The following is a 72,089-nucleotide window of genomic DNA, read 5'->3' as shown; positions in this document are numbered from 1 at the left end:
TTATGTGCACATTACCTTATATATATATATATTTTTGAAACTTTTTTCTCTATACATATTTCTAAACTTTTTTTAAAAAAAAACTTTAAGAATTTATAGAATAAGGATTTGAATTTTTTGATGTTTTAGTTTAGTGTTTTCTATTAAATTTCTTTTTCTTTATTTTTTATTTTATTTTCTTACCAACACTGTTAAAAAAATAAAAAAAAATCCCAATATCATTGTGCACTAGTTTTTTCAGCTTAGAGCAGATTTGTTTTCTTTAGTTTGCACTTTATTTTTATTTTTTATTTTTTATTTTTATCTTTACTTTTCTTTATATTTATATTTATATTTAATTTAATTTTAGTATCTTCTAAATCGCCCCAAGTCAGTTGAGGCGATTAGGTCAATTTCGGTGATTACAAGCCTCTGCAAAAGGCGAACCAGCTATTGGAGTGGTTCAATTTGGTGGTCTGGTGGGCGTGGCGGTGGCTGGGTGAAAGACGACGGCAAATCCCAAGCACTATGGGCTCGGCGAGCAGCTTGTCCATCCCTTTGGGATAACGGTAAGAGTCTCCCTCACCGATGATGTAATTCTCGAAAGTACGAAGTTTTAACTACAACATTTGATGCGTTAGTTTTGTTCAGTTTTAGTCTCGTGTAATGGCTACCGATGCTGTGGTCCCTTACTCCTATAAGCATATATGTCTTGACTCGTGTGACTAATGTTTGTGATGTATGAATACCAATCATATATAATCCCTCCGTCCCACAAAAAATGTCCGTCTTTAACAATTGTATTCTATGCATTGCTGCCAACTCCATCCATAACACAGATCTCTCAACAAGCCCAAGAGAATAACTTTTTAATCCTTTGATTTCGTAAAATAATCAATGATTCAACCAATGAAGGAATTCTCTTGGGCTTGTTGAGAGATCTGTGTTATGATGGAGTTGGCATCAATGCATAGAATACAATAGCTATTTGGTAACAAGTCATCAATGGTTTGTAACAAAATTGGAGTTTGCAGCAATACTGGAATGATAGGATACAATAACTAAATGGTACGAGTAATCAATTGATCCGTGAAAAATTGGTTATATTTTTTAAACTTCAAGGAAGTGAAATTGGAAACAATCATCTTTCCCTGTAGATTTTGTTTCAAGAGCGGTTTTTAGCTTCAAAAGTTATATTTTTGAATGGAACAAAAGCACCAATTTCCTACCCTTGTCATTCTTTCTTAACTTTGCTGCTTCCTTGAATAAGGGATTGATAATATCTTAAAACCCTTTTTTATTTGAATGTTTCTTAAACTTGGTTAATCAAAAGTAAATTCAAGTGCCAAAATTCTATGCCATCTTAATAGAATAGAACATATAGCTTGTGAACACTGACACACTGGTGAAAATGAAGAGTACTGAAGAGAGGGTTTTTTTTTTCAGTTTGGAGTGCCTTGGTAAAACACAGCTGGGGGCATCGTAGGAGGAGAGAAAAAAAAAAAAAAAGTTTAATAAGGGTAGACATGTCAATAAAGGACATTAAATTCCAAAAGGTCGCTTATTAACAAACAATTATTAAACTAAAATACGTAGAAAGTGGAATTCTATCCGGATTAGGGAAAAAAAAGGGAAAGAAAAGAAGAGGAATTAGGATTTCCAAATATTGCTCTATATAACTAGGGTTGATTTCTTCATGGACTTGAAACCATAATTTACTGTTTTTTTTTGTTAATTTGCTCATCTTAATTTTCTTCTTTTGTACGATATTCCTCGGCTGGTAGGATTGAGCACCCCGCATGGACATGGCTAATAATATTAATCCAGTAGTCCCTTGGTCCGACCTTCCACAAGAACTGGTGGAGTTGATCATGGCACATGTCACCACAACCTTCGATCTTCTACGATGTCGCGGTGTATGTCATTCATGGCGATCTGCTGTACTGAACGTGCTATCACTCGGCGTTACTTCTACTACTCCGTTACTACTCCTCTACAATAGGCTTGACCTATGCAATTCTCCCGCCAAACTCTTGTGTCTTGGTAAAAACACCACCACCAAGTATAGGCTCCGTTCACCCAACATGAAGAGGTTGTCGTACAAGGATGGTGTGATATTCAATAGGACTTCTCCCGATTTGGTAAAGTCCATGGAGAAGCACTGGATGGCAGACGACGAAGGCATCGAGGAGGAGGCTGATTCCGGCAATGGTGGTGGTGGTGGTGCAGTTCCCAAAAGGACTAGATGTATTGCTCCCTGTCGTGGATGGCTACTATTGTATCCTTATTATGAGAGTTCACTATATCTCTTCAATCCTCTTTCAAGAATGGTTGTCCATCTTCCACCGCCGCCGGAATTAAAAATGGTCACTAATCCAGATGTGCTTAGATTCATCATATCATCCATTCCAACTGATCCAACTTGCATGGTCTACTTATATACCCCGAATCAGATTGCTGTTTATAAACTTGGTGACAGGAAATGGACGCCTGTTTTCGCTAGTAATCATCATGAATGGGTTTCCGTCATATTTTACCATGGTAACTTCTACTCGATTGATGAGCTTGGTGTGCTCCGACGTTTCTTGTTGGATAAATCTTATTCTAATTACAAGGAGGAAGAGGTATGCAATGGTACTTGTAATGTCAACCAATACAGGTACTTGGTGGAGGGGTCGTGGTCTGGTGAATTGTTGATGGTTGTGAGGATTTATGAACATCAAATATGCAGAACCAAAACCAAGTCGTTTGAGATTTTTAAGTTAAATTGGAGTAATGGTAAATGGGAAGAGGTGAGTAATTTGGGTCATCGAGCTCTATTCTTGACTACTAATGATTCGAAATTCGTTTCAGTTAGATATAATCCTGAATATACACCCAATTCAATCTATTTCATTGAAGATACAAATACAAGGATGAAAGATTTTGGAGTGTATGATTTGGCAACACGCAACATAAAGCCATTACATCCATCTCAAAATCATATGCAACGAGCTGTATATTATCGTTGGTTTCAACCGGTCCCATAAACTAGCCCTATAAACTATATTGCTTAATGTGCGTCCTTTATTTATTTATTTTTCTTAAATGTAATATTTTATATACATACTCATTAAGTTTGATGTTTAGAATTCTTCTACGATTGATATTTTTCAATTTAAAATTTGGCATGTTTAATAACTACTTCTCCCAGTTTAAAATACTTATCCCAAAATATTAGTTCACCTCTGACAACTGTGACTCATCTCAAATATTTGTCCACCTCGACAATTAAGTATTATGTGTAGCCAATACTAGCCATAACAAGATTTGATTTGATTTGATTTATTATGTTTGTTTATGATATTAATCTCAATGAACTTTAATTTATTCTTCAGAGCCCAATTTGCTAAATGATGAGCATTTTCTTCTACCATAGGATCCAACAACGGTAGTAAATGGGCCTTTTGCAATAACCTCAGCGACAACCTCACCTCAAAGATGGACCTTATCAAAAAAATTCCAATACGAAACTATTAACAAGGCCCAATAGGTTCGTAAAAAAAAAAAGTTTTGGGCCAAACAATGGAAAAGCACTATCACAACAATTACTAAGGCCCATTTTAAATAACCATAGTTTCGAAGCCCAAACGGCAATCGCATTGTTTTGTATGTATCTTGATTAATCTCAACAATTAGCTAGCATGCAAGGGAGAGTTTGGGAATCTGGGATATAGCCAGATATATAATATTAAAAAATTTGTTCAACTACAATTATTATTGGTTTGGATTTCAAATATTCTTTTCTTTTCGGTTGGTTATTTTGAATAATTTTTTCAATTTTCACCTCGTTACCAGAAGGGAAAATAAACCAGAAGGGAAAATAAAAAAATTGAAAATAAAAATTCTAAGTTAAATAGATAATTGATTGAAGAATGTAAGAGTAAAAAAGACTGACGTATGACTTTTATGAATTTAGAAAGAAATAATATTTGGTGAGCCCTACAAAGAAAATAAATTATATTCATTTAATAAAAATGATGAATTATTAAATTTAATAATATAATTATTTATATTCATTTATATTGTTTAAATTAAAACAATACTTCAAGACTTCTTAGGTAGAAATAGAACTAACTGTTTGAAGATACCTTGAATTAGGTATCCAAAGGGTTTATGTTATGAGAACCTCTTTCATGGTTTTCTTCTGTGAGCTTTCTCCTTGAGTAGGAGTCCGAAGCAAATCAGAGAGATGCTCCAAAGCTGGATACTGATCATCAGTGAGTGGTATAACCACTTTGGCTTTTGCCCTGCCTTTGCCACGGCATTTTGTGGTATTACCACGGCCTTGTCCATGATGGGGCTGATTCATGAACCCTGTAAAAATTCAGGGGTTAAAAAATCAGGTAAAGAATTAGAACTGTCTTTAATATATTCAATTGAAAAATCAAAAGCAGATGAATCAGCTTGCCAACCAGCAAATATCTGTTTGGAAACTAATTTTTTTACATCTTTTTCCAGTACTTGTTTAGCAGCACTACAATCAATGCGTAACAAGAATTTCTGATTGATTAAATCATCTTGGAATTTATAAATGCATTTAACTAAAGAAAGAATTTCTTTCTTAATAGTGGAATAATTTAATTGTGCATTTTTCCAAGCTCCTGAAGTGAAGCGAACAAGCTCCTCTGTTCCTGTATCTGGATTCTTTTGTTTAAGAATACCACCATATCCAATATTGGATGCATCTGTCTCAACAATTTTAAACAATGAAGAATTTGCTAGGGCTAAGCAAGGAATCTGTTTAGCACGAAGTTTAATCTTCTGGACGGCTCTCGTATGTTCTTCAGTCCAAGGGGAAGGTGACTTCCTGAGCCGTGTATATAAAATTGATGTATCCTGTGCAAGGTTCTTGTAATGGTTACGAATATAATTCAAGCTACCAAGAAATCTTTGCAGTTGAGTTTTGTCCTTAATTTCATCAGGGAATTTAGAGGTAAACTCAATACTTCTGTCAATGGGTTTTATTTTTCCATCATAAATTTCATGACCAAGAAATCTTACTTGGGTGAGGAAATTTATTAGTTTAGGAACAGACACTACTAAACCACTTCGGTAAATAACATCTTTGAAGATTTTCAAATGTTTATAATGTTGTTCTATTGATTTTGAAAATATTAAAATATCATCAATATAAACAATAGAAAATTCAGTATAAGGATTAAAAATGTCATTCAAAATATGTTGAAATTCTGAAGGGGCATTTTTTAAACCAAAGGGCATTACTGTCCATTCATACTGTCTAAAGGGTACACAAAAAGCAGTTTTATAGCGATCCTTTTTTGCAATCTGTACCTGGTAATATCCTGATTTAAGATCAAATTTAGAAAAAATTACAGCAGATTGTAATCTATCTAACAGATCTTTAATGTTTGGAATTGGATATCGAATCCAGCTCAAAGCAAGGTTGAGTGGTCGATAGTCAATAACCAGTCGAGGAACTCCTCGTTCTTTTTCAGAGTTTTTATTAACATAAAAAGCTATGCAACTCCATGGGGAGTAACTTGCTGTAACTAGCTTCTTTTCCATTAAAGAGCTAATTTTAGTTTTGCACAATTCCAAATAGTCAGCCTTCATATGGTTGGAACTAGCTTTGGAAGGGATCATCAGATCGGTAAATCATTTTTCATAAGGCAAAGAAACAATATGCTTCTTTCTGTCCCAAAAAGCATTAGGAACATCACTGCAGATATCCTTTAGAAAACTTTGTCGTATTAACTCAATTTTCTGTTGCTCAGTGGGATGTACCAATCTTTGATTGATTGCTAAGGAAGAGACTTCCTTTTGCAAATAATTCAATTACTTTTCTTTAAAGATAATGTTATCTTTAAGAGCATTGATATGCTTATTCACGGGTTTGGTCAAAAACTCAAATGCTATCTGTAGAGTTGAACATATACCATAAGAATCAATTTTCTCAATTGGCATAATCAAGGCTAAAAAGGGAGTGCCCAAAATAACCTGTTGTGCCATGTTTTTAATAAGTAAAAAGGTAAATGGTAGACAAATACCTTGTTTACAAATAAAAACGTGATTAAGCTTATACTTAATCTGCATCCTTATTCATAAAATAGAATAAACTACTGTGGCTGCAGATAACCCACTACTATATAATCATTCAAGATAATATATCGAAATATCTTGAACATGAACCAATCCCAGTCAGAATTTGTCTTCTCCATTAAAAATAAAAAATAAAAAAGTCTGCATTGGAGTTGGACATTAATCATTATATAGTAACTGTTTCCAATTAATAGAAAATAAATAAAGTTAGCAGAAGATTGCTAGCTACTTAGATGCCTTCAGTCCACCTTAAAGCAAATCTTCTATCTAGACTTCCTCTTTGTGTAGAGGTTTCCTGTTTTTTCAGGATTGGGGAGCTTCCGGTGTCCTGTTATTTTGTGGGTTGTGTGCTTGTTGGGTTCTTGATTGCTGTTGTACCTCGTCCCGTTGGGCTTGGGGTGGAGATGATTGCTTCTTTTGCTCTATGTTCGGTGCTTTACTTTCCGGTGATTCTTGTTGATTCTTGGTGTTGGGCTTGGCACTTTTTGTTGTTACGCGGCTTTGATCAGTGTTCTGCGTTATTTGGGGACGATTTGGGTGCTGTTGATTACACTGGGGGTTTGGTTGGTTGTTTGTTTTACCTGTGATTGGTTGTGGTTCCAACGCTGGTAGTTCTGTCGTTGCTTTCAGTTCCGGCGTTGGTGGGTTGGTGGTGCTGCTTCTATGGTTGCAAGTGTGGCTACGTGGTGCGTTGTGGCCCATCTATTTGGTGTTGTATTTGTTTGTGGGCCGGTTGTTTGGTGGATTGGGCTTCTGTCCGTTGGGCCTTACAGGTTTTGCATTATATTTTGTTGTTGCCTTCCAGTCCATTTGCAAGGCCGGAATTCTGTTGTCTGCTATCTTCAGTGTTGGGCCAAGAGTTATGACATCCGGCCGGGGTTCACTTTTCAGGCATCAATCTGATGCTTGTTCCAATTGGTTACTTGCTTCTGCTTGTTCTTTTCCCTCCCATTCTGCAGCTCCACTTTTCTGTTTCTCTGATTGCCATAATGATTTTCCCAATATTATTGCTTGGAATTGTCAAGGTCTGGGGTCTGTTTCTAAGATTCAGCAAATTAAACGTTTACAATCTCAATATTCCCCCAATATTTTTGGTGTTATTGAAACAAAAAATTGGAAGCGGACAGTGCTTGTTCAAAAAATGTTGGGTTTTCCTCATGGTTGTTTGGTGGAGCCTGTTGGGCTTGCGGGTGGTCTTGGCCTTTGGTGGAATGATAATGTTCAGTGAAGGGTGGTCGACAAAAACTGTTTTTCTATTACTGTTGTTGTTCTATCCCCTAAACAGTCACCTTGGTATTTTTCCCTTCTATATGCTAATACTGTGGATAGGAAAAGAGCTGTGCAATGGAAATATTTTATTAACAGTGCACGTTATTGGTCGGGTAGGTGGGTCCTCATTGGTGATTTTAATAATATTTTACATAGTTCTGAGAAACATGGGGGGGAAGTTAAGCAAGGGTGGCAGCTTCGTTCCTTTCGTACTCTGCTTGATTGTTGTGCTTTGTCTACTCCGATTGCTGGTTCTTATCAATTTCAATGGGCTCAGAAATTGCGTCACTGTAAAGCCGATCTTATTCATTGGGCTAAGCTTCGCAATTTTAACTCACGAGCTCGTCTTATTAGTTGCTCGGTTCCGTGAGTTGAAAGCTCGCACTTCAAATTACTGTCATGCGGAGGTGGTTAAATTAGAAAATTACTTAATTTTTTATTGATTAGAGGAGGAGTTGTTTTGGAAGCAGAAATCCCATCTTCTTTGGTTGCAAGAAGGGGATCGTAATACAAATTTTTTTCATGTTACTGCTAAACGAATGCGAGGCCGCAATACAATTTCAGGAGTTTATGATGCCGGGAATCAGTGGGTAACTGATGAGGTATCCGTTTAGTCAATTTTTTTGACTTATTTTTAGAGTTTGTTTCACTCTTCCCATCCTACGCATATTGAGCAGTTCTTGCGGTATGTTCCTGTCCGAATTTCTGCCGAGATAAAAGCTCCTGGGCCTGATAGGATGACACCGCTATTTTATCAGAAATATTGGGAGGTACTTAAAAAGGATATTGTTGATGCTGTATCTAGTTTTTTTTGCTACGGGCAATCTGTTATCCAGTTTTAATCATACAAATATTGTTTTAATTCCAAAGAATTCCTCTCCAACACAGGTTAGTCATTACCGACCTATTTCTTTGTGTAATGTGTTTTCTCGGATTATTGCAAAAATTATGACTAACCGGTTGAGAGGGATTATTAGCTCCCTTATCAGTGATTCTCAAAGTGCATTTATTGCAGGTCGTCATATTACGCATAATATTTTAATTACTCATGAAATTTTGCATTATCTCAAAAATAAGCGAAAGGGTAATAATGCATGGTTGGCGTTGAAACTTAACATGAGTAATGCTTATGATCGGATTGAGTGTGATTTTTTATTGCACATACTGTCTCGTTTGGGGTTGAATGCTTATTGGATTCAAATGATCACATCCTGCATCTCTACTGTTTCTTACTCTTTAAAGATTAAAGGGAGTTCGGTGGGTTTTTTCAAACCGTCTAAGGGTTTGAGATAGGGCGATCCTCTATCGCCGTATTGATTTATTATCTGTGCTGAAGCTCTTTCTCTTTTGCGAGCTCAACAAGCTCAGTTATTATTTGGTATTCGTATTTGTCGGGGTGCTCCGTCTATTTTTTATCTTTTTTTTGCTGATGATTCTATTATGTTTTGTGCTGCAGTTCCGGAGGAAGTTCTTCTTCTGAAACAAATTTTGGCAGATTATGAAAGGGCTTCTGGGCAACAAGTCAATTTTTCTGAATCTTCTATTTTTTTCTCAACTAAATTAACTAATGCCCCAGGTTTAGTATGTCGTTCTATTAGCCGATCCTTGGGTTTGCAAATGCAGGGGATGCATGGTCGGTATCTTGGTGTTCTCGCTATTTTGGGTCATTCCAAAAGAGATGTGTTTCAGTTTTTACTGATTAAAATTTAGGACAGGTTATCTGTTTGGAAGGCGAAGTCTTTGTCCACGGGTGGGAAAGAAGTATTAATTAAGGCCATTTTAAGTGTTTTACCTACGTATGTTATGTCTTCTTTTAAGCTTCCCACTACATTGTGTCAAGATTTGATGAAACATATTCGTTCTTTTTGGTAGTGTAATAAAGATAAAAATCGGGCAATTCATTGGCTTAATTGGGATTTTCTTTGCCGGCGCAAGAAGTCGGGTGGCCTTGGCTTTCGTGATTTGGAGGCTTTTAATTTAGTGCTTTTAGCGAAGCATGCTTAGCATTTTCAGGTTCAGAAGCAAGGTTTGTTGTATCAGATTTTTAAGGCTAAGTATTTTCCAGACTCGTCCTTTTTGGATGCTTCTTTAGGCTCTAATCCTTCCTTGGGCTGGCGTAGTATTTGGTCTTCTCAAAATTTATTGAGGTAGGGCTTATGCTCATTGATTGGGAATGGCACTTCAACGCGTATTTGGGATGATTATTGGGTCTTTACGTTTGCACGAAAATTTTCCCCAACTCAGGCTCTTGTTCCATACTCTTATGCGGCGGAGTTGATTGATTCTGATACGTCTTCATGGAAAGTGGATGTTTTGTCTCAATTATTTCCTCCTTTTATGATGCAGGAAATTCTTAAAATTCACATAAGTCGTTGGGATAAACCACATGTAGTCATTTGGGCTCCGGAGCAGTCGGGTAAATTTTCAGTGCGGTCTGCTTATAAATTGGCTGTTTCAATGTCTCATTTTTCTGGGATTCCATTTCATTCTAGTGCTTGGTCCTTTATTTGGCGGTATCGTACTCTATCTAAGGTGCAACACTTTCTTTGGAGATGTTATCGTCATGCTTTGCCAATTCGGGTTGCTTTGTTGGCTCGCAGGTGTATTGTCTCGCCTATTTTTCCTTGTTGTGGTCATTCCCTTCAGGTGTGGAAGTTTTCTCCGCTGCATTTGGATTTTTCAAGTCGTTCTTTCTTTTCTTTACGGATTGGCTGGAGTTTTCTGTTGCGTCGGGCTATGCTCTCTTCGGAATTTGAGGATGTACTTAGTTTGATTTCTTTTTGTGTTTGGGGCATTTGGAAAGCAAGGAATCGGTTAGTCTTTGAAGGGATCTTATGGAGACCGGAGATTGTGGCTCAAAAAGCAGTAGTCAGTTTTTGGGAATTCAAAGATGCTCGGTTTCTCTGCTCCTCCTTACAGCCAGGGCCCTCAATCACTTCAGTGGATTCTTGGTGTCCTCCCCCATCTGGTATTGTCACATGTAATTTTAATGCTTCATTTTGTCGGAAGTCGTTGTTGGGTTTCCGTGATTTTAAAGGTGATATTCTTCAAGCAGTTATTTTTTATCCGTTTTTCGTTTCTTCCTCCTTGCAGGCGGAATCTATGGTATGTCAACGTGCTCCCCTTTGTGCTTTTGAATTAGGTTTCTCTTGCTTATGGTTTGAATCGGATGCCAATGCTGCTATGGATGGGGTGTTGTGTGGTGAGTCTTGCCCAGCGAAAATTGCTTCTATTTGTTTTGATATCAATCGAGATCTTTGGTGATTTTCTTCTACTACTCTGGCTTATGTTCGTCGCCAAGGTAATAAGGTGGCTCATGCTTTAGTTGCTCTTTCACATCCTGGGCTTGGATCGGATCAGTTTTTGCTGTCTCTTCTTCATTTCATTGTGCGTTTTGCTGAGGCGGACGTGAAGTGTTAGTTGTTTTTGTGTTGTTTTGGTTTTTGCTGTCTTGTATGTCTTTGCCAGGGAAAAAAAAAAAAAAAAAAAAGCAATATAATATATATTAAAAAAAATGATTATAAAACCAATGTTTGTATATGAGCATTGTCTTGTCCATTTAAAATTATTACATTATCTATTTAAATCTATTGCACTGTAAGACCAAAATTGTGAGTCAGTATTAATAAAAATTTGTAGTAAAATCTAACACATTAGAAAGAGAGTAGTGGAGAATTTGTAGTAAAGTCTACTGATTTATACATTACATAGACAGAAAATGTTATACTTCTAGATCTTCGATTGCATCCTCGGATCATCTGACCTTGCACGAGGTACATATATGCATATGTTTATACACACATATATCACACGGGCGAAGTGCAGGAAATATCCCCAAAGTATACTCTGCATATTAATTTTACCCTTATTTTAAAAAGTGTACAAAAAACACCCCTAATGTTTTCAAATTGTGCAAAAATACCCCTCAATAAAAAATCTGACATAAATTAGTGTTGTAATGCTCGTTTTGCTCTTTTGTTCTTTCGAAAATGCCCAAGAAAGTATATGCTACTACTCTCATATATGGGTGTTATGTGCACATTACCTTATATATATATATATATTTGAAACTTTTTTCTCTATACATATTTCTAAACTTTTTTTAAAAAAAAACTTTAAGAATTTACAGAATAAGGATTTGAATTTTTTGATGTTTTAGTTTAGTGTTTTCTATTAAATTTCTTTTTCTTTATTTTTTATTTTATTTTCTTACCAACACTGTTAAAAAAATAAAAAAAATCCCAATATCATTGTGCACTAGTTTTTTCAGCTTAGAGCAGATTTGTTTTCTTTAGTTTGCACTTTATTTTTATTTTTTATTTTTTATTTTTATCTTTACTTTTCTTTATATTTATATTTATATTTAATTAAATTTTAGTATCTTCTAAATCGCCCCAAGTCAGTTGAGGCGATTAGGTCAATTCCGGTGATAACAAGCCTCTGCAAAAGGCGAACCAGCTATTGGAGTGGTTCAATTTGGTGGTCTGGTGGGCGTGGCGGTGGCTGGGTGAAAGACGACGGCAAATCCCAAGCACTATGGGCTCGGCGAGCAGCTTGTCCATCCCTTTGGGATAACGGTAAGAGTCTCCCTCACCGATGATGTAATTCTCGAAAGTACGAAGTTTTAACTACAACATTTGATGCGTTAGTTTTGTTCAGTTTTAGTCTCGTGTAATGGCTACCGATGCTGTGGTCCCTTACTCCTATAAGCATATATGTCTTGACTCGTGTGATTAATGTTTGTGATGTATGAATACCAATCATATATAATCCCTCCGTCCCACAAAAAATGTCCGTCTTTAACTATTGTATTCTATGCATTGCTGCCAACTCCATCCATAACACAGATCTCTCAACAAGCCCAAGAGAATAACTTTTTAATCCTTTGATTTCGTAAAATAATCAATGATTCAACCAATGAAGGAATTCTCTTGGGCTTGTTGAGAGATCTGTGTTATGATGGAGTTGGCATCAATGCATAGAATACAATAGCTATTTGGTAACAAGTCATCAATGGTTTGTAACAAATTGGAGTTTGCAGCAATACTGGAATGATAGGATACAATAACTAAATGGTACGAGTAATCAATTGATCCGTGAAAAATTGGTTATATTTTTTAAACTTCAAGGAAGTGAAATTGGAAACAATCATCTTTCCCTGTAGATTTTGTTTCAAGAGCGGTTTTTAGCTTCAAAAGTTATATTTTTGAATGGAACAAAAGCACCAATTTCCTACCCTTGTCATTCTTTCTTAACTTTGCTGCTTCCTTGAATAAGGGATTGATAATATCTTAAAACCCTTTTTTATTTGAATGTTTCTTAAACTTGGTTAATCAAAAGTAAATTCAAGTGCCAAAATTCTATGCCATCTTAATAGAATAGAACATATAGCTTGTGAACACTGACACACTGGTAAAAATGAAGAGTACTGAAGAGAGGGTTTTTTTTTTTCAGTTTGGAGTGCCTTGGTAAAACACAGCTGGGGGCATCGTAGGAGGAGAGAAAAAAAAAAAAAAGTTTAATAAGGGTAGACATGTCAATAAAGGACATTAAATTCCAAAAGGTCGCTTATTAACAAACAATTATTAAACTAAAATACGTAGAAAGTGGAATTCTATCCGGATTAGGGAAAAAAAAGGGAAAGAAAAGAAGAGGAATTAGGATTTCCAAATATTGCTCTATATAACTAGGGTTGATTTCTTCATGGACTTGAAACCATAATTTACTGTTTTTTTTTGTTAATTTGCTCATCTTAATTTTCTTCTTTTGTACGATATTCCTCGGCTGGTAGGATTGAGCACCCCGCATGGACATGGCTAATAATATTAATCCAGTAGTCCCTTGGTCCGACCTTCCACAAGAACTGGTGGAGTTGATCATGGCACATGTCACCACAACCTTCGATCTTCTACGATGTCGCGGTGTATGTCATTCATGGCGATCTGCTGTACTGAACGTGCTATCACTCGGCGTTACTTCTACTACTCCGTTACTACTCCTCTACAATAGGCTTGACCTATGCAATTCTCCCGCCAAACTCTTGTGTCTTGGTAAAAACACCACCACCAAGTATAGGCTCCGTTCACCCAACATGAAGAGGTTGTCGTACAAGGATGGTGTGATATTCAATAGGACTTCTCCCGATTTGGTAAAGTCCATGGAGAAGCACTGGATGGCAGACGACGAAGGCATCGAGGAGGAGGCTGATTCCGGCAATGGTGGTGGTGGTGGTGCAGTTCCCAAAAGGACTAGATGTATTGCTCCCTGTCGTGGATGGCTACTATTGTATCCTTATTATGAGAGTTCACTATATCTCTTCAATCCTCTTTCAAGAATGGTTGTCCATCTTCCACCGCCGCCGGAATTAAAAATGGTCACTAATCCAGATGTGCTTAGATTCATCATATCATCCATTCCAACTGATCCAACTTGCATGGTCTACTTATATACCCCGAATCAGATTGCTGTTTATAAACTTGGTGACAGGAAATGGACGCCTGTTTTCGCTAGTAATCATCATGAATGGGTTTCCGTCATATTTTACCATGGTAACTTCTACTCGATTGATGAGCTTGGTGTGCTCCGACGTTTCTTGTTGGATAAATCTTATTCTAATTACAAGGAGGAAGAGGTATGCAATGGTACTTGTAATGTCAACCAATACAGGTACTTGGTGGAGGGGTCGTGGTCTGGTGAATTGTTGATGGTTGTGAGGATTTATGAACATCAAATATGCAGAACCAAAACCAAGTCGTTTGAGATTTTTAAGTTAAATTGGAGTAATGGTAAATGGGAAGAGGTGAGTAATTTGGGTCATCGAGCTCTATTCTTGACTACTAATGATTCGAAATTCGTTTCAGTTAGATATAATCCTGAATATACACCCAATTCAATCTATTTCATTGAAGATACAAATACAAGGATGAAAGATTTTGGAGTGTATGATTTGGCAACACGCAACATAAAGCCATTACATCCATCTCAAAATCATATGCAACGAGCTGTATATTATCGTTGGTTTCAACCGGTCCCATAAACTAGCCCTATAAACTATATTGCTTAATGTGCGTCCTTTATTTATTTATTTTTCTTAAATGTAATATTTTATATACATACTCATTAAGTTTGATGTTTAGAATTCTTCTACGATTGATATTTTTCAATTTAAAATTTGGCATGTTTAATAACTACTTCTCCCAGTTTAAAATACTTATCCCAAAATATTAGTTCACCTCTGACAACTGTGACTCATCTCAAATATTTGTCCACCTCGACAATTAAGTATTATGTGTAGCCAATACTAGCCATAACAAGATTTGATTTGATTTGATTTATTATGTTTGTTTATGATATTAATCTCAATGAACTTTAATTTATTCTTCAGAGCCCAATTTGCTAAATGATGAGCATTTTCTTCTACCATAGGATCCAACAACGGTAGTAAATGGGCCTTTTGCAATAACCTCAGCGACAACCTCACCTCAAAGATGGACCTTATCAAAAAAATTCCAATACGAAACTATTAACAAGGCCCAATAGGTTCGTAAAAAAAAAAAGTTTTGGGCCAAACAATGGAAAAGCACTATCACAGCAATTACTAAGGCCCATTTTAAATAACCTTAGTTTCGAAGCCCAAACGGCAATCGCATTGTTTTGTATGTATCTTGATTAATCTCAACAATTAGCTAGCATGCAAGGGAGAGTTTGGGAATCTGGGATATAGCCAGATATATAATATTAAAAAATTTGTTCAACTACAATTATTATTGGTTTGGATTTCAAATATTCTTTTCTTTTCGGTTGGTTATTTTGAATAATTTTTTCAATTTTCACCTCGTTACCAGAAGGGAAAATAAACCAGAAGGGAAAATAAAAAAATTGAAAATAAAAATTCTAAGTTAAATAGATAATTGATTGAAGAATGTAAGAGTAAAAAAGACTGACGTATGACTTTTATGAATTTAGAAAGAAATAATATTTGGTGAGCCCTACAAAGAAAATAAATTATATTCATTTAATAAAAATGATGAATTATTAAATTTAATAATATAATTATTTATATTCATTTATATTGTTTAAATTAAAACAATACTTCAAGACTTCTTAGGTAGAAATAGAACTAACTGTTTGAAGATACCTTGAATTAGGTATCCAAAGGGTTTATGTTATGAGAACCTCTTTCATGGTTTTCTTCTGTGAGCTTTCTCCTTGAGTAGGAGTCCGAAGCAAATCAGAGAGATGCTCCAAAGCTAGATACTGATCATCAGTGAGTGGTATAACCACTTTGGCTTTTGCCCTGCCTTTGCCACGGCCTTTTGTGGTATTACCACGGCCTTGTCCATGATGGGGCTGATTCATGAACCCTGTAAAAATTCAGGGGTTAAAAAATCAGGTAAAGAATTAGAACTGTCTTTAATATATTCAATTGAAAAATCAAAAGCAGATGAATCAGCTTGCCAACCAGCAAATATCTGTTTGGAAACTAATTTTTTTACATCTTTTTCCAGTACTTGTTTAGCAGCACTACAATCAATGCGTAACAAGAATTTCTGATTGATTAAATCATCTTGGAATTTATAAATGCATTTAACTAAAGAAAGAATTTCTTTCTTATGTTCTTCAGTCCAAGGGGAAGGTGACTTCCTGAGCCGTGTATATAAAATTGATGTATCCTGTGCAAGGTTCTTGTAATGGTTACGAATATAATTCAAGCTACCAAGAAATCTTTGCAGTTGAGTTTTGTCCTTAATTTCATCAGGGAATTTAGAGGTAAACTCAATACTTCTGTCAATGGGTTTTATTTTTCCATCATAAATTTCATGACCAAGAAATCTTACTTGGGTGAGGAAATTTATTAGTTTAGGAACAGACACTACTAAACCACTTCGGTAAATAACATCTTTGAAGATTTTCAAATGTTTATAATGTTGTTCTATTGATTTTGAAAATATTAAAATATCATCAATATAAACAATAGAAAATTCAGTATAAGGATTAAAAATGTCATTGAAAATATGTTGAAATTCTGAAGGGGCATTTTTTAAACCAAAGGGCATTACTGTCCATTCATACTGTCTAAAGGGTACACAAAAAGCAGTTTTATAGCGATCCTTTTTAATGTTTGGAATTGGATATCGAATCCAGCTCAAAGCAAGGTTGAGTGGTCGATAGTCAATAACCAGTCGAGGAACTCCTCGTTCTTTTTCAGAGTTTTTATTAACATAAAAAGCTATGCAACTCCATGGGGAGTAACTTGCTGTAACTAGCTTCTTTTCCATTAAAGAGCTAATTTTAGTTTTGCACAATTCCAAATAGTCAGCCTTCATATGGTTGGGACTAGCTTTGGAAGGGATCATCAGATCGGTAAATCATTTTTCATAAGGCAAAGAAACAATATGCTTCTTTCTGTCCCAAAAAGCATTAGGAACATCACTGCAGATATCCTTTAGAAAACTTTGTCGTATTAACTCAATTTTCTGTTGCTCAGTGGGATGTACCAATCTTTGATTGATTGCTAAGGAAGAGACTTCCTTTTGCAAATAATTCAATTACTTTTCTTTAAAGATAATGTTATCTTTAAGAGCATTGATATGCTTATTCACGGGTTTGGTCAAAAACTCAAATGCTATCTGTAGAGTTGAACATATACCATAAGAATCAATTTTCTCAATTGGCATAATCAAGGCTAAAAAGGGAGTGCCCAAAATAACCTGTTGTGCCATGTTTTTAATAAGTAAAAAGGTAAATGGTAGACAAATACCTTGTTTACAAATAAAAACGTGATTAAGCTTATACTTAATCTGCATCCTTATTCATAAAATAGAATAAACTACTGTGGCTGCAGATAACCCACTACTATACAATCATTCAAGATAATATATCGAAATATCTTAAACATGAACCAATCCCAGTCAGAATTTGTCTTCTCCATTAAAAATTAAAAATAAAAAAGTCTGCATTGGAGTTGGACATTAATCATTATATAGTAACTGTTTCCAATTAATAGAAAATAAATAAAGTTAGCAGAAGATTGCTAGCTACTTAGATGCCTTCAGTCCACCTTAAAGCAAATCTTCTATCTAGACTTCCTCTTTGTGTAGAGGTTTCCTGTTTTTTCAGGATTGGGGAGCTTCCGGTGTCCTGTTATTTTGTGGGTTGTGTGCTTGTTGGGTTCTTGATTGCTGTTGTACCTCGTCCCGTTGGGCTTGGGGTGGAGATGATTGCTTCTTTTGCTCTATGTTCGGTGCTTTACTTTCCGGTGATTCTTGTTGATTCTTGGTGTTGGGCTTGGCACTTTTTGTTGTTACGCGGCTTTGATCAGTGTTCTGCGTTATTTGGGGACGATTTGGGTGCTGTTGATTACACTGGGGGTTTGGTTGGTTGTTTGTTTTACCTGTGATTGGTTGTGGTTCCAACGCTGGTAGTTCCGTCGTTGCTTTCAGTTCCGGCGTTGGTGGGTTGGTGGTGCTGCTTCTATGGTTGCAAGTGTGGCTACGTGGTGCGTTGTGGCCCATCTATTTGGTGTTGTATTTGTTTGTGGGCCGGTTGTTTGGTGGATTGGGCTTCTGTCCGTTGGGCCTTACAGGTTTTGCATTATATTTTGTTGTTGCCTTCCAGTCCATTTGCAAGGCCGGAATTCTGTTGTCTGCTATCTTCAGTGTTGGGCCAAGAGTTATGACATCCGGCCGGGGTTCACTTTTCAGGCATCAATCTGATGTTTGTTCCAATTGGTTACTTGCTTCTGCTTGTTCTTTTCCCTCCCATTCTGCAGCTCCACCTTTCTGTTTCTCTGATTGCCATAATGATTTTCCCAATATTATTGCTTGGAATTGTCAAGGTCTGGGGTCTGTTTCTAAGATTCAGCAAATTAAACGTTTACAATCTCAATATTCCCCCAATATTTTTGGTGTTATTGAAACAAAAAATTGGAAGCGGACAGTGCTTGTTCAAAAAATGTTGGGTTTTCCTCATGGTTGTTTGGTGGAGCCTGTTGGGCTTGCGGGTGGTCTTGGCCTTTGGTGGAATGATAATGTTCAGTGAAGGGTGGTCGACAAAAACTGTTTTTCTATTACTGTTGTTGTTCTATCCCCTAAACAGTCACCTTGGTATTTTTCCCTTCTATATGCTAATACTGTAGATAGGAAAAGAGCTGTGCAATGGAAATATTTTATTAACAGTGCACGTTATTGGTCGGGTAGGTGGGTCCTCATTGGTGATTTTAATAATATTTTACATAGTTCTGAGAAACATGGGGGGGAAGTTAAGCAAGGGTGGCAGCTTCGTTCCTTTCGTACTCTGCTTGATTGTTGTGCTTTGTCTACTCCGATTGCTGGTTCTTATCAATTTCAATGGGCTCAGAAATTGCGTCACTGTAAAGCCGATCTTATTCATTGGGCTAAGCTTCGCAATCTTAACTCACGAGCTCGTCTTATTAGTTGCTCGGTTCCGTGAGTTGAAAGCTCGCACTTCAAAATACTGTCATGCGGAGGTGGTTAAATTAGAAAATTACTTAATTTTTTATTGATTAGAGGAGGAGTTGTTTTGGAAGCAGAAATCCCATCTTCTTTGGTTGCAAGAAGGGGATCGTAATACAAATTTTTTTCATGTTACTGCTAAACGAATGCGAGGCCGCAATACAATTTCAGGAGTTTATGATGCCGGGAATCAGTGGGTAACTGATGAGGTATCCGTTTAGTCAATTTTTTTGACTTATTTTTAGAGTTTGTTTCACTCTTCCCATCCTACGCATATTGAGCAGTTCTTGCGGTATGTTCCTGTCCGAATTTCTGCCGAGATAAAAGCTCCTGGGCCTGATAGGATGACACCGCTATTTTATCAGAAATATTGGGAGGTACTTAAAAAGGATATTGTTGATGCTGTATCTAGTTTTTTTTGCTACGGGCAATCTGTTATCCAGTTTTAATCATACAAATATTGTTTTAATTCCAAAGAATTCCTCTCCGACACAGGTTAGTCATTACCGACCTATTTCTTTGTGTAATGTGTTTTCTCGGATTATTGCAAAAATTATGACTAACCGGTTGAGAGGGATTATTAGCTCCCTTATCAGTGATTCTCAAAGTGCATTTATTGCAGGTCGTCATATTACGCATAATATTTTAATTACTCATGAAATTTTGCATTATCTCAAAAATAAGCGAAAGGGTAATAATGCATGGTTGGCGTTGAAACTTAACATGAGTAATGCTTATGATCGGATTGAGTGTGATTTTTTATTGCACATACTGTCTCGTTTGGGGTTGAATGCTTATTGGATTCAAATGATCACATCCTGCATCTCTACTGTTTCTTACTCTTTAAAGATTAAAGGGAGTTCGGTGGGTTTTTTCAAACCGTCTAAGGGTTTGAGATAGGGCGATCCTCTATCGCCGTATTGATTTATTATCTGTGCTGAAGCTCTTTCTCTTTTGCGAGCTCAACAAGCTCAGTTATTATTTGGTATTCGTATTTGTCGGGGTGCTCCGTCTATTTTTTATCTTTTTTTTGCTGATGATTCTATTATGTTTTGTGCTGCAGTTCCGGAGGAAGTTCTTCTTCTGAAACAAATTTTGGCAGATTATGAAAGGGCTTCTGGGCAACAAGTCAATTTTTCTGAATCTTCTATTTTTTTCTCAACTAAATTAACTAATGCCCCAGGTTTAGTATGTCGTTCTATTAGCCGATCCTTGGGTTTGCAAATGCAGGGGATGCATGGTCGGTATCTTGGTGTTCTCGCTATTTTGGGTCATTCCAAAAGAGATGTGTTTCAGTTTTTACTGATTAAAATTTAGGACAGGTTATCTGTTTGGAAGGCGAAGTCTTTGTCCACGGGTGGGAAAGAAGTATTAATTAAGGCCATTTTAAGTGTTTTACCTACGTATGTTATGTCTTCTTTTAAGCTTCCCACTACATTGTGTCAAGATTTGATGAAACATATTCGTTCTTTTTGGTAGTGTAATAAAGATAAAAATCGGGCAATTCATTGGCTTAATTGGGATTTTCTTTGCCGGCGCAAGAAGTCGGGTGGCCTTGGCTTTCGTGATTTGGAGGCTTTTAATTTAGTGCTTTTAGCGAAGCATGCTTAGCATTTTCAGGTTCAGAAGCAAGGTTTGTTGTATCAGATTTTTAAGGCTAAGTATTTTCCAGACTCGTCCTTTTTGGATGCTTCTTTAGGCTCTAATCCTTCCTTGGGCTGGCGTAGTATTTGGTCTTCTCAAAATTTATTGAGGTAGGGCTTATGCTCATTGATTGGGAATGGCACTTCAACGCGTATTTGGGATGATTATTGGGTCTTTACGTTTGCACGAAAATTTTCCCCAACTCAGGCTCTTGTTCCATACTCTTATGCGGCGGAGTTGATTGATTCTGATACGTCTTCATGGAAAGTGGATGTTTTGTCTCAATTATTTCCTCCTTTTATGATGCAGGAAATTCTTAAAATTCACATAAGTCGTTGGGATAAACCACATGTAGTCATTTGGGCTCCGGAGCAGTCGGGTAAATTTTCAGTGCGGTCTGCTTATAAATTGGCTGTTTCAATGTCTCATTTTTCTGGGATTCCATTTCATTCTAGTGCTTGGTCCTTTATTTGGCGGTATCGTACTCTATCTAAGGTGCAACACTTTCTTTGGAGATGTTATCGTCATGCTTTGCCAATTCGGGTTGCTTTGTTGGCTCGCAGGTGTATTGTCTCGCCTATTTTTCCTTGTTGTGGTCATTCCCTTCAGGTGTGGAAGTTTTCTCCGCTGCATTTGGATTTTTCAGGTCGTTCTTTCTTTTCTTTACGGATTGGCTGGAGTTTTCTGTTGCGTCGGGCTATGCTCTCTTCGGAATTTGAGGATGTACTTAGTTTGATTTCTTTTTGTGTTTGGGGCATTTGGAAAGCAAGGAATCGGTTAGTCTTTGAAGGGATCTTATGGAGACCGGAGATTGTGGCTCAAAAAGCAGTAGTCAGTTTTTGGGAATTCAAAGATGCTCGGTTTCTCTGCTCCTCCTTACAGCCAGGGCCCTCAATCACTTCAGTGGATTCTTGGTGTCCTCCCCCATCTGGTATTGTCACATGTAATTTTAATGCTTCATTTTGTCGGAAGTCGTTGTTGGGTTTCCGTGATTTTAAAGGTGATATTCTTCAAGCAGTTATTTTTTGTCCGTTTTTCGTTTCTTCCTCCTTGCAGGCGGAATCTATGGTATGTCAACGTGCTCCCCTTTGTGCTTTTGAATTAGGTTTCTCTTGCTTATGGTTTGAATCGGATGCCAATGCTGCTATGGATGGGGTGTTGTGTGGTGAGTCTTGCCCAGCGAAAATTGCTTCTATTTGTTTTGATATCAATCGAGATCTTTGGTGATTTTCTTCTACTACTCTGGCTTATGTTCGTCGCCAAGGTAATAAGGTGGCTCATGCTTTAGCTGCTCTTTCACATCCTGGGCTTGGATCGGATCAGTTTTTGCTGTCTCTTCTTCATTTCATTGTGCGTTTTGCTGAGGCGGACGTGAAGTGTTAGTTGTTTTTGTGTTGTTTTGGTTTTTGCTGTCTTGTATGTCTTTGCCAGGAAAAAAAAAAAAAAAAAAAAAGCAATATAATATATATTTAAAAAAATGATTATAAAACCAATGTTTGTATATGAGCATTGTCTTGTCCATTTAAAATTATTACATTATCTATTTAAATCTATTGCACTGTAAGACCAAAATTGTGAGTCAGTATTAATAAAAATTTGTAGTAAAATCTAACACATTAGAAAGAGAGTAGTGGAGAATTTGTAGTAAAGTCTACTGATTTATACATTACATAGACAGAAAATGTTATACTTCTAGATCTTCGATTGCATCCTCGGATCATCTGACCTTGCACGAGGTACATATATGCATATGTTTATACACACATATATCACACGGGCGAAGTGCAGGAAATATCCCCAAAGTATACTCTGCATATTAATTTTACCCTTATTTTAAAAAGTGTACAAAAAACACCCCTAATGTTTTCAAATTGTGCAAAAATACCCCTCAATAAAAAATCTGACATAAATTAGTGTTGTAATGCTCGTTTTGCTCTTTTGTTCTTTCGAAAATGCCCAAGAAAGTATATGCTACTACTCTCATATATGGGTGTTATGTGCACATTACCTTATATATATATATATATTTGAAACTTTTTTCTCTATACATATTTCTAAACTTTTTTTAAAAAAAAACTTTAAGAATTTACAGAATAAGGATTTGAATTTTTTGATGTTTTAGTTTAGTGTTTTCTATTAAATTTCTTTTTCTTTATTTTTTATTTTATTTTCTTACCAACACTGTTAAAAAAATAAAAAAAATCCCAATATCATTGTGCACTAGTTTTTTCAGCTTAGAGCAGATTTGTTTTCTTTAGTTTGCACTTTATTTTTATTTTTTATTTTTTATTTTTATCTTTACTTTTCTTTATATTTATATTTATATTTAATTAAATTTTAGTATCTTCTAAATCGCCCCAAGTCAGTTGAGGCGATTAGGTCAATTCCGGTGATAACAAGCCTCTGCAAAAGGCGAACCAGCTATTGGAGTGGTTCAATTTGGTGGTCTGGTGGGCGTGGCGGTGGCTGGGTGAAAGACGACGGCAAATCCCAAGCACTATGGGCTCGGCGAGCAGCTTGTCCATCCCTTTGGGATAACGGTAAGAGTCTCCCTCACCGATGATGTAATTCTCGAAAGTACGAAGTTTTAACTACAACATTTGATGCGTTAGTTTTGTTCAGTTTTAGTCTCGTGTAATGGCTACCGATGCTGTGGTCCCTTACTCCTATAAGCATATATGTCTTGACTCGTGTGATTAATGTTTGTGATGTATGAATACCAATCATATATAATCCCTCCGTCCCACAAAAAATGTCCGTCTTTAACTATTGTATTCTATGCATTGCTGCCAACTCCATCCATAACACAGATCTCTCAACAAGCCCAAGAGAATAACTTTTTAATCCTTTGATTTCGTAAAATAATCAATGATTCAACCAATGAAGGAATTCTCTTGGGCTTGTTGAGAGATCTGTGTTATGATGGAGTTGGCATCAATGCATAGAATACAATAGCTATTTGGTAACAAGTCATCAATGGTTTGTAACAAATTGGAGTTTGCAGCAATACTGGAATGATAGGATACAATAACTAAATGGTACGAGTAATCAATTGATCCGTGAAAAATTGGTTATATTTTTTAAACTTCAAGGAAGTGAAATTGGAAACAATCATCTTTCCCTGTAGATTTTGTTTCAAGAGCGGTTTTTAGCTTCAAAAGTTATATTTTTGAATGGAACAAAAGCACCAATTTCCTACCCTTGTCATTCTTTCTTAACTTTGCTGCTTCCTTGAATAAGGGATTGATAATATCTTAAAACCCTTTTTTATTTGAATGTTTCTTAAACTTGGTTAATCAAAAGTAAATTCAAGTGCCAAAATTCTATGCCATCTTAATAGAATAGAACATATAGCTTGTGAACACTGACACACTGGTAAAAATGAAGAGTACTGAAGAGAGGGTTTTTTTTTTTCAGTTTGGAGTGCCTTGGTAAAACACAGCTGGGGGCATCGTAGGAGGAGAGAAAAAAAAAAAAAATTTAATAAGGGTAGACATGTCAATAAAGGACATTAAATTCCGAAAGGTCGCTTATTAACAAACAATTATTAAACTAAAATACGTAGAAAGTGGAATTCTATCCGGATTAGGGAAAAAAAAGGGAAAGAAAAGAAGAGGAATTAGGATTTCCAAATATTGCTCTATATAACTAGGGTTGATTTCTTCATGGACTTGAAACCATAATTTACTGTTTTTTTTTGTTAATTTGCTCATCTTAATTTTCTTCTTTTGTACGATATTCCTCGGCTGGTAGGATTGAGCACCCCGCATGGACATGGCTAATAATATTAATCCAGTAGTCCCTTGGTCCGACCTTCCACAAGAACTGGTGGAGTTGATCATGGCACATGTCACCACAACCTTCGATCTTCTACGATGTCGCGGTGTATGTCATTCATGGCGATCTGCTGTACTGAACGTGGTATCACTCGGCGTTACTTCTACTACTCCGTTACTACTCCTCTACAATAGGCTTGACCTATGCAATTCTCCCGCCAAACTCTTGTGTCTTGGTAAAAACACCACCACCAAGTATAGGCTCCGTTCACCCAACATGAAGAGGTTGTCGTACAAGGATGGTGTGATATTCAATAGGACTTCTCCCGATTTGGTAAAGTCCATGGAGAAGCACTGGATGGCAGACGACGAAGGCATCGAGGAGGAGGCTGATTCCGGCAATGGTGGTGGTGGTGGTGCAGTTCCCAAAAGGACTAGATGTATTGCTCCCTGTCGTGGATGGCTACTATTGTATCCTTATTATGAGAGTTCACTATATCTCTTCAATCCTCTTTCAAGAATGGTTGTCCATCTTCCACCGCCGCCGGAATTAAAAATGGTCACTAATCCAGATGTGCTTAGATTCATCATATCATCCATTCCAACTGATCCAACTTGCATGGTCTACTTATATACCCCGAATCAGATTGCTGTTTATAAACTTGGTGACAGGAAATGGACGCCTGTTTTCGCTAGTAATCATCATGAATGGGTTTCCGTCATATTTTACCATGGTAACTTCTACTCGATTGATGAGCTTGGTGTGCTCCGACGTTTCTTGTTGGATAAATCTTATTCTAATTACAAGGAGGAAGAGGTATGCAATGGTACTTGTAATGTCAACCAATACAGGTACTTGGTGGAGGGGTCGTGGTCTGGTGAATTGTTGATGGTTGTGAGGATTTATGAACATCAAATATGCAGAACCAAAACCAAGTCGTTTGAAATTTTTAAGTTAAATTGGAGTAATGGTAAATGGGAAGAGGTGAGTAATTTGGGTCATCGAGCTCTATTCTTGACTACTAATGATTCGAAATTCGTTTCAGTTAGATATAATCCTGAATATACACCCAATTCAATCTATTTCATTGAAGATACAAATACAAGGATGAAAGATTTCGGAGTGTATGATTTGGCAACACGCAACATAAAGCCATTACATCCATCTCAAAATCATATGCAACGAGCTGTATATTATCGTTGGTTTCAACCGGTCCCATAAACTAGCCCTATAAACTATATTGCTTAATGTGCGTCCTTTATTTATTTATTTTTCTTAAATGTAATATTTTATATACATACTCATTAAGTTTGATGTTTAGAATTCTTCTACGATTGATATTTTTCAATTTAAAATTTGGCATGTTTAATAACTACTTCTCCCAGTTTAAAATACTTATCCCAAAATATTAGTTCACCTCTGACAACTGTGACTCATCTCAAATATTTGTCCACCTCGACAATTAAGTATTATGTGTAGCCAATACTAGCCATAACAAGATTTGATTTGATTTGATTTATTATGTTTGTTTATGATATTAATCTCAATGAACTTTAATTTATTCTTCAGAGCCCAATTTGCTAAATGATGAGCATTTTCTTCTACCATAGGATCCAACAACGGTAGTAAATGGGCCTTTTGCAATAACCTCAGCGACAACCTCACCTCAAAGATGGACCTTATCAAAAAAATTCCAATACGAAACTATTAACAAGGCCCAATAGGTTCGTAAAAAAATAAAGTTTTGGGCCAAACAATGGAAAAGCACTATCACAGCAATTACTAAGGCCCATTTTAAATAACCATAGTTTTGAAGCCCAAACGGCAATCGCATTGTTTTGTATGTATCTTGATTAATCTCAACAATTAGCTAGCATGCAAGGGAGAGTTTGGGAATCTGGGATATAGCCAGATATATAATATTAAAAAATTTGTTCAACTACAATTATTATTGGTTTGGATTTCAAATATTCTTTTCTTTTCGGTTGGTTATTTTGAATAATTTTTTCAATTTTCACCTCGTTACCAGAAGGGAAAATAAACCAGAAGGGAAAATAAAAAAATTGAAAATAAAAATTCTAAGTTAAATAGATAATTGATTGAAGAATGTAAGAGTAAAAAAGACTGACGTGTGACTTTTATGAATTTAGAAAGAAATAATATTTGGTGAGCCCTACAAAGAAAATAAATTATATTCATTTAATAAAAATGATGAATTATTAAATTTAATAATAAAATTATTTATATTCATTTATATTGTTTAAATTAAAACAATACTTCAAGACTTCTTAGGTAGAAATAGAACTAACTGTTTGAAGATACCTTGAATTAGGTATCCCAAGGGTTTATGTTATGAGAACCTCTTTCATGGTTTTCTTCTGTGAGCTTTCTCCTTGAGTAGGAGTCCGAAGCAAATCAGAGAGATGCTCCAAAACTGGATACTGATCATCAGTGAGTGGTATAACCACTTTGGCTTTTGCCCTGCCTTTGCCACGGCCTTTTGTGGTATTACCGCGGCCTTGTCCATGATGGGGCTGATTCATGAACCCTGTAAAAATTCAGGGGTTAAAAAATCAGGTAAAGAATTAGAACTGCCTTTAATATATTCAATTGAAAAATCAAAAGCAGATAAATCAGCTTGCCAACCAGCAAATATCTGTTTGGAAACTAATTTTTTTACATCTTTTTCCAGTACTTGTTTAGCAGCACTACAATCAATGCGTAACAAGAATTTCTGATTGATTAAATCATCTTGGAATTTATAAATGTATTTAACTAAAGAAAGAATTTCTTTCTTAATAGTGGAATAATTTAATTGTGCATTTTTCCAAGCTCCTGAAGTGAAGCGAACAAGCTCCTCTGTTCCTGTATCTGGATTCTTTTGTTTAAGAATACCACCATATCCAATATTGGATGCATCTGTCTCAACAATTTTAAACCATGAAGAATTTGCTAGGGCTAAGCAAGGAATCTGTTTAGCACGAAGTTTAATCTTCTGGACGGCTCTCGTATGTTCTTCAGTCCAAGGGGAAGGTGACTTCCTGAGCCGTGTATATAAAATTGCTGTATCCTGTGCAAGGTTCTTTTAATGGTTACGAATATAATTCAAGCTACCAAGAAATCTTTGCAGTTGAGTTTTGTCCTTAATTTCATCAGGGAATTTAGAGGTAAACTCAATACTTCTGTCAATGGGTTTTATTTTTCCATCATAAATTTCATGACCAAGAAATCTTACTTGGGTGAGGAAATTTATTAGTTTAAGAACAGACACTACTAAACCACTTCGGTAAATAACATCTTTGAAGATTTTCAAATGTTTATAATGTTGTTCTATTGATTTTGAAAATATTAAAATATCATCAATATAAACAATAGAAAATTCAGTATAAGGATTAAAAATGTCATTCAAAATATGTTGAAATTCTGAAGGGGCATTTTTTAAACCAAAGGGCATTACTGTCCATTCATACTGTCCAAAGGGTACACAAAAAGCAGTTTTATAACGATCCTTTTTTGCAATCTGTACCTGGTAATATCCTGATTTAAGATCAAATTTAGAAAAAATTACAGTAGATTGTAATCTATCTAACAGATCTTTAATATTTGGAATTGGATATCGAATCCAGCTCAAAGCAAGGTTGAGTGGTCGATAGTCAATAACCAGTCGAGGAACTCCTCGTTCTTTTTCAGAGTTTTTATTAACATAAAAAGCTGTGCAACTCCATGGGGAGTAACTTGCTGTAACTAGCTTCATTTCCATTAAAGAGCTAATTTTAGTTTTGCACAATTCCAAATAGTCAGCCTTCATATGGCTGGGACTAGCTTTAGAAGGGATCATCAGATCGGTAAATCATTTTTCATAAGGCAAAGAAACAATATGCTTCTTTCTGTCCCAAAAAGCATTAGGAACATCACTGCAGATATCCTTTAGAAAACTTTGTCGTATTAACTCAATTTTCTGTTGTTCAGTGGGATGTACCAATCTTTGATTGATTGCTAAGGAAGAGACTTCCTTTTGCAAATAATTCAGTTACTTTTCTTTAAAGATAATGTTATCTTTAAGAGCATTGATATGCTTATTCATGGGTTGGTCAAAAACTCAAATGCTATCTGTAGAGTTGAACATATACCATAAGAATCAATTTTCTCAATTGGCATAATCAAGGCTAAAAAGGGAGTGCCCAAAATAACCTGTTGTGCCATGTTTTTAATAAGTAAAAATGTAAATGGTAGACAAATACCTTGTTTACAAATAAAAACATGATTAAGCTTATACTTAATCTGCATCCTTATGCATAAAATAGAATAAACTATTGTGGCTGTAGATAACCCACTACTATACAATCATTCAAGATAATATATCGAAATATCTTGAACATGATCCAATCCCAGTCAGAATTTGTCTTCTCCATTAAAAATTAAAAATAAAAAAGTCTGCATTGGAGTTGGACATTAATCATTATATAGTAACTGTTTCCAATTAATAGAAAATAAATAAAGTATGCAGAAGATTGCTAGCTACTTAGATGCCTTCAGTCCAGCTTAAAGCAAATCTTCTATCTAGACTTCCTCTCTGTGTAGAGGTTTCCTGTTTTTTCAGGATTGGGGAGCTTCCGGTGTCCCGTTATTTTGTGGGTTGTGTGCTTGTTGGGTTCTTGATTGCTGTTGTACCTCGTCCCGTTGGGCTTGGGGTGGAGATGATTGCTACTTTTGCTTTATGTTCGGTGATTTACTTTCCGGTGATTCTTGTTGATTCTTGGTGTTGGGCTTGGCACTTTTTGTTGTTACGCGGCTTTGATCAGTGTTCTGCGTTATTTGGGGACGATTTGGGTGCTGTTGATTGCACTGGGGGTTTGGTTGGTTGTTTTTTTTACTTGTGATTGGTTGTGGTTCCAACGCTGGTAGTTCCGTCGTTGCTTTCAGTTCCGGCGTTGGTGGGTTGGTAGTGCTGCTTCTATGGTTGCAAGTGTGGCTACATGGTGCATTGTGGCCCATCTATTTGGTGTTGTATTTGTTTGTGGGCCGGTTGTTTGGTGGATTGGGCTTCTGTCCGTTGGGCCTTACAGGTTCTGCAATATATTTTGTTGTTGGCTTCCAGTCCATTTGCAAGGCCGGAATTCTGTTGTCTGCTATCTTCAGTGTTGGGCCAAGAGTTATGACATCCGGCCGGGGTTCACTTTTTAGGCATCAATCTGATGCTTGTTCCAATTGGTTGCTTGCTTCTGCTTGTTCTTTTCCCTCCCATTCTGCAGCTCCACCTTTCTGTTTCTCTGATTGCCATAATGATTTTCCCAATATTATTGCTTGGAATTGTCAAGGTCTGGGTCTGTTTCTATGATTCAGCAAATTAAACGTTTACAATCTCAATATTCCCCCAATATTTTTGGTGTTATTGAAACAAAAAATTGGAAGCGGACAGTGCTTGTTCAAAAAATGTTGGGTTTTCCTCATGGTTGTTTGGTGGAGCCTGTTGGGTTGCGGGTGGTCTTGGCCTTTGGTGGAATGATAATGTTCAGTGTAGGGTGGTCGACAAAAACTGTTTTTCTATTACTGTTGTTGTTCTATCCCCTAAACAGTCACTTGGTATTTTTCCCTTCTATATGCTAATACTGTGGATAGGAAAAGAGCTGTGCAATGGAAATATTTTATTAACAGTGCACGTTATTGGTCGGGTAGGTGGGTCCTCATTGGTGATTTTAATAATATTTTTCATAGTTCTGAGAAACATGGGGGGGAAGTTAAGCAAGGGTGGCAGCTTCGTTCCTTTCGTACTCTGCTTGATTGTTTTGCTTTGTTGGATATTGGTTATGTGGGTTTTCCTTTTACCTGGTCTAATCAGCGCGATGGGTTAGCTAATATACAGGAATGATTGGATCGCGCTTTGGCGACTATGGATTGGTTATCGGCTTTTCCTCGGGCTCAATTATCTCATCTTTCTTTGGTGGGATCTGATCACTATGCCTTACTTCTTCAAATTTTGCCTGTGGTTTGGCCTCGGAAACGGCAATTTCACTTTGATGCTCGATGGACATTGTTGGACGATTGTAGGCAAATTGTTGATTTGGCTTGGTCTACTCCGATTGCTGGTTCTTATCAATTTCAATGGGCTCAGAAATTTTCTGTTGCTCAGTGGGATGTACCAATCTTTGATTGATTGCTAAGGAAGAGACTTCCTTTTGCAAATAATTCAGTTACTTTTCTTTAAAGATAATGTTATCTTTAAGAGCATTGATATGCTTATTCACGGGTTTGGTCAAAAACTCAAATGCTATCTGTAGAGTTGAACATATACCATAAGAATCAATTTTCTCAATTGGCATAATCAAGGCTAAAAAGGGAGTGCCCAAAATAACCTATTGTGCCATGTTCTTAGTAAGTAAAAAGGTAAATGGTAGACAAATACCTTGTTTACAAATAAAAACGTGATTAAGCTTATACTTAATCTGCATCCTTATTCATAAAATAGAATAAACTATTGTGGCTGCAGATAACCCACTACTATACAATCATTCAAGATAATATATCCAATCCCAGTCAGAATTTGTCTTCTCCATTAAAAATAAAAAATAAAAAAGTCTGCATTGGAGCTGGACATTAATCATTACATAGTAACTGTTTCCAATTAATAGAAAATAAAAAAAGTAAGCAGAAGATTGCTAGCTACTTAGATGCTTTCAGTCCACCTTAAAGCAAATCTTCTATCTAGACTTACTCTTTGTGTAGAGGTTTCCTGTTTTTTCAGGATTGGGGAGCTTCCGGTGTCCTGTTATTTTGTGGGTTGTGTGCTTGTTGGGTTCTTGATTGCTGTTGTACCTCGTCTCGTTGGGCTTCGGGTGGAGATGATTGCTTCTTTTGCTCTATGTTCGGTGCTTTACTTTCCGGTGATTCTTGTTAATTCTTGGTGTTGGGCTTGGCACTTTTTGTTGTTACGCGGCTTTGATCAGTGTTCTACGTTATTTGGGGACGATTTGGGTGCTGTTGATTGCACTAGGGGTTTGGTTGGTTGTTTGTTTTACTTGTGATTGGTTATGGTTCCAACGCTGGTAGTTCCGTCGTTGCTTTCAGTTCCGGCGTTGGTGGGTTGGTGGTGCTGCTTCTATGGTTGCAAGTGTGGCTACGTGGTGTGTTGTGGCCCATCTATTTGGTGTTGTATTTGTTTGTGGGCCTGTTGTTTTGTGGATTGGGCTTCTGTCCGTTAGGCCTTACAGGTTCTGCATTATATTTTGTTGTTGGCTTCCAGTCCATTTGCAAGGCCGAAATTCTGTTGTCTGCTATCTTCAGTGTTGGGCCAAGAGTTGTGACATCCGGCCGGGGTTCCCTTTTCAGGCATCAATCTGATGTTTGTTCCAATTGGTTGCTTTCTTCTGCTTGTTCTTTTCCCTCCCATTCTGCAGCTCAACCTTTCTGTTTCTCTGATTGCCATAATGATTTTCCCAATATTATTGCTTGGAATTGTCAAGGTCTGGGGTCTGTTTCTATGATTCAGCAAATTAAACGTTTACAATCTCAATATTCCCCCAATATTTTTGGTGTTATTGAAACAAAAAATTGGAAGCGGACAGTGCTTGTTCAAAAAATGTTGGGTTTTCCTCATGGTTGTTTGGTGGAGCCTGTTGGGCTTGCGGGTGGTCTTGCGGGTGGTCTTGGCCTTTGGTGGAAAGATAATGTTCAGTTAAGGGTGGTCGATAAAAACTATTTTTCTATTACTGTTGTTGTTCTATCCCCTAAACAGTCACCTTGGTATTATTCCCTTCTATATGCTAATACTGTGGATAGGAAAAGAGCTGTGCAATGGAAATATTTTATTAACAGTGCACATTATTGGTCGGGTAGGTGGGTCCTCATTGGTGATTTTAATAATATTTTACATAGTTCTGAGAAACATGGGGGGGAAGTTAAGCAAGGGTGGCAGCTTCGTTCCTTTTGTACTCTGCTTGATTGTTGTTCTTTGTTGGATATTGGTTATGTGGGTTTTCCTTTTACCTGGTCTAATCAGCGCGATGGGTTAGCTAATATACTGGAACGATTGGATCGCGCTTTGGCGACTATGGATTGGCTATCGGCTTTTCCTCGGGCTCAATTATCTTATCTTTTTATGGTAGGATCTGATCACTATGCCTTACTTATTCAAATTTTGCCTGTGGTTTGGCCTCAAAAACGGCAATTTCACTTTGATGCTCGATGGACATTGTTGGACGATTGAAGGCAAATTGTTAATTTGGCTTGGTCTACTCCGATTGCTGGTTCTTATCAATTTCAATGGGCTCAGAAATTGCGTCACTGTAAAGCCGATCTTATTCATTGGGCTAAACTCCGTAATCTTAACTCACGAGCTCGTCTTAATAGTTGCTCGGTTCCATGAGTTGAAAGCTCGCACTTCAAATTACTGTCATGCGGAGGTGGTTAAATTAGAAAATTACTTAACTTTTTATTGATTAGAGGAGGTGTTGTTTTGGAAGCAGAAATCCCATCTTCTTTGGTTGCAAGAAGAGGATCGTAATACAAAATTTTTTCATGTTAATACTAAACGAAGGCGAGGCCGCAATACAATTTCAGGAGTTTATGATGCCAGGAATCAGTGGGTAACTGATGAGGTATCCGTTTAGTCAATTTTTTTGACTTATTTTTAGAGTTTGTTTCAGTCTTCCCATCCTACGCATATTAAGCAATTCTTGCGGTATGTTCCTGTCCGAATTTCTGCCGAGATAAAAGCTCCTGGGCCGGATGGGATGACATCGCTATTTTATCAGAAATATTGGGAGGTACTTAAAAAGGATATTGTTGATGCTGTATCTAGTTTTTTTTGCTACGGGCAATCTGTTATCTAGTTTTAATCATACAAATATTGTTTTAATTCCAAAGAATTCCTCTTCGACACAGGTTAGTCATTACCGACCTATTTCTTTGGTTGTCGTTGAAACTTAACATGAGTAAAGCTTATGATCGGATTGAGTGTGATTTTTTATTGCACATACTGTCTCATTTGGGGTTGAATGCTTACTGGATTCAAATGATCACATCCTACATCTCTACTGTTTCTTACTCTTTAAAGATTAATGGGAGTTCGGTGGGTTTTTTCAAACCGTCTAAGGGTTTGAGATAGGGCAATCCTCTATAGCCCTATTGATTTATTATCTGTGCTGAAGCTCTTTCTCTTTTGCGAGCTCAACAAGCTCAGTTATTATTTGGTATTCGTATTTGTCGGGGTGCTCCGTCTATTTTTCATCTTTTTTTTGCTGATGATTCTATTGTGTTTTGTGCTGCAGTTTCGGAGGAAGTTCTTCTTCTGAAACAAATTTTGGCAGATTATGAAAGGGCTTCTGGGCAACAAGTCAATTTTTCTAAATCTTCTATTTTTTTCTCAACTAAATTAACTAATGCCCCAGGTTTAGTATGTCGTTCTATTAACCGATCCTTGGGTTTGCAAATGCAGGGGATGCATGGTCGGTATCATGGTGTTCCCGCTATTTTGGGTCGTTCCAAAAGAGATGTGTTTCAGTTTTTACTGATTAAAATTTAGGACAGGTTATCTTTTTGGAAGGTGAAGTCTTTGTCCACGGGTGGGAAAGAAGTATTAATTAAGGCCATTTTGAGTGTTTTACCTACGTATGTTATGTCTTCTTTTAAGCTTCCCACTACATTGTGTCAAGATTTGATGTAACATATTCGTTCCTTTTGGTAGTGTAATAAAGATAAAAATCGGGCAATTCATTGGCTTAATTGGGATCTTCTTTGCCGGAGCAAGAAGTCGGGTGGCCTTGGCTTTCGTGATTTGGAGGCTTTTAATTTAGTGCTTTTAGCGAAGCATGCTTGGCATTTTCAGGTTCAGAAGCAAGGTTTGTTGTATCAGATTTTTAAGGCTAAGTATTTTCCAGACTCGTCCTTTTTGGATGCTTCTTTGGGCTCTAATCCTTCCTTGGGCTGGCGTAGTATTTGGTCTTCTCAAAATTTATTGAGGTAGGGCTTACGCTCATTGATTGGAAATGGCACTTCAACGCATATTTGGGACGATTATTGGGTCCTTACGTTTGCACGAAAATTTTCCCCAACTCAGGCTCTTGTTTCATACTCGTATGCGGCGGAGTTGATTGATTCTGATACGTCTTCATGGAAAGTGGATGTTTTGTCTCAATTATTTCCTCCTTTTATGATGCAGGAAATTCTTAAAATTCACATAAGTCGTTAGGATAAACCAGAAATAGTCATTTGGGCTCGGAGCTGTCGAGTAAATTTTCAGTGCGGTCTGCTTATAAATTGGCTGCTTCAATGTCTCATTTTTCTGGGATTCCATTTCATTCTAGTGCCTGGTCCTCTATTTGGCGGTGTCGTACTCTATCTAAGGTGCAACACTTTCTTTAGAAATGTTATCGTCATGCTTTGCCAATTCGGGTTGCTTTGTTGGCTCGCAGGTGTACTGTCTCGCCTATTTTTCCTCGTTGTGGTCATTCCCTTCAGGTGTGGAAGTTTTCTCCGCTGCATTGGATTTTTCAGGTCGTTCTTTCTTTTCTTTACGGATTGGCTGGAGTTTTCTGCTGCGTCGGGCTATGCTCTCTTCGGACTTTGAGGATGTACTTAGTTTGATTTCTTTTTATGTTTGGGGCATTTGGAAAGCAAGGAATCGGTTAGTCTTTGAAGGGATCTTATGGAGACCGGAGATTGTGGCTCAAAAAGCAGTAATCAGTTTTTGGGAATTCAAAGATGCTCGGTTTCTCTGCTCCTCCTTACAGCCAGGGCCCTCAATCACTTCAGTGGATTCTTGGTGTCCTCCCCCATCTGGTATTGTCAAATGTAATTTTAATGCTTCATTTTGTCGGAAGTCGTTGTTGGGTTTCCGTGATTTTAAAGGTGATATTCTTCAAGCAGTTATTTTTTGTCCGTTTTTCGCTTCTTCCTCTTTGCAGGCGGAATCTATGGTATGTAAACGTGCTCCCCTTTGCGCTTTTGAATTAGGTTTCTCTTGCTTATGGTTTGAATCGGATGCCAAAGCTGCTATGGATGGGGTGTTATGTGGTGAGTCTTGCCCAGCGAAAATTGCTTCTATTTGTTTTGATATCAATCGAGATCTTTGGTGATTTTCTTCTACTACTCTGACTTATGTTCGTCGCCAAGGTAATAAGGTGGCTCATGCTTTAGCTGTTCTTTCACGTCCTGGGCTTGGATCGGATTAGTTTTTGCTGTCTCTTCTTCATTTCGTTGTGCGTTTTGCTGAGGCGGATGTGAAGTGTTAGTTGTTTTTGTGTTGTTTTGGTTTTTGCTGTCTTGTTTATCTTTGCCAGGAAAAAAAGAAAAAAAAAAAAAAAGCAATATAATATATATTAAAAAAAAAATGATTATAAAACCAATGTTTATATATGAGCATTGTCTTGTCCATTTAAAATTATTACATTATCTATTTAAATCTATTGCACTGTAAGACCAAAATTGTGAGTCAGTATTAATAAAAATTTGTAGTAAAATCTAACACATTAGAAAGAGAGTAGTGGAGAATTTGTAGTAAAGTCTATTGATTTCTACATTACATAGACGGAAACTGTTATACTTCTAGATCTTCGATTGCATCCTCGGATCATCTGACCTTGCACGAGGTACATATATGCATATGTTTATGCACACATATATCACACGGGCGAAGTGCAGGAAATATCCCCAAAGTATACTCTACATATTAATTTTACCCTTATTTTAAAAAGTGTACAAAAAACACCCCTAATGTTTTCAAATTGTGCAAAAATACCCCTCAATAAAAAATCTGACATCAATTAGTGTTGTAATGCTCGTTTTGCTCTTTTGTTCTTTCGAAAATGCCCAAGAAAGTATATGCTACTACTCTCATATATGGGTGTTATGTGCACATTACCTTATATATATATATTTTTGAAACTTTTTTCTCTATATATATTTCTAAACTTTTTTTAAAAAAAAACTTTAAGAATTTACAGAATAAGGATTTGAATTTTTTGATGTTTTTGTTTAGTGTTTTCTATTAAATTTTTTTTTCTTTATTTTTTATTTTATTTTCTTACCAACACTGTTAAAAAAATAAAAAGAATCCAATATCATTGTGCACTAGTTTTTTCAGCTTAGAGCAGATTTGTTTTCTTTAGTCTGCACTTTATTTTTATTTTTTATTTTTTATTTTTATCTTTACTTTTCTTTATATTTATATTTATATTTAATTTAATTTTAGTATCTTCTAAATCGCCCCAAGTCAGTTGAGGCGATTAGGTCAATTCCGGTGATAACTAGCCTCTGCAAAAGGCGAACCAGCTATTGGAGTGGTTCAATTTGGTGGTCTGGTGGGCGTGGCAGTGGCTCGGTGAAAGACGACGGCAAATCCCAAGCACTATGGGCTCGGCGAGCAGCTTGTCCATCCCTTTGGGATAACGGTAAGAGTCTCTCCCTCACCGATGATGTAATTCTCGAAAGTACAAAGTTTTAACTACAACATTTGATGCGTTAGTTTTGTTCAGTTTTAGTCTCGTGTAATCGCTACCGATGCTGTGGTCCCTTACTCCTATAAGCATATATGTCTTGACTCGTGTGACTAATGTTTGTGATGTATGAATACCAATCATATATAATCCCTCCGTCCCACAAAAAATGTTCATCTTTAACTATTGTATTCTATGCATTGCTGCCAACTCCATCCATAACACAGATCTCTCAACAAGCCCAAGAGAATAACTTTTTAATCCTTTGATTTCGTAAAATAATCAATGATTCAACCAATGAAGGAATTCTCTTGGGCTTGTTGAGAGATCTGTGTTATGATGGAGTTGGCATCAATGCATAGAATACAATAGCTATTTGGTAACAAGTCTTCAATGGTTTGTAACAAATTGGAGTTTGCAGCAATACTGGAATGATAGGATACAATAACTAAATGGTACGAGTAATCAATTGATCAGTGAAAAATTGGTTATATTTTTTAAACTTCAAGGAAGTGAAATTGGAAACAATCATCTTTCCCTGTAGATTTTGTTTCAAGATCGGTTTTTAGCTTCAAAAGTTATATTTTTGAATGGAACAAAAGCACCAATTTCCTACCGTTGTCATTCTTTTTTAACTTTGCTGCTTCCTTGAATAAGGGATTGATAATATCTTAAAATCCTTTTTTATTTGAATGTTTCTTAAACTTGGTTAATCAAAAGTAAATTCAAGTGCCAAAATTCTATGCCATCTTAATAGAATAGAACATATAGCTTATGAACACTGACACACTGGTAAAAATGAAGAGTACTGAAGAGAGGGTTTTTTTTTTTTTTTTTTTCAGTTTGGAGTGCCTTGGTAAAACACAGCTGGGGGCATCGTAGGAGGAGAGGGAGGAGAGAAAAAAAAAAAAAAAGTTTAATAAGGGTAGGCATGTCAATAAAGGACATTAAATTCCAAAAGGTCGGTTATTAACAAACAATTATTAAACTAAAATACGTAGAAAGTGGAATTCTATCCGGATTAGGGAAAAAAATGGGAAAGAAAAGTAGAGGAATTAGGATTTCCAAATATTGCTCTATATAACTAGGGTTGATTTCTTCATGGACTTGAAACCATAATTTACTGTTTTTTTTTTATAATTTGCTCATCTTAATTTTCTTCTTTTGTACGATATTCCTCGGCTGGTAGGATTGAGCACCCCGCATGGACATGGCTAATAATATTAATCCAGTAGTCCCTTGGTCCGACCTTCCACAAGAACTGGTGGAGTTGATCATGGCACATGTCACCACAACCTTCGATCTTCTACGATGTCGCGGTGTATGTCATTCATGGCGATCTGCTGTACTGAACGTGGTATCACTCGGCGTTACTTCTACTACTCCGTTACTACTCCTCTAAAATAGGCTTGACCTATGCAATTCTCCCGCCAAACTCTTGTGTCTTGGTAAAAACACCACCACCAAGTATAGGCTCCGTTCACCCAACATGAAGAGGTTGTCGTACAAGGATGGTGTGATATTCAATAGGACTTCTCCTGATTTGGTAAAGTCCATGGAGAAGCACTGGATGGCAGACGACGAAGGCATCGAGGAGGAGGCTGATTCCGGCAATGGTGGTGGTGGTGGTGCAGTTCCCAAAAGGACTAGATGTATTGCTCCCTGTCGTGGATGGCTACTATTGTATCCTTATTATGAGAGTTCACTATATCTCTTCAATCCTCTTTCAAGAATGGTTGTCCATCTTCCACCGCCGCCGGAATTAAAAATGGTCACTAATCCAGATGTGCTTAGATTCATCATATCATCCATTCCAACTGATCCAACTTGCATGGTCTACTTATATACCCCGAATCAGATTGCTGTTTATAAACTTGGTGACAGGAAATGGACGCCTGTTTTCGCTAGTAATCATCATGAATGGGTTTCCGTCATATTTTACCATGGTAACTTCTACTCGATTGATGAGCTTGGTGTGCTCCGACGTTTCTTGTTGGATAAATCTTATTCTAATTACAAGGAGGAAGAGGTATGCAATGGTACTTGTAATGTCAACCAATACAGGTACTTGGTGGAGGGGTCGTGGTCTGGTGAATTGTTGATGGTTGTGAGGATTTATGAACATCATATATGCAGAACCAAAACCAAGTCGTTTGAGATTTTTAAGTTAAATTGGAGTAATGGTAAATGGGAAGAGGTGAGTAATTTGGGTCATCGAGCTCTATTCTTGACTACTAATGATTCGAAATTCGTTTCAGTTAGATATAATCCTGAATATACACCCAATTCAATCTATTTCATTGAAGATACAAATACAAGGATGAAAGATTTCGGAGTGTATGATTTGGCAACACGCAACATAAAGCCATTACATCCATCTCAAAATCATATGCAACGAGCTGTATATTATCGTTGGTTTCAACCGGTCCCATAAACTAGCCCTATAATCTATATTGCTTAATGTGCGTCCTTTATTTATTTATTTTTCTTAAATGTAATATTTTATATACATACTCATTAAGTTTGACGTTTAGAATTCTTCTACGATTGATATTTTTCAATTTAAAATTTGGCATGTTTAATAACTACTTCTCCCAGTTTAAAATACTTATCCCAAAATATTTGTTCACCTCTGACAACTGTGACTCATCTCAAGTATTTGTCCACCTCGACAATTAAGTATTATGTGTAGCCAATACTAGCCATAACAAGATTTGATTTGATTTGATTTATTATGTTTGTTTATGATATTAATCTCAATGAACTTTAATTTATTCTTTAGAGCCCAATTTGCTAAATGATGAGCATTTTCTTCTACCATAGGATCCAACAACGGTAGTAAATGGGCCTTTTGCAATAACCTCAGCGACAACCTCACCCCAAAGATGGACCTTATCAAAAAAATTCCAATACGAAACTATTAACAAGGCCCAATAGGTTTGCAAAAAAAAAAAGTTTTGGGCCAAACAATGGAAAAGCACTATCACAGCAATTACTAAGGCCAATTTTAAATAACCCTAGTTTCGAAGCCCAAACGGCAATCGCATTGTTTTGTATGTATCTCGATTAATCTCAACAATTAGCTAGCATGCAAGGGAGAGTTTGGGAATCTGGGATATAGCCAGATATATAATATTAAAAAATTTGTTCAACTACAATTATTATTGGTTTGGATTTCAAATATTCTTTTCTTTTCGGTTGGTTATTTTGAATAATTTTTCCAATTTTCACCTCGTTACTTGGTGGGAAAATAAAAAAATTGAAAAAAAAAATTCTAAGTTAAATAGATAATTGATTGAAGAATGTAAGAGTAAAAAAGACTGACGTATGACTTTTATGAATTTAGAAAGAAATAATATTTGGTGAGCCCTACAAAGAAAATAAATTATATTCATTTAATAAAAATGATGAATTATTAAATTTAATAATATAATTATTTATATTCATTTATATTGTTTAAATTAAAACAATACTTCAAGACTTCTTAGGTAGAAATAGAACTAACTATTTGAAGATACCTTGAATTAGGTATCCAAGGGGTTTATGTTATGAGAACCTCTTTCAAGGTTTTCTTCTGTGAGCTTTCTCCTTGAGTAGGAGTCCGAAGCAAATCAGAGAGATGCTCCAAAGCTGGATACTGATCATCAGTGAGTGGTATAACCACTTTGGCTTTCGCCCTGCCTTTGCCACGGCCTTTTGTGGTATTACCACGGCCTTGTCTATGATGGGGTTGATTCATGAACCCTGTAAAAATTCACGGGTTAAGAAATCAGGTAAAGAATTAGAACTGCCTTTAATATATTCAATTGAAAAATCAAAAGCAGATAAATCAACTTGCCAACCAGCAAATATCTGTTTGGAAACTTATTTTTTTTACATCTTTTTCCAGTACTAGTTTAGCAGCACTACAATCAATGCGTAACAAGAATTTCTGATTGATTAAATCATCTTGGAATTTATAAATGCAATTAACTAAAGAAAGAATTTCTTTCTTAATAGTGGAATAATTTAATTGTGCATTTTTCCAAGCTCCTGAAGTGAAGCGAACAAGCTCCTCTGTATCTGTATCTGGATTCTTTTGTTTAAGAATACCACCATATGCAATATTGGATGCATCTGTCTCAACAATTTTAAACCATGAAGAATTTGCTAGGGTTAAGCAAGGAATCTGTTTAGCACGAAGTTTAATCTTCTGGACGGCTCTCGTATGTTCTTCAGTCCAAGGGGAAGGTGACTTCCTGAGTCGTGTATATAAAATTGCTGTATCCTGTGCAAGGTTCTTGTAATGGTTACGAATATAATTCAAGCTACCAAGAAATCTTTGCAGTTGAGTTTTGTCCTTAATTTCATCAGGGAATTTAGAGGTAAACTCAATACTTCTGTCAATGGGTTTTGTTTTTCCATCATAAATTTCATGACCAAGAAATCTTACTTGGGTGAGGAAATTTTTTAGTTTAGGAACAGACACTACTAAACCACTTCGGTAAATAACATCTTTGAAGATTTTCAAATGTTTATAATGTTGTTCTATTGATTTTGAAAATATTAAAATATCATCAATATAAACAATAGAAAATTCAGTATAAGGATTAAAATGTCATTCAAAATATGTTGAAATTCTGAAGGGCATTTTTTAAACCAAAGGGCATTACTGTCCATTCATACTGTCCAAAGGGTACACAAAAAGCAGTTTTATAGCGATCCTTTTTTGCAATCTGTACCTAGTAATATCTTGATTCAAGATCAAATTTAGAAAATATTACAGTAGATTGTAATCTATCTAACAGATCTTTAATGTTTGGAATTGGATATCGAATCCAGCTCAAAGCAAGGTTGAGTGGTCGATAGTCAATAACCAGTCGAGGAACTCCTCGTTCTTTTTCAGAGTTTTTATTAACATAAAAAGCTATGCAACTCCATGGGGAGTAACTTGCTGTAACTAGCTTCTTTTCTATTAAAGAGCTAATTTTAGTTTTGCACAATTCCAAATAGTTAGTCTTCATATGGCTGGAACTAGCTTTGGAAGGGATCATCAGATCGGTAAATCCTTTTTCATAAGGCAAAGAAACAATATGCTTCTTTCTGTCCCAAAAAACATTAGGAACATCATTGCAGATATCCTTTAGAAAACTTTGTCGTATTAACTCAATTTTCTGTTGCTCAGTGGGATGTACCAATCTTTGACTGATTGCTAAGGAAAAGACTTCCTTTTGCAAATAATTCAGTTACTTTTCTTTAAAGATAATGTTATCTTTAAGAGCATTGATATGCTTATTCACGGGTTTGGTCAAAAACTCAAATGCTATCTGTAGAGTTGAACATATACCATAAGAATCAATTTTCTCAATTGGCATAATCAAGGCTAAAAAGGGAGTGCCCAAAATAACCTGTTGTGCCATGTTTTTAATAAGTAAAAAGGTAAATGGTAGACAAATACCTTGTTTACAAATAAAAACGTGATTAAGCTTATACTTAATCTGCATCCTTATTCATAAAATAGAATAAACTATTGTGGCTGCAGATAACCCACTACTATACAATCATTCAAGATAGTATATCGAAATATCTTGAACATGATCCAATCCCAGTCAGAATTTGTCTTCTCCATTAAAAATTAAAAATAAAAAAGTCTGCATTGGAGTTGGACATTAATCATTATATAGTAACTGTTTCCAATTAATAGAAAATAAATAAAGTAAGCAGAAGATTGCTAGCTACTTAGATGCCTTCAGTCCACCTTGAAGCAAATCTTCTATCTAGACTTCCTCTCTGTGTAGAGGTTTCCTGTTTTTTCAGGATTGGGGAGCTTCCGGTGTCCTGTTATTTTGTGGGTTGTGTGCTTGTTGGGTTCTTGATTGCTGTTGTACCTCGTCCCGTTGGGCTTGGGGTGGAGATGATTGCTTCTTTTGCTCTATGCTCGGTGCTTTACTTTCCGGTGATTCTTGTTGATTCTTGGTGTTGGGCTTGGCACTTTTTGTTGTTACGCGGCTTTGATCAGTGTTCTGCGTTATTTGGGGACGATTTGGGTGCTGTTGATTGCACTGGGGGTTTGGTTGGTTGTTTGTTTTACTTGTGATTGGTTGTGGTTCCAACGCTGGTAGTTCCGTCGTTGCTTTCAGTTCTGGCGTTGGTGGGTTGGTGGTGCTGCTTCTATGGTTGCAAGTGTGGCTTCGTGATGCGTTGTGGCCCATCTATTTGGTGTTGTATTTGTTTGTGGGCCGGTTGTTTGGTGGATTGGGCTTCTGTCCGTTAGGCCTTACAGGTTCTGCATTATATTTTGTTGTTGGCTTCCAGTCCATTTGCAAGGCCGGAATTCTGTTGTCTGCTATCTTCAGTGTTGGGCCAAGAGTTATGACATCCGGCCGGGGTTCACTTTTCAGGCATCAATCTGATGCTTGTTCCAATTGGTTGCTTGCTTCTGCTTGTTCTTTTCCTTCCCATTTTGCAGCTCCACCTTTCTGTTTCTCTGATTGCCATAATGATTTTCCCAATATTATTGCTTGGAATTGTCAAGGTCTGGGGTCTGTTTCTACGATTTAGCAAATTAAACGTTTACAATCTCAATATTCCCCCAATATTTTTGGTGTTATTGAAACAAAAAATTGGAAGCGGACAGTGCTTGTTCAAAAAATGTTGGGTTTTCCTCATGGTTGTTTGGTGGAGCCTGTTGGGCTTGCGGGTGGTCTTGGCCTTTGGTGGAATGATAATGTTCAGTGAAGGGTGGTCGATAAAAACTGTTTTTCTATTACTGTTGTTGTTCTACCCCCTAAATAGTCACCTTGGTATTTTTCCCTTCTATATGCTAATACTGTGGATAGGAAAAGAGCTGTGCAATGGAAATATTTTATTAACAGTGCACGTTATTGGTCGGGTAGGTGTGTCCTCATTGGTGATTTTAATAATATTTTACATAGTTCTGAGAAACATGGGGGGGAAGTTAAGCAAGGGTGGCAGCTTCGTTCCTTTCGTACTCTGCTTGATTGTTGTGCTTTGTTGGTTATTGGTTATGTGGGTTTTTCTTTGACCTGGTCTAATCAGCGCGATGGGTTAGCTAATATACAGGAACGATTGGATCGCGCTTTGGCGACTATGGATTGGCTATCGGCTTTTCCTCGGGCTCAATTATTTCATCTTTCTATGGTGGGATCTGATCACTATGCCTTACTTCTTCAAATTTTGCCTGTGGTTTGGCCTCGGAAACGGCAATTTCACTTTGATGCTCGATGGACATTGTTGGACGATTGTAGGCAAATTGTTGATTTGGCTTGGTCTACTCCGATTGCTGGTTCTTATCAATTTCAATGGGCTCAGAAATTGCGTCACTGTAAAGCCGATCTTATTCATTGGGCTAAGCTCCGCAATCTTAACTCACGAGCTCGTCTTAATAGTTGCTCGGTTCCATGAGTTGAAAGCTCGCACTTCAAATTACTGTCATGCGGAGGTGGTTAAATTAGAAAATTACTTAACTTTTTATTGATTAGAGTAGGAGTTGTTTTGGAAGCAGAAATCTCATCTTCTTTGGTTGCAAGAAGGGGATCGTAATACAAATTTTTTTCATGTTACTGCTAAACGAAGGCAAGGCCGCAATACAATTTCAGGAGTTTATGATGCCGGGAATCAGTGGGTAACTGATGAGGTATCCGTTTAGTCAATTTTTTTGACTTATTTTTAGAGTTTGTTTCACTCTTCCCATCCTACGCATATTGAGCAGTTCTTGCGGTATGTTCCTGTCCGAATTTCTGCCGAGATAAAAGCTCCTGGGCCGGATAGGATGACACCGCTATTTTATCAGAAATATTGGGAGGTACTTAAAAAGGATATTGTTGATGCTGTATCTAGTTTTTTTTTGCTACGGGCAATCTGTTATCCAGTTTTAATCATGCAAATATTGTTTTAATTCCAAAGAATTCCTCTCCGACACAGGTTAGTCATTACCGACCTATTTCTTTGTGTAATGTGTTTTATCGGATTATTGCAAAAATTATAACTAACCGGTTGAGAGGGATTATTAGCTCCCTTATCAGTGATTCTCAAAGTGCATTTATTGCAGGTCATCATATGACGCATAATATTTTAATTACTCATGAAATTTTGCATTATCTCAAAAATAAGCAAAAGGGTAATAATGCATGGTTGGCGTTGAAACTTAACATGAGTAATGCTTATGATCGGATTGAGTGTGATTTTTTATTACACATACTGTCTCGTTTGGGGTTGAATGCTTATTGGATTCAAATGATCACTTCCTGCATCTCTACTGTTTCTTACTCTTTAAAGATTAATGGGAGTTCGGTGGGTTTTTTCAAACCGTCTAAGGGTTTGAGATAAGGCGATCCTCTATCGCCGTATTGATTTATTATCTGTGCTGAAGCTCTTTCTCTTTTGCGAGCTCAACAAGCTCAGTTATTATTTGGTATTCGTATTTGTCGGGGTGCTCCGTCTATTTTTCATCTTTTTTTTGCTGATGATTCTATTGTGTTTTGTGCTGCAGTTCCGGAGGAAGTTCTTCTTCTGAAACAAATTTTGGCAGATTATGAAAGGGCTTCTGGGCAACAAGTCAATTTTTCTAAATCTTCTATTTTTTTCTCAACTAAATTAACTAATGCCCCAGGTTTAGTATGTCGTTCTATTAGCCGATCCTTGGGTTTGCAAATGCAGGGGATGCATGGTCGGTATCTTGGTGTTCCCGCTATTTTGGGTCATTCCAAAAGAGATGTGTTTCAGTTTTTACTGATTAAAATTTAGGACAGGTTATCTTTTTGGAAGGCGAAGTCTTTGTCCATGGGTGGGAAAGAAGTATTAATTAAGGCCATTTTAAGTGTTTTACCTACGTATGTTATGTCTTCTTTTAAGCTTCCCACTACATTGTGTCAAGATTTGATGAAACATATTCGTTCCTTTTGGTAGTGTAATAAAGATAAAAATCGGGCAATTCATTGGCTTAATTGGGATTTTCTTTGCCGGAGCAAGAAGTCGGGTCGCCTTGGCTTTCGTGACTTGGAGGCTTTTAATTTAGTGCTTTTAGTGAAGCATGCTTGGCATTTTCAGGTTCAGAAGCAAGGTTTGTTGTATCAAATTTTTAAGGCTAAGTATTTTCCAGGCTCGTCCTTTTTGGATGCTTCTTTGGGCTCTAATCCTTCCTTGGGCTGGCGTAGTATTTGGTCTTCTCAAAATTTATTGAGGTATGGCTTATGCTCATTGATTGGGAATGGCACTTCAACGCATATTTGGGACGATTATTGGGTCCTTACGTTTGCACGGAAATTTTCCCCAACTCAGGCTTTTGTTCCATACTCTTATGCGGCGGAGTTGATTGATTCTGATACGTCTTCATGGAAAGTGGATGTTTTGTCTCAATTATTTCCTCCTTTTATGATGCAGGAAATTCTTAAAATTCACAAAAGTCGTTGGGATAAACCACATGTAGTCATTTGGGCTCCGGAGCTGTCGGGTAAATTTTCAGTGCGGTCTGCTTATAAATTGGCTGTTTCAATGTCTCATTTTTCTGGGATTCCATTTCATTCTAGTGCTTGGTCCTCTATTTGGCGGTTTCGTACTCTATCTAAGGTGCAACACTTTCTTTAAAGATGTTATCGTCATGCTTTGCCAATTCGGGTTGCTTTGTTGGCTCGCAGGTGTACTGTCTCGCCTATTTTTCCTCGTTGTGATCATTTCCTTCAGGTGTGGAAGTTTTCTCCGCTGCATTTGGATTTTTCAGGTCGTTCTTTCTTTTCTTTACGGATTGGCTGGAGTTTTCTGCTGCGTCGGGCTATGCTCTCTTCGGACTTTGAGGATGTACTTAGTTTGATTTCTTTTTGTGTTTGGGGCATTTGGAAAGCAAGGAATCGGTTAGCCTTTGAAGGGATCTTATGGAGACCGGAGATTGTGGCTCAAAAAGCAGTATTCAGTTTTTGGGAATTCAAAGATGCTCGGTTTCTCTGCTCCTCCTTACAGCCAGGGCCCTCAATCACTTCAGTGGATTCTTGGTGTCCTCCCCCATCTGGTATTGTCAAATGTAATTTTAATGCTTCATTTTGTCGGAAGTCGTTGTTGGGTTTCCGTGATTTTAAAGGTGATGTTCTTCAAGCAGTTATTTTTTGTCCGTTTTTCGCTTCTTCTTCTTTGTAGGCGGAATCTATGGTATGTCAACGTGCTCCCCTTTGTGCTTTTGAATTAGGTTTCTCTTGCTTATGGTTTGAATTGGATGCCAAAGCTGCTATGGATGGGGTGTTGTGTGGTGAGTCTTGCCCAGCGAAAATTGCTTCTATTTGTTTTGATATCAATCGAGATCTTTGGTGATTTTCTTCTACTACTCTGACTTCTGTTCGTCGCCAAGGTAATAAGGTGGCTCATGCTTTAGCTGCTCTTTCACGTCCTGGGCTTGGATCGGATCAGTTTTTGCTGTCTCTTCTTCATTTCATTGTGCGTTTTGCTGAGGCGGATGTGAAGTGTTAGTTGTTTTTGTGTTGTTTTTGTTTTTGCTGTCTTGTATGTCTTTGCCAGGAAAAAAAAAAAAAAAAAAAAAAGCAATATAATATATATTAAAAAAAAATGATTACAAAACCAATGTTTGTATATGAGCATTGTCTTGTCCATTTAAAATTATTACATTATCTATTTAAATCTATTGCACTGTAAGACCAAAATTGTGAGTCAGTATTAATAAAAATTTGTAGTAAAATCTAACACATTAGAAAGAGAGTAGTGGAGAATTTGTAGTAAAGTCTACTGATTTCTACATTACATAGACGGAAACTGTTATACTTCTAGATCTTCGATTGCATCCTCGGATCATCTGACCTTGCACGAGGTACATATATGCATATGTTTATACACACATATATCACACGGGCGAAGTGCAGGAAATATCCCCAAAGTATACTCTGCATATTAATTTTACCCTTATTTTAAAAAGTGTATAAAAAACACCCCTAATTTTTCAAATTGTGCAAAAATACCCCTCAATAAAAAATCTGACATAAATTAGTGTTGTAATGCTCATTTTGCTCTTTTGTTCTTTCGAAAATGCCCAAGAAAGTATATGCTACTACTCTCATATATGGGTGTTATGTGCACATTACCTTATATATATATATTTTTGAAACTTTTTTCTCTATATATATTTCTAAACTTTTTTTAAAAAAAAACTCTAAGAATTTACAGAATAAGGATTTGAATTTTTTGATGTTTTAGTTTAGTGTTTTCTATTAAATTTCTTTTTCTTTATTTTTTATTTTATTTTCTTACCAACACTGTTAAAAAATTAAAAAAAATCCCAATATCATTGTGCACTAGTTTTTTCAGCTTAGAGCAGTTTTGTTTTCTTTAGTTTGCACTTTATTTTTATTTTTTATTTTTATTTTTATCTTTACTTTTCTTTATATTTATATTTATATTTAATTTAATTTTAGTATCTTCTAAATCGCCCCAAGTCAGTTGAGGCGATTAGGTCAATTCCGGTGATAACAAGCCTCTGCAAAAGGCGAACCAGCTATTGGAGTGGTTCAATTTGGTGGTCTGGTGGGCGTGGCGGTGGCTGGGTGAAAGACGACGGCAAATCCCAAGCACTATGGGCTCGGCGAGTAGCTTGTCCATCCCTTTGGGATAACGGTAAGAGTCTCTCCCTCACCGATGATGTAATTCTCGAAAGTACGAAGTTTTAACTACAACATTTGATGCGTTAGTTTTGTTCAGTTTTAGTCTCGTGTAATGGCTACCGATGCTGTGGTCCCTTACTCCTATAAGCATATATGTCTTGACTCGTGTGACTAATGTTTGTGATGTATGAATACCAATCATATATAATCCCTCCGTCCCACAAAAAATGTCCGTCTTTAACTATTGTATTCTATGCATTGCTGCCAACTCCATCCATAACACAGATCTCTCAACAAGCCCAAGAGAATAACTTTTTAATCCTTTGATTTCGTAAAATAATCAATGATTCAACCAATGAAGGAATTCTCTTGGGCTTGTTGAGAGATCTGTGTTATGATGGAGTTGGCATCAATGCATAGAATACAATAGCTATTTGGTAACAAGTCATCAATGGTTTGTAACAAATTGGAGTTTGCAGCAATACTGGAATGATAGGATACAATAACTAAATGGTACGAGTAATCAATTGATCCGTGAAAAATTGGTTATATTTTTTAAACTTCAAGGAAGTGAAATTGGAAACAATCATCTTTCCCTGTAGATTTTGTTTCAAGAGCGGTTTTTAGCTTCAAAAGTTATATTTTTGAATGGAACAAAAGCACCAATTTCCTACCCTTGTCATTCTTTTTTAACTTTGCTGCTTCCTTGAATAAGGGATTGATAATATCTTAAAATCCTTTTTTATTTCAATGTTTCTTAAACTTGGTTAATCAAAAGTAAATTCAAGTGCCAAAATTCTATGCCATCTTAATTGAATAGAACATATAGCTTGTGAACACTGACACACTGGTAAAAATGAAGAGTGCTGAAGAGACGGATTTTTTTTTTTTTTTTTTTTTTTTTTTTTCAGTTTGGAGTGCCTTGGTAAAACACAGCTGGGGGCATCGTAGGAGGAGAGGGAGGAGAGAAAAAAAAAAAAAAAAAAAAAAAAAAAGTTTAATAAGGGTAGACGTGTCAATAAAGGACATTAAATTCCAAAAGGTCGCTTATTAACAAACAATTATTAAACTAAAATACGTAGAAAGTGGAATTCTATCCGGATTAGGGAAAAAAAAGGGAAAGAAAAGAAGAGGAATTAGGATTTCCAAATATTGCTCTCTATAACTAGGGTTTATTTCTTCATGGACTTGAAACCATAATTTACTGTTTTTTTTGTTAATTTGCTCATCTTAATTTTCTTCTTTTGTACGATATTCCTCGGCTGGTAGGATTGAGCACCCCGCATGGACATGGCTAATAATATTAATCCAGTAGTCCCTTGGTCCGACCTTCCACAAGAACTGGTGGAGTTGATCATGGCACATGTCACCACAACCTTCGATCTTCTACGATGTCGCGGTGTATGTCATTCATGGCGATCTGCTGTACTGAACGTGCTATCACTCGGCGTTACTTCTACTACTCCGTTACTACTCCTCTACAATAGGCTTGACCTATGCAATTCTCCCGCCAAACTCTTGTGTCTTGGTAAAAACACCACCACCAAGTATAGGCTCCGTTCACCCAACATGAAGAGGTTGTCGTACAAGGATGGTGTGATATTCAATAGGACTTCTCCCGATTTGGTAAAGTCCATGGAGAAGCACTGGATGGCAGACGACGAAGGCATCGAGGAGGAGGCTGATTCCGGCAATGGTGGTGGTGGTGGTGCAGTTCCCAAAAGGACTAGATGTATTGCTCCCTGTCGTGGATGGCTACTATTGTATCCTTATTATGAGAGTTCACTATATCTCTTCAATCCTCTTTCAAGAATGGTTGTCCATCTTCCACCGCCGCCGGAATTAAAAATGGTCACTAATCCAGATGTGCTTAGATTCATCATATCATCCATTCCAACTGATCCAACTTGCATGGTCTACTTATATACCCCGAATCAGATTGCTGTTTATAAACTTGGTGACAGGAAATGGACGCCTGTTTTCGCTAGTAATCATCATGAATGGGTTTCCGTCATATTTTACCATGGTAACTTCTACTCGATTGATGAGCTTGGTGTGCTCCGACGTTTCTTGTTGGATAAATCTTATTCTAATTACAAGGAGGAAGAGGTATGCAATGGTACTTGTAATGTCAACCAATACAGGTACTTGGTGGAGGGGTCGTGGTCTGGTGAATTGTTGATGGTTGTGAGGATTTATGAACATCATATATGCAGAACCAAAACCAAGTCGTTTGAGATTTTTAAGTTAAATTGGAGTAATGGTAAATGGGAAGAGGTGAGTAATTTGGGTCATCGAGCTCTATTCTTGACTACTAATGATTCGAAATTCGTTTCAGTTAGATATAATCCTGAATATACACCCAATTCAATCTATTTCATTGAAGATACAAATACAAGGATGAAAGATTTCGGAGTGTATGATTTGGCAACACACAACATAAAGCCATTACATCCATCTCAAAATCATATGCGACGAGCTGTATATTATCGTTGGTTTCAACCGGTCCCATAAACTAGCCCTATAATCTATATTGCTTAATGTGCGTCCTTTATTTATTTATTTTTCTTAAATGTAATATTTTATATACATACTCATTAAGTTTGATGTTTAGAATTCTTCTACGATTGATATTTTTCAATTTAAAATTTGGCATGTTTAATAACTACTTCTCCCAGTTTAAAATACTTATCCCAACAATTAAGTATTATGTGTAGCCAATACAAGCCATAACAAGATTTGATTTGATTTGATTTATTATGTTTGTTTATGATATTAATCTCAATGAACTTTAATTTATTCTTCAGAGCCCAATTTGCTAAATGATGAGCATTTTCTTCTACCATAGGATCCAACAACGGTAGTAAATGGGCCTTTTGCAATAACCTCAGCGACAACCTCACCTCAAAGATGGACCTTATCAAAAAAATTCCAATACGAAACTATTAACAAGGCCCGATAGGTTTGCAAAAAAAAAAAAGTTTTGGGCCAAACAATGGAAAAGCACTATCACAGCAATTACTAAGGCCCATTTTAAATAACCCTAGTTTCGAAGCCCAAACGGCAATCGCATTGTTTTGTATGTATCTCGATTAATCTCAACAATTAGCTAGCATGCAAGGGAGAGTTTGGGAATCTGGGATATAGCCAGATATATAATATTAAAAAATTTGTTCAACTACAATTATTATTGGTTTGGATTTCAAATATTCTTTTCTTTTCGGTTGGTTATTTTGAATAATTTTTTCAATTTTCACCTCGTTACCAGAAGAGAAAATAAAAAAATTGAAAATAAAAATTCTAAGTTAAATAGATAATTGATTGAAGAATGTAAGAGTAAAAAAGACTGACGTATGACTTTTATGAATTTAGAAAGAAATAATATTTGCTGAGCCCTACAAAGAAAATAAATTATATTCATTTAATAAAAATGATGAATTATTAAATTTAATAATATAATTATTTATATTCATTTATATTGTTTAAATTAAAACAATACTTCAAGACTTCTTAGGTAGAAATAGAACTAACTGTTTGAAGATACCTTGAATTAGGTATCCAAGGGGTTTATGTTATGAGAACCTCTTTCGTGGTTTTCTTATGTGAGCTTTCTCCTTGAGTAGGAGTCCGAAGCAAATCAGAGAGATGCTCCAAAGCTGGATACTGATCATCAGTGAGTGGTATAACCACTTTGGCTTTTGCCCTGCCTTTGCCACGGCCTTTTGTGGTATTACCACGGCCTTGTCCATGATGGGGCTGATTCATGAACCCTGTAAAAATTCACGAGTTAAGAAATCTGTTAAAGAATTAGAACTGCCTTTAATATATTCAATTGAAAAATCAAAAGCAGATAAATCAGCTTGCCAACCAGCAAATATCTGTTTGGAAACTTATTTTTTTACATCTTTTTCCAGTTCTTGTTTAGCAGCACTACAATCAATGCGTAACAAGAATTTCTGATTGATTAAATCATCTTGGAATTTATAAATGCATTTAACTAAAGAAAGAATTTCTTTCTTAATAGTGGAATAATTTAATTGTGCATTTTTCCAAGCTCCTGAAGTGAAGCGAACAAGCTCCTCTGTTCCTGTATCTGGATTCTTTTGTTTAAGAATACCACCATATCCAATATTGGATGCATCTGTCTCAACAATTTTAAACCATGAAGAATTTGCTAGGGCTAAGCAAGGAATCTGTTTAGCACGAAGTTTAATCTTCTGGACGGCTCTCGTATGTTCTTCAGTCCAAGGGGAAGGTGACTTCCTGAGCCGTGTATATAAAATTGCTGTATCCTGTGCAAGGTTCTTGTAATGGTTACGAATATAATTCAAGCTACCAAGAAATCTTTGCAGTTGAGTTTTGTCCTTAATTTCATCAGGGAATTTAGAGGTAAACTCAATACTTCTGTCAATGGGTTTTATTTTTCCATCATAAATTTCATGACCAAGAAATCTTACTTGGGTGAGGAAATTTTTTAGTTTAGGAACAGACACTACTAAACCACTTCGGTAAATAACATCTTTGAAGATTTTCAAATGTTTATAATGTTGTTCTATTGATTTTGAAAATATTAAAATATCATCAATATAAACAATAGAAAATTCAGTATAAGGATTAAAATGTCATTCAAAATATGTTGAAATTCTGAAGGGGCATTTTTAAACCAAAGGGCATTACTGTCCATTCATACTGTCCAAAGGGTACACAAAAAGCAGTTTTATAGCGATCCTTTTTTGCAATCTGTACCTGGTAATATGCTGATTTAAGATCAAATTTAGAAAAAATTACAGTAGATTGTAATCTATCTAACAGATCTTTAATGTTTGGAATTGGATATCGAATCCAGCTCAAAGCAAGGTTGAGTGGTCGATAGTCAATAACCAGTCGAGGAACTCCTCGTTCTTTTTTTTCAGAGTTTTTATTAACATAAAAAGCTATGCAACTCCATGGGGAGTAACTTGCTGTAACTAGCTTCTTTTCCATTTAAGAGCTAATTTTAGTTTTGCACAATTCCAAATAGTCAGCCTTCATATGGCTGGAACTAGCTTTGGAAGGGATCACCAGATCGGTAAATCTTTTTTCGTAAGGCAAAGAAACAATATGCTTCTTTCTGTCCCAAAAAGCATTAGGAACATCACTGCAGATATCCTTTAGAAAACTTTGTCGTATTAACTCAATTTTCTGTTGCTCAGTGGGATGTACCAATCTTTAACTGATTGCTTAGGAAAAGACTTCCTTTTGCAAATAATTCAGTTACTTTTCTTTAAAGATAATGTTATCTTTAAGAGCACTGATATGCTTATTCAAGGGTTTGGTCAAAAACTCAAATGCTATCTGTAGAGTTGAACATATACCATAAGAATCAATTTTCTCAATTGGCATAATCAAGGCTAAAAAGGGAGTGCCCAAAATAACCTGTTGTGCCATGTTTTTAATAGGTAAAAAGGTAAATGGTAGACAAATACCTTGTTTACAAATAAAAACGTGATTAAGCTTATACTTAATCTGCATCCTTATTCATAAAATAGAATAAACTATTGTGGCTGCAGATAACCCACTACTATACAATCATTCAAGATAGTATATCAAAATATCTTGAACATGATCCAATCCCAGTCAGAATTTGTCTTCTCCATTAAAAATTAAAAATAAAAAAGTCTGCATTGGAGTTGGACATTAATCATTATATAGTAACTGTTTCCAATTAATAGAAAATAAATAAAGTAAGCATAAGATTGCTAGCTACTTAGATGCCTTCAGTCCACCTTAAAGCAAATCTTCTATCTAGACTTCCTCTCTGTGTAGAGGTTTCCTGTTTTTTCAGGATTGGGGAGCTTCCGGTGTCCTGTTATTTTGTGGGTTGTGTGCTTGTTGGGTTCTTCATTGCTGTTGTACCTCGTCCCGTTGGGCTTGGGGTGGAGATGATTGCTTCTTTTGCTCTATGTTCGGTGCTTTACTTTCCGGTGATTCTTGTTGATTCTTGGGTTTGGGCTTGGCACTTTATGTTGTTACGCGGCTTTGATCAGTGTTCTGCGTTATTTGGGGACGATTTGGGTGCTGTTGATTGCACTGGGGGTTTGGTTGGTTGTTTTTTTTACTTGTGATTGGTTGTGGTTCCAACGCTGGTAGTTCCGTCGTTGCTTTCAGTTCCGGCGTTGGTGGGTTGGTGGTGCTGCTTCTATGGTTGCAAGTGTGGCTACGTGGTGCGTTGTGGCCCATCTATTTGGTGTTGTATTTGTTTGTGGGCCGGTTGTTTGGTGGATTGGGCTTCTGTCCGTTGGGCCTTACAGGTTCTGCATTATATTTTGTTGTTGGCTTCCAGTCCATTTGCAAGGCCGGAATTCTGTTGTCTGCTATCTTCAGTGTTGGGCCAAGAGTTATGACATCCGGCCGGGGTTCACTTTTCAGGCATCAATCTGATGCTTGTTCTAATTGGTTGCTTGCTTCTGCTTGTTCTTTTCCTTCCCATTCTGCAGCTCCACCTTTCTATTTCTCTGATTGCCATAATGATTTTCCCAATATTATTGCTTGGAATTGTCAAGGTCTGGGGTCTGTTTCTACGATTCAGCAAATTAAACGTTTACAATCTCAATATTCGCCCAATATTTTTGGTGTTATTGAAACAAAAAATTGGAAGCGGACAGTGCTTGTTCAAAAAATGTTGGGTTTTCCTCATGGTTGTTTGGTGGAGCCTGTTGGGCTTGCGGGTGGTCTTGGCCTTTGGTGGAATGATAATGTTCAGTGAAGGGTGGTCGATAAAAACTGTTTTTCTATTACTGTTGTTGTTCTATCCCCTAAATAGTAACCTTGGTATTTTTCCCTTTTATATGCTAATATTGTGGATAGGAAAAGAGCTGTGCAATGGAAATATTTTATTAACAGTGCACGTTATTGGTCGGGTAGGTGGGTCCTCATTGGTGATTTTAATAATATTTTACATAGTTCTGAGAAACATGGGGGGGAAGTTAAGCAAGGGTGGCAGCTTCGTTCCTTTCGTACTCTCCTTGATTGTTGTGCTTTGTTGGATATTAGTTATGTCGGTTTTTCTTTGACCTGGTCTAATCAGCGCGATGGGTTAGCTAATATACAGGAACGATTGGATCACGCTTTGGCGACTATAGATTGGCTATCGGCTTTTCCTCGGGCTCAATTATCTCATCTTTCTTTGGTGGGATCTGATCACTATGCCTTATTTCTTCAAATTTTGCCTGTGGTTTGGCCTCGGAAACGGCAATTTCACTTTGATGCTCGATGGACATTGTTGGACGATTGTAGGCAAATTGTTGATTTGGCTTGGTCTACTCCGATTGCTGGATCTTATCAATTTCAATGGGCTCAGAAATTGCGTCACTGTAAAGCCGATCTTATTCATTGGGCTAAGCTCCGCAATCTTAACTCACGAGCTCGTCTTAATAGTTGCTCGGTTCCATGAGTTGAAAGCTCGCACTTCAAATTACTGTCATGCGGAGGTGGTTAAATTAGAAAATTACTTAACTTTTTATTGATTAGAGGAGGAGTTGTTTTGGAAGCAGAAATCCCATCTTCTTTGGTTGCAAGAAGGGGATCGTAATACAAAATTTTTTCATGTTACTGCTAAACGAAGGCGAGGCCGCAATACAATTTCAGGAGTTTATGATGCCGGGAATCAGTGGGTAACTGATGAGGTATCCGTTTAGTCAATTTTTTCGACTTATTTTTAGAGTTTGTTTCACTCTTCCCATCCTACGCATATTGAGCAGTTCTTGCGGTATGTTCCTGTCCGAATTTCTGCCGACATAAAAGCTCCTGGGCCGGATAGGATGACACCGCTATTTTATCAGAAATATTGGAAGGTACTTAAAAAGGATATTGTTGATGCTGTATCTAGTTTTTTTTGCTACGGGCAATCTGTTATCCAGTTTTAATCATACAAATATTGTTTTAATTCCAAAGAATTCCTCTCCGACACAGGTTAGTCATTACCGACCTATTTCTTTGTGTAATGTGTTTTGTCGGATTATTACAAAAATTATGACTAACCGGTTAAGAGGGATTATTAGCTCCCTTATCAGTGATTCTCAAAGTGCATTTATTGCAGGTCGTCATATTACGCATAATATTTTAATTACTCATGAAATTTTGCATTATCTCAAAAATAAGCGAAAGGGTAATAATGCATGGTTGGCGTTGAAACTTAACATGAGTAATGCTTATGATCGGATTGAGTGTGATTTTTTATTGCACATACTGTCTCGTCTGGGGTTGAATGCTTATTGGATTCAAATGATCACATCCTGCATCTCTACTGTTTCTTACTCTTTAAAGATTAATTGGAGTTCGGTGGGTTTTTTCAAACTGTCTAAGGGTTTGAGATAGGGCGATCCTCTATCGCCGTATTGATTTATTATCTGTGCTGAAGCTCTTTCTCATTTGCGAGCTCAACAAGCTCAGTTATTATTTGGTATTCGTATTTGTCGGGGTGCTCCGTCTATTTTTCATCTTTTTATTGCTGATGATTCTATTGTGTTTTGTGCTGCGGTTACGGAGGAAGATCTTCTTCAGAAACAAATTTTGGCAGATTATGAAAGGGCTTCTGGGCAACAAGTCAATTTTTCTAAATCTTCTATTTTTTTCTCAACTAAATTAACTAATGCCCCAGGTTTAGTATGTCGTTCTATTAGCCGATCCTTGGGTTTGCAAATGCAGGGGATGCATGGTCGGTATCTTGGTGTTCCCACTATTTTGGGTCATTCCAAAAGAGATGTGTTTCAGTTTTTACTGATTAAAATTTAGGACAGGTTATCTTTTTGGAAGGCGAAGTCTTTGTCCACGGGTGGGAATGAAGTATTAATTAAGGCCATTTTAAGTGTTTTACCTACGTATGTTATGTCTTCTTTTAAGCTTCCCACTACATTGCGTCAAGATTTGATGAAACATATTTGTTCCTTTTGGTAGTGTAATAAAGATAAAAATCGAGCAATTCATTGGCTTAATTGGGATTTTCTTTGTCGGAGCAAGAAGTCGGGTGGCCTTGGCTTTCGTGATTTGGAGGCTTTTAATTTAGTGCTTTTAGCGAAGCATGCTTGGCATTTTCTGGTTTAAAAGCAAGGTTTGTTGTATCAGATTTTTAAGGCTAAGTATTTTCCGGACTCGTCCTTTTTGGATGCTTCTTTGGGCTCTAATCCTTCCTTGGGCTGGCGTAGTATTTGGTCTTCTCAAAATTTATTGAGGTAGGGCTTATGCTCATTGATTGGGAATGGCACTTCAACGCATATTTGGGACGATTATTGGGTCCTTCCGTTTGCACGGAAATTTTCCCCAACTCAGGCTCTTGTTCCATACTCTTATGCGACGGAGTTGATTGATTCTGATACGTCTTCATGGAAAGTGGATGTTTTGTCTCAATTATTTCCTCCCTTTATGATGCAGGAAATTCTTAAAATTCACATAAGTCGTTGGGATAAACCACATGTAGTCATTTGGGCTCCGAAGCTGTCGGGTAAATTTTCAGTGCGGTCTGCTTATAAATTGGCTGTTTCAATGTCTCATTTTTCTGGGATTCCATTTCATTCTAGTGCTTGGTCCTCTATTTGGCGGTGTCGTACTCTATCTAAGGTGCAACACTTTCTTTAGAGATGTTATCGTCATGCTTTGCCAATTCGGGTTGCTTTGTTGGCTCGCAGGTGTACTGTCTCGCCTATTTTTCCTCGTTGTGATCATTCCCTTCAGGTCTGGAAGTTTTCTTCGCTGCATTTGGATTTTTCAGGTCGTTCTTTCTTTTCTTTACGGATGGGCTGGAGTTTTCTGCTGCGTCGGGCTATGATCTCTTCGGACTTTGAGGATGTACCTAGTTTGATTTCTTTTTGTGTTTGGGGCATTTGGAAAGCAAGGAATCGGTTAGTCTTTGAAGGGATCTTGTGGAGACCGGAGATTGTGGCTCAAAAAGCAGTAATCAGTTTTTGGGAATTCAAAGATGCTCGGTTTCTCTGCTCCTCCTTACAGCCAGGGCCCTCAATCACTTCAGTGGATTCTTGGTGTCCTCCCCCATCTGGTATTGTCAAATGTAATTTTAATGCTTCATTTTGTCGGAAGTCATTGTTGGGTTTCCGTGATTTCAAAGTTGATGTTCTTCAAGCAGTTATTTTTTGTCCGTTTTTCGCTTCTTCCTCCTTGCAGGCGGAATCTATGGCATGTCAACGTGCTCCCCTTTGTGCTTTTGAATTAGGTTTCTCTTGCTTATGGTTTGAATCGGATGCCAAAGCTGCTATGGATGGGGTGTTGTGTGGTGAGTCTTGCCCAGCGAAAATTGCTTCTATTTGTTTTGATATCAATCGAGATCTTTAGTGATTTTCTTCTACTACTCTGACTTATGTTCGTCGCCAAGGTAATAAGGTGGCTCATGCTTTAGCTACTCTTTCACGTCCTGGGCTTGGATCGGATCAGTTTTTGCTGTCTCTTCTTCATTTCATTGTGCGTTTTGCTGAGGCGGATGTGAAGTGTTAGTTGTTTTTGTGTTGTTTTGGTTTTTGTTGTCTTGTATGTCTTTGCCAGGGAAAAAAAATATATATATATATATATAATATATATTAAAAAAAAAATGATTATAAAACCAATGTTTGTATATGAGCATTGTCTTGTCCATTTAAAATTATTACATTATCTATTTAAATCTATTGCACTATAAGACCAAAATTGTGAGTCAGTATTAATAAAAATTTGTAGTAAAATCTAACACATTAGAAAGAGAGTAGTGGAGAATTTGTAGTAAAGTCTACTGATTTCTACATTACATTGACGGAAACTATTATACTTCTAGATCTTCGATTGCATCCTCGGATCATCTGACCTTGCACGAGGTACATATATGCATATGTTTATACACACATATATCACACGGGCGAAGTGCAGGAAATATCCCCAAAGTATACTCTGCATATTAATTTTACCCTTATGTTTTCAAATTGTGCAAAAATACCCCTCAATAAAAAATCTGACATAAATTAGTGTTGTAATGCTCGTTTTGTTCTTTTGTTCTTTCGAAAATGCCCAAGAAAGTATATGCAACTACTCTCATATATGGGTGTTATGTGCACATTACCTTATATATATATATATATATATTTGAAACTTTTTTCTCTATATATATTTCTAAACTTTTTTAAAAAAAAAAACTTTAAGAATTTACAGAATAAGGATTTGAATTTTTTGATTGTTTAGTTTAGTGTTTTCTATTAATTTTTTTTTTCTTTATTTTTTATTTTATTTTCTTACCAACACTGTTAAAAAAATAAAAAAAATCCCAATATCATTGTGCACTAGTTTTTTCAGCTTAGAGCAGATTTGTTTTCTTTAGTTTGCACTTTATTTTTATTTTTATCTTTACTTTTCTTTATATTTATATTTATATTTAATTTAATTTTAGTATCTTCTAAATCGCCTCAAGTCAGTTGAGGCGATTAGGTCAATTCCGGTGATAACAAGCCTCTGCAAAAGGCGAACCAGCTATCGGAGTGGTTCAATTTGGTGGTCTGGTGGGCGTGGCGGTGGCTGGGTGAAAGACGACGGCAAATCCCAAGCACTATGGGCTCGGCGAGCAGCTTGTCCATCCCTTTGGGATAACGGTAAGAGTCTCTCCCTCACCGATGATGTAATTCTCGAAAGTACGAAGTTTTAACTACAACATTTGATGCGTTAGTTTTGTTCAGTTTTAGTCTCGTGTAATGGCTACCGATGCTGTGGTCCCTTACTCCTATAAGCATATATGTCTTGACTCGTGTGACTAATGTTTGTGATGTATGAATACCAATCATATATAATCCCTCCGTCCCACAAAAAATGTCCGTCTTTAACTATTGTATTCTATGCATTGCTGCCAACTCCATCCATAACACAGATCTCTCAACAAGCCCAAGAGAATAACTTTTTAATCCTTTGATTTCGTAAAATAATCAATGATTCAACCAATGAAGGAATTCTCTTGGGCTTGTTGAGAGATCAGTGTTATGATGGAGTTGGCATCAATGCATAGAATACAATAGCTATTTGGTAACAAGTCATCAATGGTTTGTAACAAATTGGAGTTTGCAGCAATACTGGAATGATAGGATACAATAACTAAATGGTACGAGTAATCAATTGATCCGTGAAAAATTGGTTATATTTTTTAAACTTCAAGGAAGTGAAATTGGAAACAATCATCTTTCCCTGTAGATTTTGTTTCAAGAGCGGTTTTTAGCTTCAAAAGTTATATTTGTGAATGGAACAAAAGCACCAATTTCCTACCCTTGTCATTCTTTTTTAACTTTGCTGCTTCCTTGAATAAGGGATTGATAATATCTTAAAATCCTTTTTTATTTGAATGTTTCTTAAACTTGGTTAATCAAAAGTAAATTCAAGTGCCAAAATTCTATGCCATCTTAATAGAATAGAACATATAGCTTGTGAACACTGACACACTGGTAAAAATGAAGAGTGCTGAAGAGAGGGTTTTTTTTTTTTTTTTTTTTTTTCAGTTTGGAGTGCCTTGGTAAAACACAGCTGGGGGCATTGTAGGAGGAGAGGGAGGAGAGAAAAAAAAAAAAAAAAAAAGTTTAATAAGGGTAGACGTGTCAATAAAGGACATTAAATTCCAAAAGGTCGCTTATTAACAAACAATTATTAAACTAAAATACGTAGAAAGTGGAATTCTATCCGGATTATGGAAAAAAAAGGGAAAGAAAAGAAGAGGAATTAGGATTTCCAAATATTGCTCTCTATAACTAGGGTTGATTTCTTCATGGACTTGAAACCATAATTTACTATTTTTTTTTGTTAATTTGCTCATCTTAATTTTCTTCTTTTGTACGATATTCCTCGGCTGGTAGGATTGAGCACCCCGCATGGACATGGCTAATAATATTAATCCAGTAGTCCCTTGGTCCGACCTTCCACAAGAACTGGTGGAGTTGATCATGGCACATGTCACCACAACCTTCGATCTTCTACGATGTCGCGGTGTATGTCATTCATGGCGATCTTCTGTACTGAACGTGCTATCACTCGGCGTTACTTCTACTACTCCGTTACTACTCCTCTACAATAGGCTTGACCTATGCAATTCTCCCGCCAAACTCTTGTGTCTTGGTAAAAACACCACCACCAAGTATAGGCTCCGTTCACCCAACATGAAGAGGTTGTCGTACAAGGATGGTGTGATATTCAATAGGACTTCTCCCGATTTGGTAAAGTCCATGGAGAAGCACTGGATGGCAGACGACGAAGGCATCGAGGAGGAGGCTGATTCCGGCAATGGTGGTGGTGGTGGTGCAGTTCCCAAAAGGACTAGATGTATTGCTCCCTGTCGTGGATGGCTACTATTGTATCCTTATTATGAGAGTTCACTATATCTCTTCAATCCTCTTTCAAGAATGGTTGTCCATCTTCCACCGCCAACGGAATTAAAAATGGTCACTAATCCATATGTGCTTAGATTCATCATATCATCCATTCCAACTGATCCAACTTGCATGGTCTACTTATATACCCCGAATTAGATTGCTGTTTATAAACTTGGTGGCAGGAAATGGACGCCTGTTTTCGCTAGTAATCATCATGAATGGGTTTCCGTCATATTTTACCATGGTAACTTCTACTCGATTGATGAGCTTGGTGTGCTCCGACGTTTCTTGTTGGATAAATCTTATTCTAATTACAAGGAGGAAGAGGTATGCAATGGTACTTGTAATGTCAACCAATACAGGTACTTGGTGGAGGGGTCGTGGTCTGGTGAATTGTTGATGGTTGTGAGGATTTATGAACATCATATATGCAGAACCAAAACCAAGTCGTTTGAGATTTTTAAGTTAAATTGGGGTAATGGTAAATGGGAAGAGGTGAGTAATTTGGGTCATCGAGCTCTATTCTTGACTACTAATGATTCGAAATTCGTTTCAGTTAGATATAATCCTGAATATACACCCAATTCAATCTATTTCATTGAAGATACAAATACAAGAATGAAAGATTTCGGAGTGTATGATTTGGCAACACACAACATAAAGCCATTACATCCATCTCAAAATCATATGCAACAAGCTGTATATTATCGTTGGTTTCAACCGGTCCCATAAACTAGCCCTATAATCTATATTGCTTAATGTGCATCCTTTATTTATTTATTTTTCTTAAATGTAATATTTTATATACATACTCATTAAGTTTGATGTTTAGAATTCTTCTATGATTGATATTTTTCAATTTAAAATTTGGCATGTTTAATTATTTATATTCATTTATATTGTTTAAATTAAAACAATACTTCAAGACTTCTTAGGTAGAAATAGAACTAACGGTTTGAAGATACCTTGAATTAGGTATCCAAGGGGTTTATGTTATGAGAACCTCTTTCATGGTTTTCTTCTGTGAGCTTTCTCCTTGAGTAGGAGTCCGAAGCAAATCAGAGAGATGCTCTAAAGCTGGATACTGATCATCAGTGAGTGGTATAACCACTTCGGCTTTTGCCCTGCCTTTGCCACGGCCTTTTGTGGTATTACCACGGCCTTGTCCATGATGGGGCTGATTCATGAACCCTGTAAAAATTCACGTGTTAAGAAATTAGGTAAAGAATTAGAACTGCCTTTAATATATTCAATTGAAAAATCAAAAGCAGATAAATCAGCTTGCCAACCAGCAAATATCTGTTTGGAAACTTATTTTTTTATATCTTTTTCCAGTACTTGTTTAGCAGCACTACAATCAATGCGTAACAAGAATTTCTGATTGATTAAATCATCTTGGAATTTATAAATGCATTTAACTAAAGAAAGAATTTCTTTCTTAATAGTGGAATAATTTAATTGTGCATTTTTCCAAGCTCCTGAAGTGAAGCGAACAAGCTCCTCTGTTCCTGTATCTGGATTCGTTTGTTTAAGAATACCACCATATCCAATATTGGATGCATCTGTCTCAACAATTTTAAACCATGAAGAATTTGCTAGGGCTAAGTAAGGAATCTGTTTAGCACAAAGTTTAATCTTCTGGACGGCTCTCGTATGTTCTTCAGTCCAAGGGGAAGGTGACTTCCTGAGCCGTGTATATAAAATTGCTGTATCCTGTGCAAGGTTCTTGTAATGGTTACGAATATAATTCAAGCTACCAAGAAATCTTTGCAGTTGAGTTTTGTCCTTAATTTCATCAGGGAATTTAGAGGTAAACTCAATACTTCTGTCAATGGGTTTTATTTTTCCATCGTAAATTTCATGACCAAGAAATCTTACTTGGGTGAGGAAATTTTTTAGTTTAGGAACAGACACTACTAAACCTCTTTGGTAAATAACATCTTTGAAGATTTTCAAATGTTTATAATGTTGTTCTATTGATTTTGAAAATATTAAAATATCATCAATATAAACAATAGAAAATTCAGTATAAGGATTAAAAATGTCATTCAAAATATGTTGAAATTCTGAAGGGGCATTTTTTAAACCAAAGGGCATTACTGTCCATTCATACTGTCCAAAGGGTACACAAAAAGCAGTTTTATAGCGTAACTGTTTCCAATTAATAGAAAATAAATAAAGTATGCAGAAGATTGCTAGCTACTTAGATGCCTTCAGTCCACCTTAAAGCAAATCTTCTATCTAGACATCCTCTCTGTGTAGAGGTTTCCTGTTTTTTCAGGATTGGGGAGCTTCCGGTGTCCTGTTATTTTGTGGGTTGTGTGCTTGTTGGGTTCTTGATTGCTGTTGTACCTCGTCCCGTTGGGCTTGGGGTGGAAATGATTGCTTCTTTTGCTCTATGTTCGGTGCTTTACTTTCCGGTAATTCTTGTTGATTCTTGGTGTTGGGCTTGGCACTTTTTGTTGTTACGCGGCTTTGATCAGTGTTCTGCGTTATTTGGGGACGATTTGGGTGCTGTTGATTGCATTGGGGGTTTGGTTGGTTGTTTGTTCTACTTGTGATTGGTTGTGGTTCCAACGCTGGTAGTTCCATCGTTGCTTTCAGTTCCGGCGTTGGTGGGTTGGTGGTGCTGCTTCTATGGTTGCAAGTGTGGCTACGTGGTGCGTTGTGGCCCATCTATTTTGTTTGTGGGCCGGTTGCTTGGTGGATTGGGCTTCTGTCCGTTGGGCCTTACAGGTTCTGCATTATATTTTGTTGTTGGCTTCCAGTCCATTTGCAAGGCCGGAATTCTGTTCTCTGCTATCTTCAGTGTTGGGCCAAGAGTAATGACATTCGGCCGGGGTTCACTTTTCAGGCATCAATCTGATGCTTGTTCCAATTGGTTGCTTGCTTCTGCTTGTTCTTTTCCATCCCATTCTGCAGCTCCACCTTTCTGTTTCTCTGATTGCCATAATGATTTTCCCAATATTATTGCTTGGAATTGTCAAGGTCTGGGGTCTGTTTCTACGATTCAGCAAATTAAACGTTTACAATCTCAATATTCCCCCAATATTTTTGGTGTTATTGAAACAAAAAATTGGAAGCGGACAGTGCTTGTTCAAAAAATGTTGGGTTTTCCTCATGGTTGTTTGGTGGAGCCTGTTGGGCTTGCGGGTGGTCTTGGCCTTTGGTGGAATGATAATGTTCAGTGAAGGGTGGTCGATAAAAACAGTTTTTCTATTACTGTTGTTGTTCTATCCCCTAAATAGTCACCTTGGTATTTTTCCCAACTATATGCTAATACTGTGGATAGGAAAAGAGCTGTGCAATGGAAATATTTTATTAACAGTGCACGTTATTGGTCGGGTAGGTGGGTCCTCATTGGTGATTTTAATAATATTTTACATAGTTCTGAGAAACATGGGGGGGAAGTTAAGCAAGGGTGGCAGCTTCGTTCCTTTCGTACTCTGCTTGATTGTTGTACTTTGTTGGATATTGGTTATGTGGGTTTTTCTTTGACCTGGTCTAATCAGCGCGATGGGTTAGCTAATATACAGGAACGATTGGATCGCGCTTTGGCGACTATGGATTGGCTATCGGCTTTTCCTCGGGCTCAATTATCTCATCTTTCTTTGGTGGGATCTGATCACTATGCCTTACTTCTTCAAATTTTGCCTGTGGTTTGGCCTCGGAAACGGCAATTTCACTTTGATGCTCGATGGACATTGTTGGACGATTGTAGGCAAATTGTTGATTTGGATTGGTCTACTCCGATTGCTGGTTCTTATCAATTTCAATGGGCTCAGAAATTGCGTCACTGTAAAGCCGATCTTATTTATTGGGCTAAGCTCCGCAATCTTAACTCACGAGCTCGTCTTAATAGTTGCTCGGTTCCATGAGTTGAAAGCTCGCACTTCAAATTACTGTCATGCGGAGGTGGTTAAATTAGAAAATTACTTAATTTTTTATTGATTAGAGGAGGAGTTGTTTTGGAAGCAGAAAACCCATCTTCTTTGGTTGCAAGAAGGGGATCGTAATACAAAATTTTTTCATGTTTCTGCTAAACGAAGGCGAGGCCGCAATACAATTTCAGGAGTTTATGATGCCGGGAATCAGTGGGTAACTGATGAGGTATCCGTTTAGTCAATTTTTTTGACTTATTTTTAGAGTTTGTTTCACTCTTCCCATCCTACGCATATTGAGCAGTTCTTGCGGTATGTTCCTGTCCGAATTTCTGCCGAGATAAAAGCTCCTGGGCCGGATAGGATGAAACCGCTATTTTATCAGAAATATTGGGAGGTACTTAAAAAGGATATTGTTGATGCTGTATCTAGTTTTTTTTGCTACGGGCAATCTGTTATCCAGTTTTAATCATACAAATATTGTTTTAATTCCAAAGAATTCCTCTCCGACACAGGTTAGTCATTACCGACCTATTTCTTTGTGTAATGTGTTTTGTCGGATTATTGCAAAAATTATGAGTAACCGGTTGAGAGGGATTATTAGCTCCCTTATCAGTGATTCTCAAAGTGCATTTATTGCAGGTCGTCATATTACGGATAATATTTTAATTACTCATGAAATTTTGCATTATCTCAAAAATAATCGTAAGGGTAATAATGCATGGTTGGCGTTGAAACTTAACATGAGTAATGCTTATGATCGGATTGAGTGTGATTTTTTATTGCACATACTGTCTCGTTTGGGGTTGAATGCTTTTTGGATTCAAATGATCACATCTTGCATCTCTACTGTTTCTTACTCTTTAAAGATTAATGGGAGTTCGGTGGGTTTTTTCAAACCGTCTAAAGGTTTGAGATAGGGCGATCCTCTATCGCCGTATTGATTTATTATCTGTGCTGAAGCTCTTTCTCATTTGCGAGCTCAACAAGCTCAGTTATTATTTGGTATTCGTATTTGTCGGGGTGCTCCGTCTATTTTTCATCTTTTTTTTGCTGATGATTCTATTATGTTTTGTGCTGCAGTTCCGGAGGAAGTTCTTCTTCTGAAACAAATTTTGGCAGATTATGAAAGGGCTTCTGGGCAACAAGTCAATTTTTCTAAATCTTCTATTTTTTTCTCAACTAAATTAACTAATGCCCCAGGTTTAGTATGTCGTTCTATTAGCCGATCCTTGGGTTTGCAAATGCAGGGGATGCATGGTCGGTATCTTGGTGTTCCCGCTATTTTGGGTCATTCCAAAAGAGATGTGTTTCAGTTTTTACTGATTAAAATTTAGGACAGGTTATCTTTTTGGAAGGCGAAGTCTTTGTCCACGGGTGGGAAAGAAGTATTAATTAAGGCCATTTTAAGTGTTTTACCTACGTATGTTATGTCTTCTTTTAAGCTTCCCACTACATTGCGTCAAGATTTGATGAAACATATTTGTTCCTTTTGGTAGTGTAATAAAGATAAAAATCGGGCAATTCATTGGCTTAATTGGGATTTTCTTTGCCGGAGCAAGAAGTCGGGTGGCCTTGGCTTTCGTGATTTGGAGGCTTTTAATTTAGTGCTTTTAGCGAAGCATGCTTGGCATTTTCAGGTTCTGAAGCAAGGTTTGTTGTATCAGATTTTTAAGGCTAAGTATTTTCCGGACTCGTCCTTTTTGGATGCTTCTTTGGGCTCTAATCCTTCCTTGGGGTGGCGTAGTATTTGGTCTTCTCAAAATTTATTGAGGTAGGGCTTATGCTCATTGATTGGGAATGGCACTTCAACGCATATTTGGGACGATTATTGGGTCCTTACGTTTGCACGAAAATTTTCCCGAACTCAGGCTCTTGTTCCATACTCTTATGCGACGGAGTTGATTGATTCTGATACGTCTTCATGGAAAGTGGATGTTTTGTCTCAATTATTTCCTCCTTTTATGATGCAGGAAATTCTTAAAATTCACATAAGTCGTTGGGATAAACCACATGTAGTCAGAAGCTGTCGGGTAAATTTTCAGTGCGGTCTGCTTATAAATTGGCTGTTTCAATGTCTCATTTTTCTGGGATTCCATTTCATTCTAGTGCTTAGTCCTCTATTTGGCGGTGTCGTACTCTATCTAAGGTGCAACACTTTCTTTAGAGATGTTATCGTCATGCTTTGCCAATTCGGGTTGCTTTGTTGGCTCGCAGGTGTACTGTCTCGCCTATTTTTCCTCGTTGTGGTCATTCCCTTCAGGTGTGGAAGTTTTCTTCGCTGCATTTGGATTTTTCAGGTCGTTCTTTCTTTTCTTTACGGATTGGCTGGAGTTTTCTGCTGCGTCGGGCTATACTCTCTTCGGACTTTGAGGATGTACTTAGTTTGATTTCTTTTTGTGTTTGGGGCATTTGGAAAGCAAGGAATCGGTTAGTCTTTGAAGGGATCTTATGGAGACCGGAGATTGTGGCTCAAAAAGCAGTAATCAGTTTTTGGGAATTCAAAGATGCTCGGTTTCTCTGCTCCTCCTTACAGCCAGGGACCTCAATCACTTCAGTGGATTCTTGGTGTCCTCCCCCATCTGGTATTGTCAAATGTAATTTTAATGATTCATTTTGTCGGAAGTCGTTGTTGGGTTTCCGTGATTTTAAAGGTGATGTTCTTCAAGCAGTTATTTTTTGTCCGTTTTTCGCTTCTTCCTCCTTGCAGGCGGAATCTATGGCATGTCAACGTGCTCCCCTTTGTGCTTTTGAATTAGGTTTCTCTTGCTTATGGTTTGAATCGGATGCCAAAGCTGCTATAGATGGGGTGTTGTGTGGTGAGTCTTGCCCAGCGAAAATTGCTTCTATTTGTTTTGATATCAATCGAGATCTTTAGTGATTTTCTTCTACTACTCTGACTTATGTTCGTCGCCAAGGTAATAAGGTGGCTCATGCTTTAGCTACTCTTTCACGTCCTGGGCTTGGATCGGATCAGTTTTTGCTGTCTCTTCTTCATTTCATTGTGCGTTTTGCTGAGGCGGATGTGAAGTGTTAGTTGTTTTTGTGTTGTTTTGATTTTTGTTGTCTTGTATGTCTTTGCCAGAAAAAAAAAAAAAAAAAAAAAAAAAAAAAAAAAAAAAAAAAAAAGCAATATAATATATATTAAAAAAAAAATGATTATAAAACCAATGTTTGTATATGAGCATTGTCTTGTCTATTTAAAATTATTACATTATCTATTTAAATCTATTGCACTGTAAGACCATAATTGTGAGTCAGTATTAATAAAAGTTTGTAGTAAAATCTAACACATTAGAAAGAGAGTAGTGGAGAATTTGTAGTAAAGTCTACTGATTTCTACATTACATAGACGGAAACTGTTATACTTCTAGATCCTCGATTGCATCCTCGGATCATCTGACCTTGCACGAGGTACATATATGCATATGTTTATACACACATATATCACACGGGCGAAGTGCAGGAAATATCCCCAAAGTATACTCTGCATATTAATTTTACCCTTATTTTAAAAAGTGTACAAAAAACACCCCTATTGTTTTCAAATTGTGCAAAAATACCCCTCAATAAAAAATCTAACATAAATTGGTGTTGTAATGCTCGTTTTGCGCTTTTGTTCTTTCGAAAATGCCCAAGAAAGTATATGCTACTACTCTCATATATGGGTGTTATGTGCACATTACCTTATATATATATATATATTTTTTTGAAACTTTTTTCTCTATATATATTTCTAAACTTTTTTTTAAAAAAAATTTCAAGAATTTACAGAATAAGGATTTGAATTTTTTGATGTTTTAGTTTAGTGTTTTCTATTAAATTTTTTTTTCTTTATTTTTTCATTTATTTTCTTACCAACACTGTTAAAAAAATATAAAAAATCCCAATATCATTGTGCATTAGTTTTTTCAGCTAAGAGCAGATTTGTTTTCTTTAGTTTGCACTTTATTTTTTATTTTTATCTTTACTTTTCTTTATATTTATATTTATATTTAATTTAATTTTAGTATCTTCTAAATCGCCCCAAGTCAGTTGAGGCGATTAGGTCAATTCCGGTGATAACAAGCCTCTGCAAAAGGCGAACCAGCTATCGGAGTGGTTCAATTTGGTGGTCTGGTGGGCGTGGCAGTGGCTGGGTGAAAGACGACGGCAAATCCCAAGCACTATGGGCTTGGCGAGCAGCTTGTCCGTCCCTTTGGGATAACGGTAAGAGTCTCTTCCTCACCGATGATGTAATTCTCGAAAGTACGAAGTTTTAACTACAACATTTGATGCGTTAGTTTTGTTCAGTTTTAGTCTCGTGTAATGGCTACCGATGCTGTGGTCCCTTACTCCTATAAGCATATATGTCTTGACTCGTGTGACTAATGTTTGTGATGTATGAATACCAATCATATATAATCCCTCCGTCCCACAAAAAATGTCCGTCTTTAACTATTGTATTCTATGCATTGCTGCCAACTCCGTCCATAACACAGATCTCTCAACAAGCCCAAGAGAATAACTTTTTAATCCTTTGATTTCGTAAAATAATCAATGATTCAACCAATGAAGGAATTCTCTTGGGCTTGTTGAGAGATCTGTGTTATGATGGAGTTGGCATCAATGCATAGAATACAATAGCTATTTGGTAACAAATCATCAATGGTTTGTAACAAATTGGAGTTTGCAACAATACTGGAATGATAGGATACAATAACTAAATGGTACGAGTAATCAATTGATCCGTGAAAAATTGGTTATATTTTTTAAACTTCAAGGAAGTGAAATTGGAAACAATCATCTTTCCCAGTAGATTTTGTTTCAAGAGCGGTTTTTAGCTTCAAAAGTTATATTTTTGAATGGAACAAAAGCACCAATTTCCTACCCTTGTCATTCTTTTTTAACTTTGCTGCTTCCTTGAATAAGGGATTGATAATATCTTAAAATCCTTTTTTATTTGAATGTTTCTTAAACTTGGTTAATCAAAAGTAAATTCAAGTGCCAAAATTCTATGCCATCTTAATAGAATAGAACATATAGCTTGTGAACACTGACACACTGGTAAAAATGAAGAGTGCTGAAGAGAGGGTTTTTTTTTTTTTTTTTCAGTTTGGAGTGCCTTGGTAAAACACAGCTGGGGGCATCGTAGGAGGAGAGGGAGGAGAGAAAAAAAAAAAAAAAAAAAAAAAAAAGAAGTTTAATAAGGGTAGACGTGTCAATAAAGGACATTAAATTCCAAAAGGTCGCTTATTAACAAACAATTATTAAACTAAAATACGTAGAAAGTGGAATTCTATCCGGATTAGGGAAAAAAAAGGGAAAGAAAAGAAGAGGAATTAGGATTTCCAAATATTGCTCTATATAACTAGGGTTGATTTCTTCATGGACTTGAAACCATAATTTACTGTTATTTTTTGTTAATTTGCTCATCTTAATTTTCTTCTTTTGTACGATATTCCTCGGCTGGTAGGATTGGGCACCCTACATGGACATGGCTAATTATATTAATCCAGTGGTCCCTTGGTCCGACCTTCCACAAGAACTGGTGGAGTTGATCATGGCACATGTCACCACAACCTTCGATCTTCTATGATGTCGCGGTGTATGTCATTCATGGCGATCTGCTGTACTGAACGTGCTATCACTCGGCGTTACTTCTACTACTCCGTTACTACTCCTCTACAATATGCTTGACCTATGCAATTCTCCCGCCAAACTCTTGTGTCTTGGTAAAAACTGTTGGGAAACGTGCTAGTTTTAAAAACTTTTTGAGGGATTTTGATTCATAGATCTTGATTCATCACATAGAGACAAGTTTTATGCAAAAAATAAAATAAAATATGATGTATTATTCAACTAAAAGATTGAATACTTACATCAAGGTTTGAGTAAACCTCAGATCTCTCCTCTAAAGTGAATGTTCTCACTTATTGTAGATCCCTTTTGCTAGACATCTTTTCCATGGATCTCCATCTTCTTGGTAATGGTCTTGCCTTTAGGAATCACTCATAAGCCTCCTTGAATGACCTTGGAAAACTAGGCTTGTGGGAGCCTCCATTAGATGAGAACATAAACCCTAATTTTCTAGAGAGAGAAAATTTATTCCTTTTTCCTTCTCCTAAAAATCACCCACTAAAATATACATAGACCATGTATATTTATAGGCAACATAAAAATAAAGAAAAGGAAACAACAAATCCTTCTCCATCTCTAATTCATATGTCTCAAATCTAATATGATTCCAATATCAAGTTGGGCTATGAGTGAGAATCCATTGGGCCTATTATTTTATTGGCTACAATGAATTAATAATTGGCCCGGTCCATGGACCCAATTCAATTAATTCATAAATTAATTTCTACTCCACTAAAAGAAATTAATTGAACTCCAATTAAATAATAAATAACCTCTAAGTCAATATTGCACTTTGACCCCTCTATGCATAATTAGTTATCGGATAAATATAGCCATCAATCCGACTACTTAATTAATATATTTATTTTGGTACCTTTGATTATTTCTGGCTCGATCACAATAAAACATTTGTTTGACAAAAATAATAATTTAAATAAATAAATATATAATAAATCATTTT

The 72,089-nt window shown here is 36.7% G+C and overlaps 6 protein-coding genes across 6 annotated transcripts; all 6 read left to right on the top strand.

Annotated features, from left to right (window-relative positions):
• Positions 1-1,784: 1,784 nt before the first annotated feature.
• LOC132314468 (F-box protein At2g05970-like) lies at positions 1,785-3,008 on the top strand. Its single transcript, XM_059813333.1, has one exon. The coding sequence runs from the start codon at positions 1,785-1,787 to the stop codon at positions 3,006-3,008; it is 1,224 nt and encodes a 407-aa protein (XP_059669316.1).
• A 10,154-nt stretch (positions 3,009-13,162) lies between these two features.
• LOC132314467 (F-box protein At2g05970-like) lies at positions 13,163-14,386 on the top strand. Its single transcript, XM_059813332.1, has one exon. The coding sequence runs from the start codon at positions 13,163-13,165 to the stop codon at positions 14,384-14,386; it is 1,224 nt and encodes a 407-aa protein (XP_059669315.1).
• Positions 14,387-24,242: 9,856 nt separating this feature from the next.
• LOC132314466 (F-box protein At2g05970-like) lies at positions 24,243-25,466 on the top strand. The gene has a single exon (XM_059813331.1). It carries the CDS (start codon positions 24,243-24,245, stop codon positions 25,464-25,466), a length of 1,224 nt encoding a protein of 407 aa, XP_059669314.1.
• A 12,699-nt stretch (positions 25,467-38,165) lies between these two features.
• Positions 38,166-39,110, top strand: LOC132314465 (F-box/kelch-repeat protein At1g57790-like). Its single transcript, XM_059813329.1, has one exon. The coding sequence runs from the start codon at positions 38,166-38,168 to the stop codon at positions 39,108-39,110; it is 945 nt and encodes a 314-aa protein (XP_059669312.1).
• A 10,453-nt stretch (positions 39,111-49,563) lies between these two features.
• On the top strand, positions 49,564-50,787 carry LOC132314464 (F-box/kelch-repeat protein At1g57790-like). The gene has a single exon (XM_059813328.1). It carries the CDS (start codon positions 49,564-49,566, stop codon positions 50,785-50,787), a length of 1,224 nt encoding a protein of 407 aa, XP_059669311.1.
• A 10,349-nt stretch (positions 50,788-61,136) lies between these two features.
• On the top strand, positions 61,137-62,360 carry LOC132314463 (F-box protein At2g05970-like). The gene is made up of 2 exons (XM_059813327.1): positions 61,137-61,697; positions 61,785-62,360. Exons 1-2 carry the CDS (start codon positions 61,137-61,139, stop codon positions 62,358-62,360), a joined length of 1,137 nt encoding a protein of 378 aa, XP_059669310.1.
• Positions 62,361-72,089: the final 9,729 nt, after the last annotated feature.

Source organism: Cornus florida, unplaced genomic scaffold (genome assembly GCF_030987335.1).
Source record: "Cornus florida cultivar Cherokee Brave unplaced genomic scaffold, ASM3098733v1 CherokeeBrave_3.0.0_Hap2_Chr06, whole genome shotgun sequence".
NCBI classification, from domain to species: Eukaryota; Viridiplantae; Streptophyta; class Magnoliopsida; order Cornales; family Cornaceae; genus Cornus; species Cornus florida.
Note: the sequence above shows the minus strand (reverse complement) of the source record. Positions and strands in the feature narration are given on the sequence as shown.

Bases quoted from the DNA above. Each gene is read 5' to 3' on its own strand.
- LOC132314468 (XM_059813333.1), top strand. From the start codon at position 1,785: ATGGCTAATAATATTAATCCAGTAGTCCCTTGGTCCGACCTTCCACAA.
- LOC132314467 (XM_059813332.1), top strand. From the start codon at position 13,163: ATGGCTAATAATATTAATCCAGTAGTCCCTTGGTCCGACCTTCCACAA.
- LOC132314466 (XM_059813331.1), top strand. From the start codon at position 24,243: ATGGCTAATAATATTAATCCAGTAGTCCCTTGGTCCGACCTTCCACAA.
- LOC132314465 (XM_059813329.1), top strand. From the start codon at position 38,166: ATGAAGAGGTTGTCGTACAAGGATGGTGTGATATTCAATAGGACTTCT.
- LOC132314464 (XM_059813328.1), top strand. From the start codon at position 49,564: ATGGCTAATAATATTAATCCAGTAGTCCCTTGGTCCGACCTTCCACAA.
- LOC132314463 (XM_059813327.1), top strand. From the start codon at position 61,137: ATGGCTAATAATATTAATCCAGTAGTCCCTTGGTCCGACCTTCCACAA. The intron at 61,698-61,784 runs GTCACTAATCCA...ACCCCGAATTAG, and splicing joins CGCCAACGGAATTAAAAATG to ATTGCTGTTTATAAACTTGG.